Consider the following 72,089-nt stretch of genomic DNA (forward strand, 5'->3'; position numbering starts at 1 on the left):
GGCAGCTAGGTGGCACAGTAGATAGAGCACCATCTCTGGGGTCAGGATGACCTGAGTTCAAATTCGGACTCCAACACTTGATGTTTACTCGTTGCATGACCCTAGGCAATTCCCTTAACCATGATTGCCTCAGCAAAGAAACAAAGAAACAAAGAAAAGAAAAAGAAGATAAAAACAGTCAAAAAAAAAGAACCCAGAGAATGAAGCGAGGAAGTGCTATATTTATAAAAAAAAACTTTAAATTATCTTTATTTCTCAAAATATCCTTACTGATGGTACAAATGGAGGCAGAATTAGACATTCACTGCACCAAAGAAAACTAGCTATTTCTTCTCATGTGCTATAATAACTTAGCAATCTGTTCATGGAGGGGCATCTAGGTGGTGCAGTGAGTAGAGCACTGTCCCTGGAGTCAGGACGACCTGAATTCAAATCCATCCTCGGACACTTGACACACTTACTAGCTGTGTGACACTGTTCAAGTCACTTAACCCTGATTGCCCTGCCCCCCCTAAAGAAAAAGAAATCTTTTTAGTAAGTCACAGTCTTTTCTCATTAGTTTGGTATATCAGGTTTAATGTTTACTATATGCCCAGCCCCCCAAACAAAAATATTTTTTATTACTGCTTGATTCTCCAAACCTTTGCAAGGTATCACTCGTTGGTAAATAATAATTAAGAGAGGTAGTTTACTTTACAACATTCAGTGCAGAAATAAGCATCTATTGAGGGCTAAATAGGTGTCAGACATTTTGCTAAGCATTAGGAATATACAAAGGAAAAAATAAAGCTAGTCTTTACCCTGAAGGGATTCAGATTTTAAAACGGGAAATAATTAGTATATAATGAGATAAGTATCTTTCTCTCTCTCTCTCTCTCTCTCTCTCTCTCTCTCTCTCTCTCTCCCCCTATATATATATATATATATATATATATATATGCATTTGCATATACGTATATTATATATCCACACATACATACACATGTATGTGCATACGTGTGTATGATACCTAGACTATGGCAATAGCCTAATTATTCTCCTTGATTAAAGTTTCTCCCTGTTTCAATCCATCCTTCATACAGATCCCAAAGTGATTCTATATATTTTTGTGTGTGCATTTATGTCTCTCTGTGTGTACATGTATACACATATATACATACCTGTATACACACACACACACATATATATATATATACACATATGTGTATGTATATACATAGACACTGAGAAAGACAGAGACAGAGACGCAGAGAGAGAGAGAGACAGACAGAGACAGAATAAATAAACGGAAGGTAACTTTGGAGGGCAAAGTACTAGTATCTGGAGAGAACCAGTAATCTACTAAGAATTAAAACACAATTATCAGAGTATTCTTGGATGCAAGGAGTAATGTCAAGCCCCAAGAAATCTGCCATAGACCTTTGATGGTGTTTCTGGTTAGAAGTAACATTGATAATAAGGAGGTTTCTATTAAATATACCCCTGCTCAAGCCGTCGTACTCAGGAGTTCTATCTTTCCATCTTTCCTGTTCCTTTTTTTGTCACCTCTGACTTCTTGGCTGTCATTGGACTCAGCACTGTGAGCTTTCGACATGATTTTCCAGAACTATTAGACAGCTGGGAACCAGGTGGATAGTTCAGTTCAGATAACTGTTGGACCACCACGAGTCTAAAACATAAAGAAAACAAGATAGTCAGTTGAGAAACCAGAGCTAGATGTGTGGCAAATACTTGCCAACCACATGCAAATATATGCATATAAATAAAAAAGTTTCTTTTTAGATTTCAAGAAATGAGTAGCTCAAAGTAACACTGCTGCCTTCATTGACCATGAATGTTTAAAAATAATTTATGAAAACTGTTAAAATGCATACAAAATGTAAAAAAAAGTGAAAACCACAGTGGAGACAATATTATGTATTCTCTTAATATGTTGTGAAACTGGGAGAAGTTGAAGAACATAAAGAACTAAAAAGTGCAAAGTCCCCTCCCCCTCCTAATGAAATAATGAGGAAAAAGTATCTGCACTGGGAAAATTGCACATTTTGCTTTTTGTTTTAATAATCTAAGGTGTGGCATAAAAGCAGAATTGCCTCATTAGAGGACCAGCTTTACAATAAAGAAGACATAAATTTAATTCCTGATTCTAACACAATCTATATGATTATAGACTTTCATGAAGTAGCAACTCTCCAAGACTATAAATTACTGAGGAGGTGTCTATCTCGATTGATAGAAGAAATTTCCGTAGTAGAAGTACCACCACCAGTGAAATCACGGATCTGATTAGCCTCCCTACCCCAGAACACATTAATCAACTTTATTTAAATTATAAATTTTATATTTAATATCTGCTCCATTAAATGAATGATCGTTTTTCTTCTCTATGTACAAAATCATGACCATGCATTCGATCCTTTCTTTCTTTCTTTCTTTCTTTCTTTCTTTCTTTCTTTCTTTCTTTCTTTCTTTCTTTCTTTTTTTCTTTCTAAAGCAAAAATAAGGAAAATAACTGAACAAAGAATATGCTTCAAAGCCTGGATTTTTCATAGGAAGTGCTTTCTAACAAAACCATCAACCTTGGTCAATGAAGCCATTGTCAGACATGATGAACAATTCTTGTCAATATAGTTACAAGTGAAAATGGTTTCTCTTGAGCACAAAGAAATGTCAGAAACAAGAGGAAGATTCATGTCCCAACAGACCTCTCTTTGCCGGCAGCATTCTCCTGGCACATAGTGAGAAAACTGATTTTGTAACATGATGGAAATAAAGAAATACATATCTCTATTGAAGTGTTGCCTTCTCTCTTTCTTAAGCATTTCTTAATTTGTACAATCCTGTCCCTCTAACCAAGATCTTTAGGGAAATTCCACTCAAGTTAACATCCCCATCACCTTTTGCCTGGACTGTGGCAATAGCTTTCTAATTATTCTCCTTGATTTGAGCATTCTCCAACCTGTCCTTAACACAGATCACAAAGTGGTATTTTTAAATCACAGGTTTATCTGCTGAAGAATATATGTGTGGATCCTGACTAATTCTTTGATAAAATGCCAGCTCTCTCTTTGACTTCTAAAGCTAATCAAAATCTGGCACTAGTTTATCTTTTCAGGATTCTTACACAGTACTTTCTTTCCCCCATGCTTCTGACCATGCAAACTGTCCTGCTTGCTGTATACTTCATAAATCCCATTCCACCTCCAAACTCCATGCCTTTTCACTGGCTGTCCCTCATGCCTGGAATGCACCACCTTTTCACCTCCACTTCCTAACATTTCTAGCTCTTTTCAAAGATCAGCTCAAGTTTTACCTCTAATATAAGGTCCTTCGCAAGATTTTCAGTTACCAAAAATATATTCTTATTGCTTAATATATATTTTTATTTACTTATATGTATGCATGTTGTTTTTTTCCACCATTGAATTGAGACTTCTGAGACAAGGGATATTTTCATTTTTTTACTCTATATCTTCAATGCCTAACACAATATTTGGTACATTGTTCTTGTTCAGTCATGACTGACTCCATTTTTTTAGCAAACATACTGGAGTGGTTTCTTATTTCCTTCTCCTACCCACTTTACAGATTGGGAAACTAGGCAAACAGAGTTAAGTGATTTGCCCAGAATCACAAAGTAATTGTCTGAAGCTGGATTTGAACTCAGAAAGGTGCATCTTCCTGACTCCAAGACTAGTGCTCTAGTTGACGTCTGATGGCACACAACAGATACTTAATAAACATCTATTGACCGATTGCCAATTATCTGAATTTAGCATATCTATCATTTCTGACTGACCAATTTTTAGTTAATTCATATGTATTTGGGGTGTGTGATGCATTGGACTACCTCTAGATCTTTGCTTTGATGTCGTTTTCTTGTTACCAAAACAGCAGCAGCAACTAGGTTGGCTTCTTAAAAACTATATCTTTGAGAAGAGAAAAAGGTGAGCAAGAAGTGTGACTCAATCTGCATTCAAACTTCATAGTTCTTTCTCTGGATGAAGATAGCATTCTTCATCGCGAGTCCTTTGGAGTTGTGCCTGCGCCTTGTGTTGCTGAGAAGAGCAAAGTCTGTCAGGGTTGGTCCTCATGGAATCCATATATCTGTGGTTGTGTACAGTGTTCTCCTGGCTCTGCTCCACTCACTCAGCATTATGTCATGTAGGTTTTTCCAGGTTGTTATGAAGTCCATATCATCCCCATTTCTTATGGCACAATAGTATTCCATTACCTTCATATACCACAGCTTGTTCAGCCATTCCCAATTGATGGGCATCCCTTTGATTTCCAATTCTTGGCTACCACAAAAAGAGCCGCTATAAATATCCTTGTACATATGGGTCCTTTTCCCACTTGTGTAATTTCTTTGGGATACAACCCTAGAAGTGGTATTGCTGGGTCAAAGGGTATGAACATTACTGTGGCCCTTTGGGCATAGTTCCAAATTACTCTTCAAAATGGCTGGATCATCTCACAACTCCACCAGCAATGCAACAATGTTCCAATTTTCCGACATCCTCTCCAGCATTTATCGTTTTCTTCTTTTGTTATTTTAGCCAATCTGACAGGAGAGATGTGGTATCTAAGAGTTGTTTTGATTTGCATTTCTCTAATCAGTAGTAATTTAGAGTATTTTTTCATATGCCTATAGATAGCTTTAATTTCTTCCTCTGAAAACTGCCTGTTCATATCCTTTCACCATTTCTCAATTGGGGAATGGCTTGTATTCCTATATATTTGTCTCAGTTCCTTATATATTTTAGAAATGAGGCCTTTATCAGAGATACCGGTTGTAAAGATTTTCTCCCAATTTTCTGCTTCCCTCCTAATTTTTGTTGCATTGGCTTTTTTTGTACAAAAACATTTCAATTTAACATAATCAAAATTATCCATTTTGTATTTTGTAATGCTCTCTATCTCTTGTTGGGTCATGAATTCTTTTCTTTTCCATAAATCTGATAAGTAAACTATTCCTTGCTCTCCCAAATTACTTATAATATCAGCCTTTACTCCTAAATCATGAACCCATTTTGACTTTATTTTGGTATACAGTGTAAGATATTGGTCTATGCCCAGTTTCTGTCCTACCATTTTCCAATTTTCCCAACAGTTTTGTGAAATAGTGAATTATTAGCCCAGAAGCTGGCTTCTTTGGGTTTATCAAAGAGTAGATTGCTATAGTTGTTGACTTCTCCATCTTGTATTCCTATCCTATTCCACTGATCCACACCTCTGTTTCTTAGCCAGTACCAGGTAGTTTGGATGACTGCTGCTCTGTAGTACAGTTTAATATCTGGTATGGCTAGGCCACCTTCTCTAGCATTTCTTTTCATTAATACCCTAGATATTCTATACCTCTTGCTTTCCAGATGAATTTTGTTATAATTTTGTCCAGCTCCGTAAAATAATTTTTTGGTAGTTCGATTGGTATGGCACTGAATAGATAGATTAATTCAGGTAAAATTGACATTTTTATTATATTAGCTCCTTTGTTTTTGTTTTTGGGTTGTTTTTTTTTGTTGTGGTTTTGGTTCTGTTTCTTCTTTCTCATGACTCATTCCGTTGGTCATAATTCTTCTCCACAACTTGACTAGTGTATAAATTAATTCAATGCGAAGTTATTCGTGGTAGTTATATGAGATTCCATGTCATCTTGGAGAGGGAGTGGGGAGGGAGGGGAGAAAATCTGGAACTCAAAATTATGTAGAACCATCTGTTGTAAACTAAAAATAAAAATAAATATTAAAAAAATTGTATCTTTGTTTTTATCTTCACCTCCTTCATTCATGGGATCAATCCTATCTGAGAGTCTGAAGCATCCTCAGTGGCCATCTAATTCAACCCAAATATGAAAGGAATATCCCTTCTATAAAACACCCAATATGTGGTCTCTAGACTCTGCTTGAGGACCTCCAAGGAACATTAATCAACCGTTGTTCAAGGCAGTTTATTCCACTTTCCAATAGTTCCAATTGTGAATCTTTTTCCCCTAATAGCAAACCTAAATTTGCTTCTTTGCCACTCCTGCCTAGTGTTTCTGATTCTGTTCTCTGAGGCCAAATAAAACAAGTGTAACCCTTTTACCATAATAGAGCCCTTCACATATTTGAAGACAGGTATCATGCTCCCTCTGAGTATTTTCTTCTCCAGGCTAAACATCTTAAGTTCCTTCAAACTCTTCTCATATGCCATGGAATCAAGTTTCTTCAGTATGTTGGTTGCCCTCTTCTCAACACACAAAGTCCTTAAACTATAATATTCAGAAATGAAATCAATATTCCAGACAAGGTATAATTAATAATTTTCAAGGATCCAATCACCTTGCAACTCTAGAAGCTACCCTTTTAATGTAATCTAAGTTAGCATTAAGTTTTTTGATGGCCACATCACATTCTTGTCTCCAATCGAGTTTGTATTTGGCATAAATCTATTGATTCCTTTCAGAACAGCTATTGTATACCCAGAACTCAGAGTTGCAAAATTGATTTTTGTGACCAAATATAAGACTTTAAATTTATCTTACAATTTGAAACTATGTTCAATTGGTCGTAAAGTTGCATACCCTTTGAACAAGCAATACCACAACAGAGATCCCAAAGAGACTAAAGAAAATGCAATGTGCAAAAAATATCTATAGCAGCTTTTTGTCATGGCATAGAACTGGAAATTGAGGGGATGCCCATCAGTTGGTGAATGGCTGAATAAGTTGTGGTATATACTTGTGATCAAATACTAGTGTACTATGAGAATGATGAGCAGGCAGATTTCAGAAAAACCTGGAAAGACTTACATGAACTCATTCAAAATAAAATGAACAGAACCATGAGAACATTGTACACCATAACAACTATATTGTACAATGATCAATTGTGAATGACTTAGCTGTTCTCAGGAATACAATGATCTAAGACAATTCCAAAAGACTTATGATGAAAAATTCTATCCACCTCCGTAGGAAGAACTGATGGACTCTGAGTTCAGATTAAAGTATACTTTATTTTTAAACTGCCTTTATTTTGAGGGGGGTTTGGGAGGAGGAAGGGATGTTTAATAATATGATTGAAATGGAAATATGTTTTGCATGACCGCACATGTTTAACCTATGCCAAATTGCTTGCCTTCTCAATGGGAGGGGGTGGTTTGGAACTCGAAAATTTTTTAAAAATGAATGTTAAAATTGTTTTTAAATGTAATTTGGAAAACAAAAGTTTAAAAAGTATCTCTACCAAATTTCATCATTAGGTTTAGTCTAATGTTCTAAGCCACTGGTTGCCTAAATGCACTCATGTTCTTACGCAAATAATAAAATTCATAAAATTATGATAGTTATTTTGATTGAAGCCAAATATTTCAATTGAGCTAAAACTAAGTACCATAGTTTATATAATTATAGCTTCAAAGTCTGAATTTAAGACCACTTTGAGGAATTCATTATCCACACTAATTGGGATTTGGCTGTAACTTTAAGGATTGCATGTTCAACAAATCTATCTGGAGAATGGAAACATCATTGATATCTCATTCTCTTATTGATTACTTTTTTCCTAAAGGAACAACTTAATTTTATTATGTTTTTCAGAACCAAGGAAGCATTGAAAATATATAAATCACAAGAACTGCTATTATAAAATAATCAAAAAAAACCATGAATTATTAAAAAAGTAAAACACCCCTCCCTCCCCAAGTCCATGAAAAGTGCAAGAAAATTCTGTCTTTTGGATTTGTGAGTAATATCACTAGCTTACCAAATATTGCCCTGAAATTGAGGTTCTAGGCTGGTGGTGTATATATAGAATGATTTAAAAAATTCAAATAAAATTACTCAAAATACTTCATGTCATTTTTTGGCCATAATGATTAATGGACCTTTTAGAAAGCCAAATTGTAGTGAGATTCCTTGCTCAATGCATGAATGACTTTCAAAAGAAACCCAAAATAAATTCCTCTCTGTCCCAAAGCTACAAGGAAATTTGATTCTGTAATAAAGGGATTATAAACTAAAATGTCAACAATGATGACTAGAAACTAAGCCTCTTCTAGTTCTCAGAACACTGAGGAAATTCTGCATTCTTTTTGCCCTTTCCTCCCCAAGGACACATGCCTGATTTGCAAATCATTATTTGACTTATTTCAGAATTTGTTTCCCACCTGAACTCAGTCACTCAAAAATTATTAAGTTTTGCTGAGTATTAATGGTACACATGTATTGTGGGTCTGGCACATATATATTGCATCTTGGAGAACAACTTCCATGTGGAGAAACTGAGTAGCCTGCTTTCATGAGATTCATGATAATGGGCTGATTTTATTAAGCTGATGAAGTAGTCTTTTTTTTTTCCAGTTTTGTCAGCAATTACTTTTCTTTTTTGTCAAATAGTGAGTTCTTATCCCAGAAGCCAGAGTCTTTTGGTTTACCAAACATTACTATAGTCATTGACTCCTGGGTCTTGTGTACCTAACCCATTCCATTACTCCACCACTCTCTTTCTTAGCCAGTATCAAGTAGTTTTGATGAATGCTTTATAATACAGTTTTAGATCTGGTATTAATTCCTTTGAGATTCTTGACCTTTGGTTATTTCAGATGAATTTTGTTATTATTTTTCCTAACTCTATAAAATAGTTTTTGGTGGTTTGATTGGTAAATCAAATTGGTAAATTGGTTTGATTGAATAAGTAAATTAATTTTGGTAAAATTGTCATTATTATTATATTAGCTTGGCCTAACCATGAGCAAATGATATTTTTCCAATTATTTAGATCTAACTTTATTTGTGTGGAAAGTATTTTGTAGTTGTGTTCATGTAGTCCCTGAGTTTGTCTTAGCAGTTACTTTAAATGGAATTTCTCTTTCTATCTCTTGCTGTTGGCTTTGTTAGTAATATACAGAAATGCTGTTGATTTATGTGGGCTTATTTTATATCCTGCAACTTTGCTAAAGTTGTCTATTATTTCAAGTAGTTTTTTTTTAGTTGATTCTCTAAGTATACCATCATATCATCTGCAAGGAGTGATAGCTTTGTTTCTTCATTGCCAATTCTAATTCCTTCAATTTCTTTTTTCTTCTCTTATTGCTAAAGCTAACATTTCTAGTATGATACTAAGTAAGAATGGCCATAATGGACATCCTTGTTTCACCCCTGATTTTATTGGAAATGCTTCTAGCTTATCTCTGTTACATATATAGCTTGCTGCTGGTTTTAGATAGATGTTATTTATCATTTTAAGAAAAACCCCTTTCATATCCATGCTCTCTAAGTGTTTTAATAGTAATGTTTGCTTTATTTTGTCAAAAGCTTTTTCTGCATTTATTGAGATAATCATATAATTTCTGTTAATTTTTTAGTGATATTGTCAATTATGCTGATAGTTTTCCTAATATCACACTGGAGCTGCATTCCTGTAATTAATCCCACCTGGTCATAGTGTATTATCCTCATGATAAGTTGCTGCAACCTCTTTGCTAATATTTTATTTAAAATTCTTACATCAATATTCATTAGGAAAATTGGTCTATGATTTTCTTTCTCTGTTTTGGCTCTTCTAGGTTTAGGTATCAGCACTATATTTGTATCTAAAAAAGAATTTGGTAAGACTCCTATTTCACCCATTTTTTTTCTAAATAGATATAATATTTAAGTTAATTATTCTTTAAATGTTTTGTAGAAATCACCATGTGGCCCTGGGAGTGCATTAATGGCTTCTTCAATTTCTTTTTTTCTGAAATGATGTTAATTATTTTATTAAATCTTATGTTAATCTGGACAATTTTTATTTTTGTAAATATTCATCTATTTCACTTAAATTGATAGATTCATTGGCATACAATGGGCAAAATAGCTCCTAATTATTGTTTTAATTTCCCTTTCATTGATGGCCAATTCACCCTTTTCATTTTTGATACTGGTAATTTGGTTTTCTTCTTTATTTTTTCAAATCAAATTAACCTAAGGTTCATCTATTTTATTGTGTTTTTTTCCATAAAACCAACTCTTCATTTTATTTTTTTGTTAAATAGTTTTCTTAATTTCAATTTTATTAATCTCTCTTTTGATTTTCAGAATTTCTAATTTTTATTCAATTGGGGATTTTTTTTGCTGTTTTTTTTAGTTGTGTGTCCAATTCATTGATCTCCTCTTTCCCTATTTTATTCATAAAAGTATTTAGATACATACAATTTCCCCTAAGAACTGCTTCAGCTGCATCCCATAAGTTTCACTATGTTATCTCACTATTGTCATTCTCTTGGATGAAGTTATTGATTGTTTCCATGATTTGTTGTTTGACCCACTTATTCTTCAGGATTAGATTAGTTTCCAATTGATTTTTTATCTACCTTTCCATGGCCCTTTATTAGACATAATTTTGTTGCATCATTATCTGAAAAGTGTGAATTTAATATTTCTACCTATCTGCATTGGATTATGAGGTTATTATGCTCCAATAAATACTAAATTTTTGTGTAGGTACCATATACCACTTAGAAAAGGTATATTCCTTTCTATTCCCATTCAATTTTCTCCAAAGCTCTATCATAGCTAAATTTTCTAAAATTCCATTCACCTTCTTTCTTGTTTATTTTGTAGTTAGATTTAGCTAGTTCTGAGATGGGAAGGTTGAGGTCACCCATTAGTATAATTTTGTTGTAACTCCTTTAGCTTTCCCTCTAAGAATTTAGACGCTACACCACTTGGTGCATATATGTTTATTATTTGTACTACTTCATTTCTATGGTAACTTTTAGCAAGATGTAGTTTCCTTCAATATCTCTTTTAATTAGATCTTTTTTTGTGTTTTTGCTTTGCCTGAGATCAGGATTGCTACCCCTACTTTTTTTTTTCTTTTCAGCTGAAGTATAATATATTTTGCTCCATCATTTTACCTTTACTCTGTGTGGATCTCTCTGCTTCAAATGTATTTCTTGTAAACAACATATTGTAGGATTATGGATTTTAATCCATTCTGCTATCTGCTTCCATTTTATGGAAGAGTTCATCCCAATCACATGCACAGTTATGATTACTGCTTCTTTCTATCCATCTTATCTGTCCTCCTTTTTTATGCTTTTCTCTCTCCTTTCACCCTTTCCCTCCTCACCATTGTTTTGCTTCTGACCAATGCTTCCCTTAATCTGCCCTCCATTCTATCAGCCTCTCTTCCTTTTATTTCCCCTTTCTTTTCCTACTTCCCTGTAGAGTAAGATAGATTTCTATAACCAACCGAATGTGTATGTTATGCCCTCTTTGAGCCAAATCCATTGAGAATAGGGTTCAAATAATGCTGCCCTCACTCCCTTCTTTCCCACTATTGTAATAAATCTTTGCACCTCTTCACGTCATATAATTTACTCCTTTCTGGCTCCCTCTGTCCTCTTCACCTAGTATAATCTTTTTTTTTCCCATCCCTTAATCAATTAATTAATGGATTAATTTTTTTTATCATCACATCAAATTCACCTTACACCCACATCTTCTATCTATGTATACCCTTTCTAAATACCATAATGAAGATACAGTTCTCAAGAGCTATAAATACCATCTTCCTGTATAGGGATGTAAACTGCTTAACCTTATTGAATAACAGTTTTCTTTTTTTCCCTGTTTACCTTTTTATGCTGCTTTTGAGTCTTGTATTTGAAGATTGAATGTTCTGTTCAGCACTCTTTCTCTTTTTATTAGGAATTATTGAAAGTGACTTATTTCATTGAATATTCATCTTTTCCTCTGAAAGATTATGCTCAGTTTTGCTAGGTACTTGATTCTTGGTTGTAAACCAAGTGCTTTGACTTCCAGAATATCATAATCCAGGCCCTCTGATCCTTTTATGTAGAAGCTGCTAAATCCTATGTAATCCTGACTGTGATTCAATGATTTTTTTTTCTTTCTGGCTGCCTTCGGTATTTTCTACTTGACATGTTAATTTCAGAATTTGGCTGCAATATTTCTTGGAGTTTTCATTTTGAGAGCTCTGTCAGGGGATGGATTCATTCAATGACTATTTTACCCTCTGTTTCTAGGACATCAGGCAAGTTTTCCTTGATGCGTTCATGAAAGATGCTACAATGGCTCTTTTTTAAAAAATCATGGCTTGCAAGTACTCCAACAATTCTTCTTCTATATTTTTTTTTGCAGGGAGGAAGGCAGGGCAATTGTGGTTAAGTGACTTGCCCAAGGTCACACAGCTGGTAAGTGGGTCAAGTGTCTGAGGCCAGATTTGAACTCAGGTCCTCCTGACTCCACGGCCAGTGCTCTATTCACTGTGCCACCTAGCTACCCCCTAGAAAATTCTTAAATTGTCTCTCTTGGATCTATTTTCCATTTCAGTTCTTTTTCTGATGCAGTATTTTACATTTTCTTCTATTTTTTAAAATTCTTTTCACTTTGTTTGACTCATTATTATGTCTTATAGAGTCATTAGTTTCCACTTGCCCAATTCTAATTTTTAATGAATTGTTTTCTTAATTTAGCTTTTGTACTTCCTTTTTCATTCCAATTCTACTTTTGAATCAATTCTTCTCTTCATTGGATGTTTGTACCTCATTTTACAAGATGTTGATTCTCTCTTGCATACCTCTCAATTGTTATCCCAATTTTTCTTCCACCTCTCTTGTTTGTCTTTTAAAGTCCTTCTTGAACCCTTCCAAGAAGGCTTTTTGGTCCTGAGACCAATTCATATTCCCCTTTGAGGTTTCAGATATAGGTATATTGGTAATATTGTCCTCTTATGAGTTTGTGTTTTGATCTTCCCTGTCCACATAGAAACAAGTGATGGTCAGTGTCTATTTCTGCTTTTTGCTCATAGTGTTTGCCTAATTTCTGGCTTTTAAAGTTGAGCTCTCCTACTGGAACACAGGGCACACTATCCCAAGGATCTTGTGGTGAGGGCCAGGGACCTGGTAAATGTCTTTGTGTGCTGGGGCCTCAGGTGCTGGCAGCTGTATTATAGGAGTCTCATCTTACCTGGTGGTGAGCTGGATCCTAGTGGAGGTGGCTGGCCTGTGCTGAGGCCAGATGGGGTTTTTCTGCTTTTCCCTAGGGCTACACTGAAGCATGAAAAGATCTGGCCCCTGGAGGATGCCTGTTTGCCTTGGGCTGCACTAAGGCATGAGGAAGTCTGGCCACTGGAAGACACTTGCCCTCCTGGAGCTGCACCAAAGGTGGGGATGGGGGGATTGGTCTGGTTGCTGAAGGATGCATGTCTTCCTGGGGCTGTGCTGAAGTATGTGGTGGTTCTCCAAGCTAGGAGTCTATGGGTTCCTCTGGCTCTTCTAAGGCAAGTGGATGGAGGGGGTGGGGGATTGGGGTCATGGTGTTGGTTTTTGCCTGCTCCACCACCCTGGGGCTCAAGATCTCCTGCTGGTTTGCTGAGGTGGGACATTCTGATGGCTTGCTGGGATGCTTCCTGTCCTGGAACGTACTCCCGTTTTATCTGAATGAGAAGGATCTTTCTTGCTGCCAATTCCCTAAGTTTCCTGGCCTAAAAAATTGTTTTACCCTGTCTTTCTGCTGGCTCTGCTGTTCTAGGATTTTTTTTCTGGGGAGCTATTTTATGGTTATTTAGCAGTAAATGTGGGAGAGGGACAGTGGTTTACTTCCTACTCTGTCATCTTAGCTCCTGGAAGTCTATCTAGGGTACTGTTACACATTATGAAGCTTGTTTCTTACATAACCATATACATATACATGCATACATATGTATATATAATTTTATTTTATATACATGATTGCAATGTCTGTGGACGTGATCAATAATTCCACTTTATGCTCATGTGTTTGAGACATATTAAATCCTCTTCTAGCCCCTTATTTGATTTCCACGTGAATCTTTATATTTCAAGTATTTTTTAAAATGAAAACATGTTTTATATTCTACTTTCTAATTTATTCTACTACCTTCCTCTACTTTTTATTTGCCCTATTCACTTTCATATTTACAATATTGAAAATTGTTTTTATTCCTATTGATTCATTTCCCAACTGTTTTTTTCTTCTTTTAGACTGTCCTTTTCTCTCTCTTCCCTACTTAGTTACTTGTTGAACTTAATATATTTCTATAACAAAATCATTTTTAGTGTTTGTGTATTCAGTCTACCTTTGCCCATTTTATATGAGTGAGTCTTGTAAGGATGTTCCACTGATTCCTTCTATGTTTATATTCTCTTTTGCCATATGCCTATTATGAGAAATCAAAAAGTCTTTTTTTTTCTTCTTTAATTTATTCATTAGGGTATTTCTTTTTCCTACCTTTTTTTTCTTCCTTTAAAATATAGAAAACAATAAAACCACATCTTGGCCTTGAATCAGTCTTTCTTTATTCCCTCTGTGACCCTCAAAGACAATTAGATTCTGAATACTTGTCTCTCTTTTATCTGTTGGAATATAATAACATGGCAAGTATTTAGACTGTTCAACTTGCTCAAATACATTCCCTTTCTAGGTTTCACATGTCTCTTGTGTTTACGTTTCAAAGATTCCATCCAGAATCTGGTTTTTTAGTTAAAAATGCTTGAAATATCTTTATTCTCTTAATGTTTCATTTTCCCAGAAATACTACATTAATATCGAACATTCTCTCCCTTTTATGGTAGTTACAGCATGGTATTACTTGGTTATGAATATAAATTCTTTGGTATTGGAAGTCTCCTTCTCCCATTCTACTCCAATCATTTTCTTGTGTGTTTAAAGCACTTTTTTTCTTTTTACCTCATAGGTCTGGATTTTGGCTATTATATTCCTGGGTACTCTGAATTTTTGTTTGCTTTCATAAGGTGATCAGTGGGTATTTTTTATCTTCCCTTTGCCCTCTGATTCTAACCAATTTGAGCAGTTGACATTCATGATTACTGCAACACAATATCTAGTTTTGTTTCCTGTATTTGCCATGATTTTGAGGGGGACTAATCATGCTTAAATTTTCTCTCTTCTAGCTGTATTCCTGATCATGGTTTTGATAGTAAACATTTTTTCCAACTCTTTATTTTGTTCTAATGTATAATAGATAGAGAGTTGTACTTAAACTCAAAAGTTCTGGCTTCAGGTCCTGGCAATCTCTCAGTGTTCTAAGCAATTCTTTCAGTCTCAGTTCCAGAAAAAGTTCCAACCTACAATATCAGAAGTTTCCTCAACCGACAATTCTCTATAAAGGGATCATCCAATTACACGTTCACATTTAGAGAAAACAACAAAACCAAACAAAGGAACCAAAAAAGTCTTCTTAGGCATAAGGAATGAAACATTTTCTAGACATAATCCCTTACTTTCTGGCAAGTAGAGAAATAGAATCATATACTTTTAGCAACAATACAGTAGACCTTCACGAATGCTCTAGCTCAGAAAATATGTCTACCTTCACAACCCAGAGAAAGACTTTTATTTTTTCAGAATATGATGAAGTTGCGCCCAAGAAAGATTTTCTCCAGGGAGATAGTTATTACTTAAGTTTTTTACTATTTCACATCACTTTATGTCACTATCAAAAGAAAATATATCCTTGAGAAAAAGTAAGAAAAAAAAGCAGTGATTTTTTACATAAAAATTTATATTATTCTGATCAAGAATTGAATTAAATCTAACATTTTATGTAGTGATTTAAGCTTCCAAAGTGTTTTATATTCATGATCTCATTTGTTTCTCATGAAAAGCTCTTGAGGTATTGCTATTATGTCTATTAATCCAAGGCCCTGGGAAGTTAAATGAGTTTCCCATGGTCACACAACTAGTAAATATCTGAGCTGGAATTTAAGATAAAATCTTCTTGGTTCTAAGTCCAATATTTGGACTTCTGTTTTTTTTGAGTTGAATCTCCTTAACTCTCCTAAGCCAGAGTTGCAGCAATCAACTCATGGGTCCAGCCTCACTACTGATAAATATGGAAGCTTTGACCTTCCCCATTTCTGACCTAGGCTGGATCACCCTTCCTTAAGCATTTGGGAGGCTTCATTTGAGAGATGGGGATTCACTACATTGTGCTTAGTATGGAGACCCCATTGGATTAACATGTTTGACTGAACTCAGAACTTTAAGTGATACAAAGTCTCAGAATCCCTGGTAGCAATGCGTATAGGTACACGTTACTATGCTTGGCATGCTGTTCAGTTAATACCGAGTAACACATTAAAAAATCTAGAAGCTCAATAAATTTAAAACATTTTTATTAGCTTTCTTCCCATTTCCCTGCCTATTCCATTGCTAGCATAAATGAGCACTAAAAATATCAAGAAGACTGGGGTGTGGGGGAAGGAGGGGGATGTGTTTTTATCCTAAAGATAATTAAGAGATATTAGACATTTCAGAGAAAAAAAAAAAAACCTCTCTGTTTGCCAAATATTCTAGATCTGTGTAAGCAGCCTTAAAATGCACGTTATTATATAAATAATAAAGTACATAATCCTATTCTGATTGAGCAAAGCTATATTCCAGTGACATGAGTTCATCCTCTTTCATTTGGAAGGATTAAGATGTTCAAAATATGTAATTTTCTTATTACTCCATATGTGGACTAGGGAAGGGGATTTATATGATACTTCATTTCCTTAATCTCAAATATTTGGTAAAATGCTTAGAAATACCACAGCATTTAACCACTATATTTTACTGGTCTCCCATGTGTTCTTTTATGAGATACTGTTCTACTCTATCTACTTTAAACAAAGATCTAGGCTGAGCTACTTCCAGGATTAAGAATATAAAGCACATAGGACTGAACCTTTACTTCTGACAGTGAAAAACACTGACTCAATCAAGATACTTTTTTATTGCAAATATTCAACCAGAAACCTTTTGTATCTTTATATAAACACACACACACACACACAAGCATGCATGTGCACACATGCACACATGTAGACATATACATGCACACATGAATACATAGGCATATATACATACACATATTTCTTTTTTTGTTTGTTTGGCAATAGGTTAGTTTAATGTATTTTTTTAATTTAAATTTATTTATTTAACATATTTGGTTTTCAGCATTGATTTTCACAACAGCTTGAATTACAAATTTTCTCCCCATTTCTACCCTCCCCCACTCCGAGATGGCATATATTCTGGTTGCCCTGTTCCCCAGTCAGCCCTCCCCTCTATCACCCCCCTCCCCTCTCATCCCCTTTTCCCTTCCTTTCTTGTAGGGCAAGATAAATTTCTACGCCCCATTGCCTGTGTATCTTATTTTTTAGTTGCATGCAAAAACTTTTTTTTTGTTGTTTTTGAACATCTGTTTTTAAAACTTTGAGTTCCAAATTCTCTTCCCTCTTCCCTTCCCACCCACACTCCCTAAGAAGTCGAGTAATTCAATCTAGGCCACACGTGTATCATTATGTATAACCCTTCCACAATACTCATGTTGTGAAAGAATAACTACATTTTGCTCCTTCCCAACCCATCCCGCTTTATTGAATTTTCTCCCTTGACCCTGTCCCCTTTCCAAAGTGTTTGTTTTGATTACCTCCACCCCCATCTGCCCTCCCCTCCAACATCCCCCCCTTTTATTTTTTTTTTTAATCTTCCTCCCTCTTCTTTCCTGTTGGGTAAGATACCCAACTGAGTATGTATGGTATTCCCTCCTCAGGCCAAATCTGATGACCGCAAGGTTCACTCATTCCCCCCTCACCTGCCCTCTCCCGTCCTCCCACAGAACTGCTTCCTCTTGCCACCTTTATGCGAGATAATCCACCCCATTCTATCTCTCCCTATCTCCCTCTCTCAGTATGTTGCTCTCTCATCCCTTAATTTCATCTTATTTCTTTTAGATATCTTCCCTTCATCTTCAACTCACCCTGTGTCTGTTCTCTCTCTTTTACACACACACACACACACACATATATATATATATATACACATATATATATATACACATACATACACATACATACATATACACATAGATATATACATACATACACATTCACTTCTATATATACATAAACATATATATATATGTATACGTATGTGTATATATATATATATATATATATATATGCATATTCCCTTCAGCTACCCTAATACTGAGGTCTCGTGAATCATACACATCATCTTTCCATGTAGGAATGTAAACAAAACACTTCAATTTTAGTAAGTCCCTTGCAATTTCTGTTTCTTGATTACCTTTTCATGCTTCTCTTGATTCTTGTGTTTGAAAGTCAAATTTTCTATTCAGTTCTGTTCTATTCACTGAGAAAGCTTGAAAATCCTCTATTTTATTGAAAGTTCATATTTTGCCTTGGAACATGATACCCAGTTTTGCTGGGTAGGTGATTCTAGGTTTTAATCCTAGCTCCATTGACCTCCAGAATATCGCATTCCCAGCCCTTCGATCTCTTAATGTAGAAGCTGCCAGATCTTGGGTTATTCTGATTGGGTTTCCACAATACTCAAATTGTTTCTTTCTGGCTGCTTGCAGTATTTTCTCCTTGATCTGGGAGCTCTGGAATTTGGCAACAATATTCCTAGGAGATTTCTTTTGGGGATCTATTTGAGGAGGCGATCGATGGGTTCTTTCATTTTCTATTTTGCCCTGTGGCTCTAGAATATCAGGGCAGTTCTCCTTGATAATTTCTTGAAAGATGGTATTTAGACTCTTTTTTTGATCATGGCTTTCAGGTAGTCCAATAATTTTTAAATTATCTCTCCTGGATCTATTTTCCAGGTCAGTGGTTTTTCCAAGGAGATATTTCACATTGTCTTCCATTTTTTCATTACTTTGTTTCTGTTTTATAATATCCTGATTTCTCATAAAGTCACTAGCTTCCACTTGCTCCAATCTAATTTTTAGAGTAGTATTTTCTTCATTGGTCTTTTGGACCTGCTTTTCCATTTGGCTAATTCTGCCTTTCAAGGCATTCTTCTCCTCATTGGCTTTGTGGAGCTCTTTTGCCATTTGAGTTAATCTATTTTTTAAGGTGTTGTTTTCTTCAGTGTATTTTTCAGTATTTTTTGGGTCTCCTTTAGCAAGTCATTGACTTGTTTTTCATGGTTTTCTCGCATCCTTCTCACTTCTCTTCCCAATTTTTCCTCTACTTCTCTAACTTGCTTTTCCAAATCCTTTTTGAGCTCTTCCATGGCCTGGGACCAGTTCATGTTTTTCTTGGAGGCTTTTGTTGTAGGCTCTATGACTTTGTTGTCTTCTTTAGGCTGTATGTTTTGGTCTTCTTTGTCACCAAAGAAAGAATCCAAAGTCTGAGACTGAATCTGGGTTTGCTTTCGCTGCCTGGCCATATTCCCAACCAACTAACTTGACCCTTGACTTTTTCAGTGGGGTATGTTCTACGTTTGGGGGGGAGGTGCCAGCTGTGTCACACCAGCACTACTCCTTCCCCAAGAACCCCCAGCCCGGACTGGGCTTAGATCTTCAACAGGCTGTGCACTCCTGCTCTGATCCGCCACTTAATCCCTCCCACCAGGTGGGCCTGGGGCCAGAAGTAGCAGCAACTGTTGCTGCCCCACCTCCGCTGCCCCCGGGGCTGGAAGCCAAACCACAAACTCCTTCCACTCCCGCAGCTTTTCCCACTAACCTTTTCCACAGTCTTTGGTGTTTGTGGGTCAAGGGGTCTGGTAACTGCCGCAGCTCACATATTCAGGGCGCTAGGGGCCCCATCCGCCCGACTCCAAGTTTGGTTGTTCCACGCCGCTCTGGCTGGGCTCTGCTCTACTCCGTTCCCAGCTCCCAGCTCCCAGCTCCCAGCTCCGTGTGGAATAGACCTCACGCGGAGACCATCCAGGCTGTCCTGGGCTGGGGCCCTGCTTCCCTCTGCTGTTCTGTGGGTTCTGCCATTCTAGAATTGGTTCAGAGCCATTTTTTATAGGTTTTTGGAGGGACTCGGTATGGAGCTCACTCTAGTCCCTGCTTACCAGCCGCCATCTTGGCTCAGCCCCCCTATCTCATACACATATTTCTTAAAATGAGAAAACTGCTTTTTAAATGTTTGTTTGTTTTTAGTTCAGAGACAAGAATGATTTTTCCCTCCCTGGGCCAGAAGTACCACTTTCAATCATTATTATCAAACATTAAATAACTTTGATAATTAGTTTTTGCTTCAAATTTGTTAATATATTTTAATAAACTTAACCTAAAATTACTAGATAAAATAAAACTTATACTGCAATAAAGTCAAGTGAATGGCAACTAGCACTATTTGAAATCACAGCTAATGTCAAGCTGTTTTACACACTTCCTCTTGTGTCAAAGGTTGAAATAAAAATGAGATCTGTGTTCCCACTCAAGTTTGCAGTGGAAGTATTTCCTAAACCCAAAGAAGAACTTTTCAAAGATACTGAAGCAACTGCAAAGGCAATTTCCACATTTCAAAATTAATTTAATTGTACAGTTGAGGAGTTTACACCTAATCTTCAACACTAAGTGATTAGTCTTTAATGTAATAACATGCTAAAGAGCAAATATAAAAAAAAGACTAGTAGAATTCTATAAATGCCTTCCAAGTAATGAATATGTCTGATTAAAATCACATTATCAAGGATTAATATTAATATATGGTAATATCTATCTGTGTGAAAAGACATTTTCAAAGATGAAACATTGAAAATCACATTATAGATCAGCATCAATTGACAAACATTTTTAATCAGTTCTGATGAGAAGGATCACTCTCTTTGAACCTCCATTAAGTGAAATGTTATCCTTATAAAACGAATGATATTCTTTTCATTAGTAAACTGAATATATTTTATTATTATATTTTAAATTTCATCTATGCATAATTAGTGGACATTTTCTTTAGTTTTTATAAGTACCTAGATAACATTCTTAATTTTGCCTCAATCCACAAAGCCCCCCCAAATTTGCTATCTGGCCCCTTACAGAAAAGGGCCTTGAAAGGCTTCTATCCTAATTCTCTCAGGCAGTTAAGTGTCACGGTGAATAGATTGCTGGACCTAAAGTCAGAAAGAATTGCATTAGAATCCTGATTCAGATATTTACTAACTGTGTGACCCTGCCCAAGTTATTTAACCTCTGTTTACCTCAGTTTCCTTAACTGTAAAATGGGAGTAATAGCAACACTTACCTGAAAGCTTTGTGAAGATCAAATGAAATAATATTTATAAAGTGCTTAGCATAGTGTCTGTCACATGGTAAGTTCTATAAAAATACTTGCTCCTTTCCTCTCTTTCCCTTCATTTTATGTGTTAGGAAACTGAAAGCTATCAAGCCTATGACTTGACCGTTGTCACACAGGTTCTCAGTGGCAGAGTTAAGATTCAAATGTAAGCTCTCTGGCTCAAAATCCAATGCTTCTTATTTTGCAATGAAATAACACTCTGCTATATTTTAGATCTGAATTTTTTTTTAATTTCCCAAGGTTCATACAGTGAAATTATTTCAGCAAGTGTTTACTGTTAATACAAAATACCCACCTTCATAAATTGTTGAAGAAATACATAGTGAAGAAAATTCTATATAATTTTCCAATGGATTTCCACTTTATATGTGAAATAAAGTCATTGGCCTTTGCTCTTGAACTTTGTCTTGAGAACTTTAGAACTCATAACTTAATTTTGGTTGATGAATGATGCTCCCAACAAATATTTTCTGTACATTCATTTTAATCCCACTGTGGGACCCTGCTTTCTTTGTTGATTGTGACCTTTGTTGCTTATGGCATCAAAGCAGTACTCCAGCCATATTCATTAAATTCTAGCTACATCTCATCATGTAACTATTGTCCTTTCCTGCCCCATTCCAGTTTTTGAATTGTAAACAAATATAGTCTGTAATTGCTGTTGGAAAGGATGTGTCAGTATGCTTGCCTATGACTTCAGTCACCTAAACTTTCAGCCCCAAATAGCCCTCCCTGTCTACCCTCACCTTGGATGAGTATCTCCCCAATTAGAACTCCCTTAAGTCTTTGAGGGCAGAGACTTTATTTGCTTTTATATTTGTACCCCAAGCCCATAGCACCATGTATAGCATATTGTAAGTGCTAATTGAATGTTTTTTTATTCATTTGTTTATTCATTCATAGTCAATAAAAGACTGCCAAGATCAGAGGTTCACTTAAGTTAACCAACAGAGACCCTTTGCCTTCCTTCTCCTAAGTAGAAAGACAACTGCGAAAAGACAACACGCCACTTTCCAAGATTCACAGCATATGAAACGGTAGTAATTATGGCCAAATATCAAATGTTTCCTTTCTGAATTGGCATCTGATCATTTTTTAATCTATAAATTTGATTTTTTTTGCATGGCAGACTAGTGGGCATTTGGCTTTCTGGAAACTGTTTCCGATATGTAAGTATACAGAATATAAGATGTGCCTCCAAACAGACTCCTGGAATCAACCCTAAATCCCCATCCTCTCCAATATTTTTGGAAGTAGGTAATGTTTTCCTTGCTGCATTTCCATGTTTACTGGGATACAACATTTTTACCCTCTATTGCATCAGAAGATATGGAAATTCTTGCTCAAACTGATTTAACCATATGACCTCAGAGGGATATGTTCTATCACCAAGGAGCTTATTCAGTACAAACAATTTCTTTTCTTTTTTTAGTACAAAAAAATTCAAATAAAGTCTGAGCTATCACTCCAGATATGTAAAAAAAAAGTATGTTTATCAAAATTCTATAGAGGGCAATAAGGGACTTTCTGATTGTCTTTGCATATTAATATTTTAAAGGATTATTAACACAATACTTACGATGAAACCCTAAATCTTGCATATTTATAAATTATAACAGATAATGGATTTTTTCCAAAAAGAACCATACAAGGATATCAGTACATATTATTGATTCTATTATTTACAGATTAATGTATCAATCAGTCTATAGTCCTATACTAAGTACCCATGTGGCAGGGATTGTAATAAATAGTGGAGACTGGCATAGATAATAGGGTATTGGATCTAAAATTTCATTAAAATAAGTTTAATTATTTACTGTGGAAATAGGAACTGTGTGGTATGGAAAGATAGCTACTGGGAGATCTGGAATATCTCATTCTGCATCTTCAAGGAGGACTTTGATTTCCACATTCAGGTGGAGCAGGAGAGAGTCTATGGCTAAGTATTAATGGTTTCAAAATATAAACCATTTTTCTTGGTTACTCTAGAAGTCAGGTTAACCGTTAACTTTATTCTCAGTCAGCTTAGTTCCATCCCAACAAAGGCATTTCACACAAATGAAAATCATAGGTAGTGATCAAGTATCTACCGGAGAAACAGTGATATATAGAACATTAAAGTTATACAGATTAGCATAGATTATATTATGCATTAGATAGAGTAAATGGGCTCTTGAACTCATTCCTGAGATATAATCTCAGTTCAAGCAAGGAGAAAACAATATTATCACAGAAATCTACCCTTAGCAGTTTCTGGGGCTTCAGGTTCTGAGAATCAAGCAAATCATGGGATTCTTAATAGTCATCCAAAAACTCATTCCTTCTCTCATCATGTCTCTCCCCAAATTCCCTTCTTTTCTCTCCTCTAGTCCCTCTCCCTCAAGTAGACAGACTCAGAAATCTCTTCTCCTGTCAGAAGTCATGTTTTCCTACACTTAGGCAGCATCATGGATCTCAGGGAACCACCCAATGTATCTAAATAGAGGTGATACATAGGAAACTAACAGAGGAGGAAATAGCATCTACTAATGCTGACTGGCACCCTCTCTGCAACTTATAGTCTTAGAAAGTTGCCTAGTTGTGATGTATATAAGACCCTATATATATCTCCTTTTATGTGGTGGCAGAAATGAGAATTGACCCAGACCTTCTTGACTCTGGTAAGTTCTATCCATAATATCATGCTTCAGTGGAGATCCAAAAATCAATGTGAATCAATCCTTGGACCCAGAGAGGTAAATGGCTTGCAGAAGGACACACATAGCTAATAAATGGTTTAGCTAATAATTAATCCCATGTTTTTTAGCCCTAAATCTAGCACTATGTTCATTATACCAGGATGCTTCTCAGGACATTTGTTTTGTTTTTATTAAGATATTAAAAGCTCCTTGATAATATTCATTTTGTAGAAATGCCAAAAATGTAAAAGGAATGCTATACTCATTTCCTTCTAGAAAGTGGAGGTGAGCAGTCAGACTTGTCTCTATTTTCTCCTTTCAGTCCGTTGTTCCATATTCTTTCTGGAGGTCTCATGACCCATCTTTCCTCCATTTCCTCACTTAGTCTTCCCAGACATACCCCAATATTTCTTTCAACTAACCTTAAGAGAGTAACTGATTTATGCAGGTTGATATAAATCTATGCTGGTGAATTGTGTCTTTGAATGGAGGAAGGGGATGGAGATGTAGACAAAATATAATTTTAACTTTAATCTATATTATTATTTTTTAGTCTGGAAATCAACAAAACAATAAAATCCTGATTTGTAGTGTTTGGTCTTTTTGAGATATAAATGCTCATTCTGAAAATTTGACAATTAAATTGACTTTAACATACCCTGGGTTATTCTGCTAGCCTTTCCAGGAACATTTATATTTTAATAGAAAACTCCTAAAGACATAGAAGATCACCTTGATACAAAGAAATGAGTAAGTGGCACTAAATTAGGAAGGCAGAGAACAGAAAATATTTACTCCGGTTACTATTGAGGCCTTCTGCTTATCTCCATAACCCTATAGTAGGCAATGATTATAATAAATACTTGTAAGACAGGCTCGATTCTACTCTCCTATAGGCAGTGAGTGTGTCAAAAATATTTTTAAGTGCTATGTGCCAATTATATTTCAGGCCATAGGAAGAAAGATTCCCCCACCATGGTTATCACTTAGGGTATATAGAAGAGCAATGAGCTAAATCAGCAGTGGTCAAACTTTTTGGTACATGCCCCTCTCCCTTACAGTAAAATCATGCACCCCTGATATCTGTTTATTTATTTATTAATTACATGCACTTGTTACCATGCCAATACATTATGTAATTTTAAACCATGTATAAAAGGAGAAATGTAAAAAGATAAGGTAAAATGTAATAAGTAATACATAAAACATTTTATTTATTAACCAAACATAAACCATTTTGTTTTCACTTTTAGTGAGAGTAATACAATATTACCACTGATTTTAATGACAGAAATATCACTGAATAAGCTTCATTAGTTTTGAAATTAGTATTGAATTTTAAAGGTGATTTTCCCATAAATGTATAGGTCAACATTAAGTATATAATGCTCAATAGAAATGGAATAAATGCCTACTTTCTTTCCTGTGTTTTAAAGACTGTCTGAAAGCTGGTAACATTATTTTCATCCAAGTTGTTTCTCTCTATTTCTTTTTTTGTTTTTGATTTCAGTATTTTCTGCAATGGCCCATCTCTCTTGGCTTAGAACCAGTTCTCCACAGACTGGGACATTGGATAACAATTCATGGGCAAAACGGTAATTTTAGTTGACCACTGGTTCAAGGTGAATTAGCAATATGATGTGGTTGTTTAAAAAGCTTATGCAAACTTAGGCTGTACTGATAGAGATTTGGCATCTAGACAAAATTCCTGTACACTCTTCACTGGTCAGCCCACACCAAAAATATTGTATACACTTATGGACACCTCATTTTTAAGAGCGATATTGACAAATGAGAAGAAATTTTAAAAGATGATTAAATTTATGTGTGCTCTGAAGAACGGTTGAGACAACTGCAGTTGTTAAACTACCAGGAAAAAAAGTGTCAGGCAGAACATGAGAGTTCTATTCAAATACTTCAATGGATATCATGTGGTAGGTGTACACACTATTTTTTTCTTTTTTTGCTTTACACACACACACACACACACACACACACACACACAAAACTGAATTTGTCTAGTTGTAAAAGAGGTTGCCTGACAAAACAATGAGCAACCTGTTTATCAAAGTGTTCATGGAGCAGAGCCAAGATGTTGGAGTTGAAGCAGGGACCTGATTGAGCTCTCCCCCCAAACCCTTCAAAATACCTTTAAAATGACTCTAAACAAATTCTAGAGCAGCAGAAGCCACGACATGACAGAGTGAAGCAGATTTCCAGCCCACAACAATCTGGAAGGCTGACAGGAAGGGTCTATTGCACCATGCTCAGAGCAGAATGAAGCCCAGACTGGGTTGTGCGGGCACAGATGGGACTGGAGCAGAACTCAGGGCACTGAATCACTGGCAGCTGTGGCAGTTTCCAGACTTCTCAAACCACAAACACCAAAGATAGCTTCAAAGATCAGTGGGAAAGCTCTCTCAGCTGGGTGAGAGGGGAGCATGGTCAGGCCATATCCCCAGATGCAGGGCAGCGGTAGCCACTTCCTCAGTGGTGTCTGCTTCTGGAGCTCTTAGCATACAGACAGTGGGGGAACTGAACAGCTGATCTGGGTCACAGTCCTGGGTGGTGGTCCTGGGGTGAGGAGGAGCACTGGTATGGTGGAGCTTGTGGTGGCTGTGGAGAGTGAACCCTCCTCACAATTGCAGGATAGAAAAGAATGCTTGTGATTGCTCATGGACCAGAGAGCAGGCCCGGAGAGGAGTGGGCACATCTCTTTTGATCCTACTACTTTGGAGAAACTGTGAATTTACAGGTCCCTAGAGAGATCTCTGAAAACAGCTGCACAAAACCCTTGAAAATTGAGGCAGTACACCCTCCATTTAACAAAGAGCTCAAAAGTCAAATAATTGGCTGGGAGAATGAGCAAAGAGGGAAAAAGAATACGAGTATAGAAGGTTACTTTATTAGTGAAAAGATGTTTTCTTACACACGTAGTGATGAGGAAAATCAAGGCATGCAGCCAGAGAAAGACAACAAGGTCAAGGCTCCTACATCCAAAGCCTCCAAGAAAAATATGAAATGGTCTCAGGCCATGGAAGAGCTCCAAAAGGATTTTTAAAATCAAGTAAGAGAAGTGGAGGAAAAATTGGGACAAGAAATGAGAGTAATGCAAGAAAACCATGAAAAACAAGTCAACGGCTTGCTAAAGGAGACCCCCAAAATGCTGAAAGAAATAACACCTCTAAAAATCAACTAACCCAAATGGCAAAAGGTCCAAAAAGCCAATGAGGAGAAGAATACCTTGAAAAGCTGAACTGGAAAAATAGAAAAGGAGGTACAAAAGCTTACTGATGAAAATAATTCCTTAAAAATTAGAACGGAGCAAATGGAAACTAATGACATTATGAGAAATCAAGAAATTATAAAACAAAACCAAAAGAATGAAAAAATAGAAGACAATATGAAATATTTCACTGGAAAAAACAACTGATCTGGAAAATAAATCTAGGAGAGATAATTTGAAAATTATTGGATTACCTGAAAACCATAATCAAAAAAAAAGCCTAGACATCATCTCTCAAGAAATTATCAAGGAAAACTGTCCTGATATTGTAGAACAAGAGGGTAAAACAGAAATGGAAATAATCCACTTATCACCTCCTGAAAGAGATCGCCAAAGGAAAACTCCTAGTAGTCTTGTCGCCAAATTCCTGAGTTCCCAGGACAAGGAAAAAATATTACAAGTGACCAGAAAGAAACAATTCAAGTATTGTGGAAAGACAATCAGGATAACAGAAGATTTAGCAGCTACTACACTCAAGGATCAGAAGACTGGGAGTATGCTATTCCAGAGGTCAAAGGAGATGGGATTGCAACCGAGAATCACCTAACCAGCAAAACTGAGCATAATATTTGAGAGGAAAAATGGAATTTCAATGAAATAGAGGACTTCCAAGCATTCATGTTGAAAAGACCATAGCTGAATAGAAAATTTGACCTTCAGATACAAGAATCAAGAGAAAGATGAAAAGGTAAACAGGAAAGAGAAGCCATAAGGGACTTATTAAAGTTGAACTGTTTATATTCCTACCTTGAAAGATTGTATTTGTAACTCAAAAGATCTTTCTCAGTATTAGGGTAGTTAGAAGGAATATCTATATCTAACTCTATATCTATGTCTATATCATCTATATCTATATCTATCTATATAATATACACATACATGTATATATACACATGTGTGTTTGCGTGTGTATGTAGACAGAGGGCATAGGGTGAGCTGAATATGAAGGGATGATACCTAAAAAATAAAATTAAGTGTTGAGAGGAACTTACTGGGAGAAAGAGAAAGGGAAAGGTAGCATGCAGTAAATCATCTCACACAAAAGAGGCAAGAAAGAGCTTTTACAATGGAGGGGAAGAGCAGGGAGGTGAGAAGGAATAAATGAGCCTTACTTTCACCGGATTTGGCTTAAGGAGGCAATAACATACACACTCATTTGGGTATGGAAATCTCTGTTACACTAAAGGAAATCAGGGGGAAGGAGATAAGAGTGAGCAGATAATAGAAAGGACTGCAAATTGAGGGAAAGGGCAATCAGAAACCAACGCTTTTGTGGAGGGACAGGTCAAAGGAAAGAATAGAATAAGTGGAGGGACAGGATAGAGTGTAGTATAGTATTTTGCAACATGACTGTTATGGACATGTTTTGCATGACTACACATGCCCAAAAGAGAAATAGTAAAAGAGAGATTTGAATTATTAATTACATAGCAAAATTAAAAATACTGAGTAATTTGATAAGATTTGAGGGATACAAACGCACACACACACACACCTACACACAAAACTGGAATGTGTGTGTATACAAATCCATGGGTAGGTGTGTGTGTGTGTGTGTGTGTGTGTGTGTGTGTGTGTATAATGACAAATAGGAAAATGATGAGTGTTGGAAAAGTTGTGGGAACATTGGAACACTAATTTATTGTTGAGGGAGCTGTGAGCTGATCCAACCATTCTGGAGAGCAAGTTGGAACTATTCCCAAAGGGCTATAAAAATGTGCATACCCTTTGACCCAACAACCACTTCTAGGGCTGTATCCCAAAGATATCATACAATTGGGAAAAGGACACACATATATAAAATATTTATAGCAGCTCTTTTTGTGATGGCCAAGAACTGGAAATCAAGGGGATGTCCATCAATGGGGAAATGACTAAGCAAGCTGTGGCATATGAATGTAATGGAATACTATTGTGCTATAAGAAATGAGGAGCAGACAAACTTTAGAAAAATCTGGAAATACTTAAATGAACTGAAGTGGAGTGAGGTGAGCAGATCCAGGAGAACACTGTACACAGTGACAGTCACAGTGTGTGAGGACTGATCTTAATAGACTTAGCCCTTCTCAGTAATGCAAGGACCTACAACTTTTCCAAAGGACTCATGATAGAAAATGCCATCCACATCCAGAGAAAGAACTTTGGAGTCTGAATGCAGAGTGAAGCAGACTCTTTCCTCTTTTGTTTTGTATTGTTTTGTTTTCTTTCTCATGGTTTCTCCCATTCCTTATAATTCTTCTATTCAACATGACTAATGTGAAAATATGTTTAATAGGAATGTATGTGTAGAGCCCATATCAGATTACATGTAATTTTGGGGAGAGAGGGAGAAGGGAGGGAGAGGAAATATAGAACTTACGGAAGTGAATGTTTAAAACTGAAAATAAACAAATTAAATATTTAAAAAATCTCTTTGTGATATAGCCCTAGTACTGGCATTGCTGGATCAAAGGGTATGCACAGTTTTATAGCCATTTGGGCATATTTTCAAATTGCTCTCCTGAATATTTGGATCAGTCCACAACTGCACCAACAGTGTGTTAGTGTCTCTATTTTTTACATCACCCCTTATCATTTTTTCTATCATATTAGCAATTTTGATAAGTGTGAAGCGGTACCACAGAGTTATTTTAATTTGCATTTCTCTAAACAATAGTAATGTGCATTATTTTTCATATTACTATAGATAACTGATTTCTTCATCAGAAAATTTCCTGTTCATATACTTTTTTACATCACCCCTTATCATTTTTTCTATCATATTAGCAATTTTGATAAGTGTGAAGTGGTACCACAGAGTTATTTTAATTTGCATTTCTCTAAACAATAGTAATGTGCATTATTTTTCATATTACTATAGATAACTGATTTCTTCATCAGAAAATTTCCTGTTCATATACTTTAATGATTTATCAATTGGGGAATGACTTGTATTCTTATAAATTTGTGTCAGTTCTCTTTATATATGAGAAATGAAGCCTTTATCAGAGAGACTTGCAATAAAAATTGTTTCCCAGATTTCTGCTTTCCTTGTAATCATGGTTGAATTTGAACTCCTATTTTTCCTACAATTCATAAAGATGTAGTGGGATGAGTCCTGAACAAAGGCTCTTGACATTTAACATTTGAACTAAGAGTCGTGGGTTCAAGTACTAGCTCTGATATTTACATTCTGTGTAATTTGAGGTAAGATCCTTAATCTCTCTATGAACTATGATTTCTATGATTTCTCTTCTACAGAATGAAGAGGTTAGACTACATAGAATAGATAATCATATGAGTCAGAGCTAGAAGGCACCTTAGAGATCACCTAGTTCAGCCTTATCATTTTATAAATTTAAAAAAGTGAGAAAGGAATTGACTTGTGGAAGGCAACTAGGTGATACAAGACAGCTGCAGAGCCAGGATTGATATTCCAACTCCAAATTAAGTGCCCTTTCAATTACACCCTACTTTCTCTCACTAGATCACTGGATCTAAAGATTCTACAGTTGTGTGGTCTAACACTGTTCTCCTTTACCCAATTATCTACAATTTTTTCTTACTTCATTTGGATCAACTATTAAATTATCTCTTCATTTATGTGGAGGTTGGATGAAGAGCATCTTGCCATGTTGGCTAGAATCCTGAACTCTAAGTAAGGAAGTCAAGTCAGTACAAACATTTATTAAGTGCCTACTATATGCCAGGAATTTTACTAATCTCTGAGGATACGAAGAAGGAGAAAACTCTCAAGGGGCTTACAGTCTAAGCTACAATGATGCAAACAACTATGTACAAGCAAGAAATATAAGATAAATTGGAGATAAAAACAGAGGCAAAAATAGTACCAGACATATAATTAGCACTTAATACATGACTATCCATCCATTGTACTAATCATATTGGACATCTATATCCCCATAAAATGGTTACCTTCCATCATATCATTAGTTTGGTAAATTATTATCCATATCAAGTATTTTCAAAAAGGTTGTTACTTTGAAGAAAGCTTAGAATAGTTTTTTTTTTTAGCTTGAAACAATAGAACCTAGAGCAGTAGATGGAAATTGCAATGATGAACTTTTAGGCTTGAAATCAAGATAACCTTCCTGACAGTTCAAGATATCCAAAAGTTATATGAGTTGTCTTTGGAGGTGTTGAGTTTCTTATCACTGGAAGTCTTTAAAAAAAGTTTAAGTATGTTAGATTGGGGATTCTTACTAATATAAGGGTTGTACTAAGCCATGATCAAAAAAAGAGCCTAGATATCATCTTTCAAGAAATTATGAAGGAGAACTGCCCTGATATTCTAGAGCCACGGGGCAAAATAGAAATTGAAAGAATCCATCGATCGCCTCCTCAAATAGATCCAAAAAAAAGAGAGATCTCTTTCAGTTCTTGATTCTTTTGATTCTGTTCTTTACAGCTTTGAGCTCTTGATCCCCTTGGCTCCTCATTAGAAATATTGAGACAGAAAGTGCTGATTTGGAAATGTGGGATATGATGAAAAAGAATACTGATGCAGAAATTTTGCCAATAAATCATAAAGAAAAGCGAGAGTAGTGTGTCTTATTGCCATTTTCCTACTATGCTACCTAACTGTGGCTGCTCCTGAATTCTCTTAACTGGACCTCTGATTCCCACCCTGGATCCATGCTAATTAGTGAGAGTTTACTCTATCCAGGTTATTCCAGTCACCAGACTTTGCCTGTCATCTTTCTGCCTTGCTGCTTACACACTTATTCCCTAACTTCTATCTGTTTCTTTCTTTTGCTCAGAGGAGAGTGATTTGGATTAATACCACCAATGCTTCTGGAATGGATGTGCCAATTGACTTCCCTATGATTCCATTCACCATTTTGGAGACTTCACCCTTCTCTGGCAAATGTTATTCAATAAATGTTATTTGTTTTCCCCTATTAGAATGGAAGCTTTTTCAGAGCAGGGACTTTCTTTTATACTTGCATTCCCAGCACTAAGTAAAACCACTGGCACATGGTAAATCCTTGTTAAATTCATTTCCACCCATCCATCCATCTACTGATCCATTCACCCATTTTCTCATATTTTTGTCCTCCATGTTAGAAATATGATTCCCATTGGCCAACATTTTAAGGTGGCATTAAAAATGCTCATAGAATCATAAGGTCTTAACCAGAAATTCTGCATGTTAGGATTCAAGTTCACCTGGTTAGTCACAGTCAATCTCTTAGTGACATTTGATCTACACTGGTCATAGAAATGTATAGTATTTTTAGCAAAATCTGAAATAAGAATCAGCAGATTTAAGATTTCTACTTCTAACTCTGAATTATAGATCATTATCAAGCCTAATTCTCTCAATGACTTCTTCAACAGATATGACATAGAACTTTCCCTTCCTCTCTATGATCTACTGCCAGTCACCTTCTAATCTGAATTTGCAAAATAGTAATGGACTTGTAGCTACCCACCTATAAACAATTCGGCTCAACTTAAATCTAAGGCCTACTCTAATTTGCATTTTTTTTACGGTAGAAGACAAGGAAGGGGGGAAGGGGAAGTAAATGGAGAAGTGGGAAGAAGAGAAAAAAATATAAATTCTTCCCTAATCAAATATTCCTCCTATTATGCCCAAGTTTTCTTAGACTGAGATGTACGTCCTTCTTCACTCTATTTTCTCTATGGAAAATATTTTTGTTTGTTTGTTTGTCTTATTTAATGAACTTGACTGTAAGAAAGAAAATACTTAAAAGCAGAAAAAAAGCTCTCAAACATTTTGCTAAAGTTAAAAAAATAAACTATAGAGAGGCAAAAGGTAACATCCCAAAGTACATTTTTCTAACACTAAGGTCCAACATTAAAAATGGTTAACCATAAAAGCCAAATGAAGGTGTCAATAGCATAATAGAAGTGTTCCTTGAATTCTAAAGTTTGAGGCCTCTCTGGGAGTGTGAATGACAGCCTGTGATCCACCACTTGGCTGTTACCAATTGTGCTTTGCCAATAAGATGACTGGATTTTAAAGGATAATTACAAGCCTCTTTCCCATATTGTTCATGCTAATTGCTGTTTGAAACCTCTGTTTATTGTCTGTCTCAATGACACAGTTCTGTGTTCTTTCAGGCATGCAGAATAATTTGATATGTCATGTCCACCAGCTGCCTGCTTGGCATTCTGCATATGTGTGGTAGTGGTGAATCTTCACTTGAACAGGCCTTTAATCATTTGTCAATAGGTTTGCACTGTTATTTCTCTTAAATCTTACCCAATTTATGAACAAGTAGTGGAATGATAAAACACTTAGTATTTTTGTAATAACTCTGCTTCCCAAAGCTCTAAGCCCTCATTAATCCTTTCTACTATCCTTGTCAGAAAAAGTGGCTAGCCTTGCAATTTCAGTTTTAAAATGGAGAAGCATGGTGAGATTAAATTATTTGCCACCCCATTTATTCACTCATTCATTCACTCACCCATTCATTCATTCATTCCATCACCAAATATTTATTGTCTCTGTTTTGTTCTAGGCATATGTAGTTGTCCAGGCCTGACACAGAACAGTCTGGTATCTTGGGATCATGACTGGAATGAAATAAAACACTCACAGAATACCTGGCAGTGAACTAAAAGGATACTTACTCAGGCATAGCAAAAGAAAGACATTCAGACTAAGGAAAAAAATACTCAGGGAGGTTAAAACTTTGATTTAGTTGAATAAAACTTCCTTGCTTCTAGTTACCTATGGTAGAATGTGGGTTAATCCTGAGGGATCTGGTAGGGTTCCTCATGTCCAGGCTGTTCTTGTATTCAGGAAAATATGTGAACAATCCAAGTGTTTTTATTGTCGTTCAGTCATTTTTCAGTAGTGCCTGACTCTTCATGACCCCTTTTGGGCTTGTAGCAACAATTTGCTAGCAGCTACAGTGACTGTGTAAGACCAACAACAACCAGCACACAGAAGGCTGCTAACATAGGTTCTTTTGATCTGCTTTACTAAGGAAAGCAATTTTAAGGGGTTAACAATCTCAGTTTAATTAAACATACATATATCAATCACTTAGTTCTGGGGGAAAAGATCAGCCCCCCCCCCCCCCCCCCCCCCGAACTTCAGAGCAAATACAAACAAATTACAAACATACATTATAAACAGACCAAATACAAACCAACATGGGGTTAGCAAAGCTGGAGGGCATTTTTGGCTTGCCCAGAGTCTAATACTCCTTCCACAAGTGTGCCCCAAAGGCCAAACTCCAACTTTGGATCTTATATATTAGTCTCAACGCCCTGGGGCACTTGATTACCTCAGTGCTGAGAAGCACTCAAACAAAGAAGAGAGAAGAATCTCATTTTGCTGGCCATTACATTTGAAAGGCAAGGATCATTAAAGGCACTTAAGAGAACAGCAAAAAGCACTACCCTGATTACCCTTACAAAGATTTTCTAGGCAAAGATACTGAAAGGGTTTGCCATTTCCTTCTCCAACTCATTTTACAGATGAGGAAACTGAGGCAAACAGGATTAAGTAACTTGCCCAGGGTCACACAGATAGCAAGTGTCTGAGGGGAAATTTGAACTCAGAAAGATGAGACTTCCTGCCTCCAGGCCTGACATGCTATCTACTGTACCACCTAGCTGCCCTTTCAGTCCCATAATGAATTAAGACTTTAAGAGGATTTCCCTAACTTTTAATTAATAAAACTAGCCTACTCTATATGTTGGCAGATCTTAGCAGACATACACTCACAAACAACATAGAACAAGACTCTTCTCAACTTCTAATTATTCTTCTCTCATTCCCATCCTAATTAACCCTACCAACATGCCCTCTGGGATTCCCAACACATAATGAACAAATTTCTCTTCTTCATGGACCTTCTTCTATTAATCTTTTTCCAGCTGTCTTTGAAACCTGGCTCTCCCCATTTGTGGCACCTTCATTAATACCCTCTGAAAAGAAATCTGTAGGGTAAAACTTATTGTTATATTCATTTTATAGATAACAACACTGAAATTCAAAAAGCTCAAGTGATCCTGAGGTGACAAAGTATTGGATGTGGAGATAGTCCTTGGGGAGAGGAAAAGTCAAAATACTCTTTGCTCCCCACTATAACTTCTAGACTTCCCCATTACCACTGTCACTCAGCAATCTCTTTTCTTTATAAATTCAGCGTGTCAACATTTTCCTCCCAGTACAAACTGCGGTGGCATTTCTGTACTGGTCCCTAGGTAATTCTTCCTCCTTGCTCAAAGAGTTTGATACCTAGTTTATTATCAGCCTCTTCTCCTAGTTGCTGCCCATATCCCAGAGGACTTCAGCATCCATGTGGATACTCCATCAAACTACCATATCTAACAATTCCTCATGAATCTTAGATTCCATGACCTACTCCTTCACTCAATTTCAGTGATGTATACTTTCTTAGCCCTACTCTGGTTTCCTCCCTCTTCAATCTTGAACCAATCCTTAGCCAATTCCCTACCACTACTTCCATTCTTTAATCCCTTTAAACTCTTGTCCTGTTGCTACTTATCCCCTGCCAAACCTCGGTTTTACATTTTTAGCACCACTTACCACTTCTGCTACAATTTAAGTATTGAGTGACACAATTGTGCTGATTGGGTACATTACAAATTCATGTTGTCCAACTTCAACTGGACCCTCACTGTAAGACAATTGTTTTATTCATTCTTAATTGGTTACCATTTCAATTCATGTCATTTTCAATATTTTTTCTATCTATTGGATCCTTACACACTGTCTTCAAATATGTCCATGTCTTTATCATCCTTACAATATACTCACTAGATCTCCTGTTTTCCCCATGCTATCATCATATATCTCTCCTTGTTTTTTTCAGCCAAACTCCTGGAAAAAAGTTATCTTCACTCACTGTCTCTACTTTCCCTCCCCCTATTCCTCAGTCTCTGCAATCTGGTTTAAAACTTCATCACTTGGCTGAAAGTACTCTTTTCAGAATGACCATTGATTTCTTAATTCTCTAAGATGATAGTCTTTTTTCAGTTTGTATCACTCTCAACTTATCTGTTGCATTTGATACTGTTGACCACTCTCTTCAGGATACTGGAGTTTTCTTCTATCGTCTTTTGTAACACTACTCTTTCCTGGTTCCCCTCCTATCAAACTACTCCTCAGTCTCCTTTGACGATTAACCATCCAGATCACATCCTCTAACTTTGGGTATTTATCAAGGCTCTGTCCTAGGCCCATACTCTCTTCTATGCACACTCTTTCTTTGGTGACTAAATCAGCTACCATGGTCTTAATGAAGATGATTCCTAGATCTGTATATCCAGCCTTAGTCCTGGCGCTGAGCTTCTATACCACATCACCAGGTAACTACTGGACATTTCAAACTGATTGTCCTGGAGACATGCCAAACTCAGCATACCCCAAACAGAGCTGATTATTTTTCCTCTAAATCCAAACCTCTTCCAAACTTCCCCATTGCTACCCAAACACCATCTTTCTTCCAATCTCTCAGGTTTATAACATTTGGGCTATCCTTGACTACTCACTGACTCACCTCATATACCCAATCAATTGAAAACTCTTGGCATTTTCATCACTACATCTCTTGAATTTTATCCCTTCTCTTTACTCATAAAGCTACTTCCCTAGCTCAGGCCCTTACTATCGCTCATCTACATTATATCAACAGCATCCTGACTGTTCTTCATTCCTCAAATCTCTTCCTTATTTTAGCCCACCATGCAAATTGATGCCATATGATTTTCCTTAAGGGCATATATCACTCTGTGATTCTATTTCTCAATAAAACTCCAGTGGCTTTCTATTTCCTCTGGAATCAAATTTAAACTCTCTTTAGGTTTTAAAGCCCTTAATTACCTTGCCTTAAACTATCTTCCCAGTCTCATTATACATCAACCTCCTTCCTGAATTTCACAATCTAGTCCAACAAGTCTTTTTGCTAATCCTCACACGTGATAGTTCTCTCCTATGATGCTACCTTTGCATCGGTCATCCCATTTGCTTGGATCCCTCTTTACCTCTGCCTCATGGAATCCCTCTCTTGTACTTTCTACAATTCAAGGGTGAGGAACCTGCAGCCTAGAGGCCACATGTAGCCCTCTCAGTCCTCAAGCATGGCTCTTTGAATTCAAACTTCATGGAACAAATCCCCTTCTTCTATAAAAGTTGGACTCAGTCAAAAGGCTGCACTCAAAGACCTAGAAGGCCACATATGACCTGAAGGTCACAGGTTCAGCACCCCTGTGAACCCTATATGAAGCCTTTTCTAACCTTTTTAACCACTGATTCCCTCCCTCTCAAGTTATTTTGGATTTAACTAATTTGTATGTATTTATCCTCTTCATACTTATTCTGCATATGCTTATATATGTACTTAAGATTCCCCATTAGAATATGTTTCTGGCTTTGTTGCAAAGTTTAATGCCTAGATTTTTTTTTTACCCTAAGAGAAACCTTTTTTTCTTTTGAAACTATAGTTTTCTGCAACAATATTTCCAAAATACTAGAAAGCACTTGTGAATATTTAATGAGCTAAAAGATTTCAAGCAAGTTAAAAAAGTGAAAAAAGAAAGTATATTAAATAACTATGAATTATGATGAATATAATCTTCTTTTAGAGATTTCAAGACAACTGAGACAACATGGATTATTTTATTTATCTTATTTGTATCACCAATGTCTAGCACAATGCCTAGAATATAGCAGAAATTTAGTAAATTCTTACTGATTTATCTTCACTATGATGAACTAGTTCTTAATGTTTATCATAGAAAATTACCTTCAGGTAGGCCTACTGTCACAGTCATGTATATTCAAATGTCTTGCCTGTCCTCAACAACTCTAAGGGAGGATATTCCTCATCCCTTTTGATTATTTCAAGTACTTACATCTTTTCATTTTTTTAACTGACTGGAAATAATTTAACTCTTTAAAAATTCCTAAGTGCCCCTAAGTCCTTTGAAAATAACAGTTGCAGAAAACTGTATTCCCACAGGAGAAAGTGTTCCTCTTTCTCTTTGGGGAAAAATGATACCTAGTCATTAAACTTTGCCAACAAAACCAGACCTGTCAATGGGATTGTAAAAAGACCATATGATGTTTCTTGGTAACTTCTATTATTTACATGTAAATCATTGATATTATTATTTAAACAGAACTATAATTATGAAGCCTATGCAAAATGCTTGGAATCTTCCATTATTAACACAGAAAAACTAGATGCTGAGACTTAGTTAAGTTGGGATTTCCATGAAGGTTTTTAGGACTCTATATTAGTTCTACGTTTAAATAAATAGCATATATATATATATATATATATATATATATATATATATAAAATATACATATATACACATATATACATGCATACATGTATGCACATATATGTATGTATATATATAATTATTGTCATTATATCAAATAAGAACCACTTATTTCCCTTAATTAAAAATATTAATTGATTTGTAAAAATTATATGTCCAGTTTTTTTAGAACAAAGTCTCTCTTAGACCAAAAAGAAGTGGTGGGCTCACAGTTTATATACCCCTCAAAGAGTAGGTGTTCCTGAGGGGTATCAATCAATTTTGATTGGATAACATGATAGGAGGTGAGCTATATTAAAATGAGGGGCCGAGAGTGACATCATGTTACTTTTAGATAGAGAAACTATCTCTATACTTTCTCTGTACTCAGTGCCCAGTTTGGGGTTTTCTAGACAAAAAGATATGTCAATGAACAAGCTTCATTGAATGGAATTCACATGATATTATACATTCCTTGTAGGGTTGGGTTAGGTTAGACAGGAGAGAAGTTTAACTCAAACTTCAGAGACTCAGATCTTCAAAAATTAAAAAAAAGAAAGGGGGAACTGAATCTCTCCAAATCGTTAGTTATTAATAATCATTTCTCTCAGAGCATCTTAGAAGAACTTGAGCTCTTTAAGGGCTATGACTCCAGATCCTAGCACAGTGTTTGGCACATAGCAGAAATTTGATAAACATTGATTGATAAAATTCTTAAATCTTGTCATTGAAGCATCTGGCAATTATATATTTGGGGAACCAAAGCAACTCACACCCTTATGCAGACATATGGAAATTACATAACAATATATATGTCAGAGCCATTTAAGGATAGACAGGCTAATCATACACATCATAAGCATGCACAGAGCATGGGCCAGGTGTGCTGGCACAGCTTGGGGGAGCATTCCTAGAAGAGGCAGGGCCAATGAGAATGTTTTCATGGGTTATTTTTTTCTTTTGTTTAGGTTTTTTTTTGGCACATCTGTTCAGCACTATATGCATATCTAGAGTACAAAGTGCTGCAGTTCATAGGAATCAGGTCAATGCAGTTAATCAAGGCTTCCTATGAGAATTTTAAGATAAGAGTTTTGAAGGAGAAAGAAAACAAAGCCCTGGAAGAAACTTCCAAATAGGAAACTGGTCACAACTTAGTCATGATTTGCTTTTTGATGGATAACTATACATTCCTGAACCTTAATTTTGGTTCTTGTGAAGATGATGTTTTGATTCTTTGTTTTTATTTGACAATCACATAGTTTATTAATGGAAAACAAAGGTACATGTAGAAGATCATTGGACAAGAAATCAAGAAACCTGGACTCGAGTCCCAGCTCTTCCATACAGTAGCAAGTTGACCTTGGATAAACCACTCTCCCAATCTGGGCTTTAATTTGCTCATCTTCAAGGTGGGAGGATTTTTACTAGATGCAAAAACTAATTCTACCACCTATAATGTTCTAAGATTCTATAAATTGCCTCTTATTTTATTTTCTTACTGATGGTATCATTTTTCTTGTCTCTCTACAGATAATCAGTTTTTACATCCTCCAACTTATCTTATCTGGGTTTTATAATTTCCTCTACTAGACAATGTCTGCCTCTGTACTCATTGAAAACTTTAAATCTTAGTTCACAAGGAGATTAAAATGAGTCATTCAATTCCCTTCATCCTCTCTACTGACTTATTGAAGTTATGGCTCTTTAGAGAATTAAGATCAAAAAGAATGCTTTGAAAACGAGCAGGATTTGGAGATTTTGTCTGAATATGCAGCAGGTGACAAGAACATTCCAGACAGTGAAGTGTTATAAAGGCACTTCATACTGCAGTCAACTTAACATTTATGAAAGCCAAAGTATGTGTGTGTGCACACATGTGTTTTTGTTTGTGTGTGTGTGTGTGTGTGTGTGTGTGTGTGTGTGTGTGTGTGTGTGTGGGACAGAGAGACCTATAATTTTAGGTAGGTTTAATTTATAGTAATATATTTTATTTATATTATGTACAAATATATTATATATTAATATACTTTATATAATATACAAATATAGAAAAGTTTTATATATACATATATATTATATGCACACACACACACACACACACACACATATATATACATACATGTAAGAGTGGGTAGGAGAACGAGAATTGTCCTGCTTTTCTATATCCCCTTCTGAACTTATTCTGCTCTCTTTTGATTGTTTTAAAGTGCTTCATTGATGCTTTTGTTCTTTTCCTTCTACCATTTTTTGAGATTTTTTTTCATTTTTTTAATTTAAATTTATTTGACATATTTAGTTTTCAGCATTGATTTTCACAATAGTTTGAATTACAAATTTTCTCCCCATTTCTACCCTCCCCCCCACTCCAAGATGGCGTATATTCTGGTTGCCCTGTTCCCCAGTCAGCCCTCCCCTCTCTCACCCCCCTCCCCTCTCATCTCCTTTTCCCTTCCTTTCTTGTAGGGCAAGATAAATTTCTACGCCCCATTGCCTGTGTATCTTATTTTTTAATTGCATGCAAAAACTTTTTTTTGTTTGTTTTTGAACATCTGATTTTAAAACTTTGAGTTCCAAATTCTCTCCCGTCTTCCCTTCCCACCCACCCTCCCTAAGAAGTCGAGCAATTCAACCTAGGCCACATGTGTATCATTATGTATAATCCTTCCATAATACTCATGTTGTGAAAGACTAACTACATTTTGCTCCTTCCCAACCCATCCCGCTTTATTGAATTTTCTCCCTTGACCCTGTCCCCTTTCCAAAGTGTTTGTTTTTGATTACCTTCACCCCCATCTGCCCTCCCCTCCATCCTCCCCCCCTTTTTATGTTTTTTTCTTCCTCCCTCTTCTTTCCTGTGGGGTAAGATACCCAACTGAGTATGTATGGTATTCCCTCCTCAGGCCAAATCTGATGAGAGCAAGGTTCACTCATTCCCCCCTCACCTGCCCTCTCCCCTCCTCCCACAGAACTGCTTCCTCTTGCCACCTTTATGTGAGATAATTCACAGCATTCTATCTCTCCCTATCTCCCTCTCTCAGTATGATGCTCTCTCATCCCTTAATTTCATTTTATTTCCTTTAGATATCTTCCCTTCATCTTCAACTCACCCTGTGTCACACATATATATACACATAGATATATACATACATACATTCACTTATATATATATACATAAACATACATATATATATATATATATATATGCATATTCCCTTCAGCTACCCTAATACTGAGGTCTCATGAATCATCCATGTCCTCTTTCCATGTAGGAATGTAAACAAAACAGTTCAACTTTAGTAAGTCCCTTGCAATTTCTGTTTCTTGATTACCTTTTCATGCTTCTCTTGATTCTTATGTTTGAAAGTCAAATTTTCTATTCAGTTCTGGTCTTTTCACTGAGAAAGCTTGAAAGTCCTCTATTTTATTGAAACTCCATATTTTGCCTTGGAGCATGATACTCAGTTTTGCTGGGTAGGTGATTCGAGGTTTTAATCCTAGCTCCATTGAACTCCGGAATATCGCATTCCAAGCCCTTCGATCTCTTAATGTAGAAGCTGCCAGATCCTGGGTTATTCTGATTGGGTTTCCACAATACTCAAATTGTTTCTTTCTGGCTGCTTGCAGTATTTTCTCCTTGATCTGGGAGCTCTGGAATTTGGCGACAATATTCCTAGGAGATTTCTTTTTTTTGTATCTATTTGAGGAGGCGATCGATGGATTCTTTCAATTTCTATTTTGCCCCGTGGCTCTAGAATATCAGGGAAGTTCTCCTTCATAATTTCTTGAAAGATGATATCTAGGCTCTTTTTTTGATCATGGCTTTCAGGTAGTCCAATTATTTTTAAATTATCTCTCCTGGATCTATTTTCCAGGTCAGTGGTTTTTCCAAGGAGATATTTCACATTATCTTCCATTTTTTCATTCCTTTGGTTCTGTTTTATAATATCCTGGTTTCTCATAAAGTCACTAGCTTCCACTTGCTCCAATCTAATTTTTAAAGTAGTATTTTCTTCAGTGGTCTTTTGGACCTCCTTTTCCATTTGGCTAATTCTGCCTTTCAAGGCATTCTTCTCCTCATTGGCTTTTTGGAGCTCTTTTGCCATTTGAGTTAATCTGTTTTTTAAGGTGTTGTTTTTTTCAGTGTATTTTTCAGTATTTTTTTGGGTCTCCTTTAGCAAGTCATTGACCTGTTTTTCATGGTTTTCTCGCATCCTTCTCATTTCTCTTCCCAATTTTTCCTCTACTTCTCTAACTTGCTTTTCCAAATCCTTTTTGAGCTCTTCCATGGCCTGGGACCAGTTCATGTTTTTCTTGGAGGTTTCTGTTGTAGGCTCTTTGACTTTATTAATTTCTTCTGTCTGTATGTTTTGGTCTTCTTTGTCAGCAAAGAAAGAATGCAGAGTCTGAGACTGAATCTCGGTGCGTTTTCGCTGCCTGGCCATAATCCCAGCCAACTAACTTGACCTTTGAGTTTTTCAGTGGGGTATGACTGCTTGTAGACGACAGAGTTCTATGTTCCACGTTTGGGGAGGAGGTGCCAGCTCTGCCGCACCAGCACTGCTCCTTCCCCAAGGACCCCCAACCCGAACTGGGCTCAGATCTTCGGCAGGCTGTGCACCCCTGCTCTGATCCACCACTTAATTCCTCCCACCAGGTGGGCCTGGAGCCGGAAGCAGCAGCAGCCGTAGCTGCCCCACCTCCACTGCCCCTGGGGCTGGAAGCCGAACTGCAAACTCCTTCCACTCCCGCAGCTTTTCCCACTAACCTTCTCAGCAGTCTTTGGTGTTTGTGGGTTGAGAAGTCTCGTAACTGCCGCAGCTCACTGAATCAGGGCGCTACGGCCCCCTCCGCCCGGCTTCTGGTCTGGATGGTCCAAGTCGCTCAGGCTGGGCTCTGCTCCACTCCGTTCCCAGCTCCCAGCTCCGTGCGGGATAGACCTCTCCCAGAGACCATCCAGGCTGTCCTGGGCTGGAGCCCTGCTTCCCTCTGCTGTTCTGTGGGTTCTGCCTTTCTAGAATTGGTTGAGAGCCATTTTTTATAGGTTTTTGGAGGGGCTCGGCAGGGAGCTCAGGCTGGTCCCTGCTTTCCAGCCGCCATCTTGGCTCCCTTCTACCATTTTTTGCATCACTATGTATAGTCTCTAATTTCCCCGAAAACCTCGCCACTTCCCAAATAAAATCCCCTCCACATTAAAAACATAGGTTTGGAGAAGCAAAAACAAAAAAAAATACATTTTATGGTTTGTCTAAAATTATATGTCTCATTCTATATAATGAATCCATCATATCTCAACTAAAAGGTAAGAAACAGGTTTCATTACAGGTGTGCTGGAGTCCTCACTATTAACTACATTGACCATCCTTTTATTAATAATGTGCTGGTCTTACTAATAAAATGATTAAATTACTCTGAAACTATGACCCTCAAACCTTTTTAATCATCACAGATGCAATGTGCAGATTAAAAAATAATTTCAGGGACAAAAGTTATGAGGTTGAGATGAGGAGAGAGTCAATTTCAGATGTGGGAGATTCCTGGTATGAATAATTCATGGACTCTTTTTTTCTTGGCATTTCTCTACTATCTTCTCCATTTTCTATTCTCTCAATGCCAACTATGACTCTCCTTACTTCATTCCCTTACCCTTTCACAGGGATATGTACACAACAGCAAAATGAATTAATTTTTCTGCTTTTCTGGAAGTCCAGTAGAAGCCAGAGAGTATAGGTCACAGCAACATAGTAATGAGGATGAGAACCTTGACTTCAGTGACATGAAAAATGGATTCTCACTCCAGGCAAGCTGCCAATCCCTAAGGATCTGTTGGCTTAATTTCATTATTTTTGAACTAGCAACAATACTTTCCCTCATCCTACCCCGTAATCTCCACCATCAACGTTTCTGTAAAACTCTTTCATTGTACACAAGAGGAGAAAAGAAAAAGACTCAGTATTTCTTGGTTCATATTTTTGCTATAAAGTCCAGAAATGCAAGGAAAATAAGTGAAAGCCTTCGGTGGAAGAGCTCTAGATTACCCCTAAGCTGTGTCCCTAAGCAAGAAATTTCAACTTTCTCACCTTGTTTCTTTATGTGTCATATGAAATGGTTGGATTGAATAAATGGCAAGTTCTCTTCCATCTTTGAATTTTCCTAAGAGAAGGAGGGGGGATGAATTTGCACTATAGTTTCATGTATGACAAGATTAGAAAACAGCACAATCTATGCAATATTGTTTGGCCATACCTAGTAATGTTAAGTCTAAATGTATCATCCATGCCCCTGCTAATTTGAATTAATTACTGCTGAATCCACATTAACATATTATGTATCTTTAGAGCAACAGGATAAACTTTAGGAAAGATTATGATTGGGGTCTCAATATTTGTCTTGTTTCCTAAGGAGCTTTGTAGAGAACCCAAGAAGTTGTCAGATTGGGAGGATCTTCAGTGGCATAAGATGCCAGGGAGAGAACTGTCTCAATACTGTCTCCCAACCCATGAAGTGAGCAGAGGAAAACAAGCAAGCAACAAATTAATTCAACAGCAGTCCCTGATTGGAATTCTTTGATATTATGATATCTGATACAGTGTCAATGATGTGAAAATATTTTTTCTCTACTTTGCTAGAAAAATAATAAATTGAGTACAATTGTTAGAAATTAATTCCCCCAAAATAGCTTGGCCAAAATAACATATCCTGACTTTCTCCTTTGAGCTATTGTATAACTCTTTGGGGATCTGGAAAAGTGATACAAGAAGAAATGCTGGCCAGACAAAGTTAATATTTGTTCAAAAATGGTGAGTCATATTAACTTGGATTTCCTTTTCAGCCCACTTATTATTGGCATATTATTTGAGTTGAGATCTAAATTATTTGATATGCAGGAAAACTGTGCTCAGATAAAGTGGATTCAAGTATTAATCTCAATTCTTCCTGCAGAAGAGCTCCTCCTCCATGTCCCACCCCCATTTTTTGTTACAGGAGAGAAGCCAGGGAAATTTTAGGTAGAGCAAGGTAACATTTGTTTCCAACACTGCTAAGGACTATATCAGCCCTTCTAGGGGCTGCCTATATCAATTCAGGGAAAATAGGGAGAGATAATGCTTTTAGTTGGTGTTTTAAAAGAGGTGACCCTCACATTATTCTTGGGAGCTCTTTGTTCTTGAAGATGGGGGAACCGAAGAAAAAGAGACAGGGAGACATGCATAGAGAGAGAAAGAAAGAGAAAGAGAGAGAGAGAGAGAGAGAGAGAGAGAGAGAGAGAGAGAGAGAGAGAGAGAGAGAGACAGAGAGAGAGAGAGAGAGAGAGAGAGAAAGCCAGAGAGAGAGAGAGAGAGAGAGAGAGAGAGAGAATGAAACAGAGATAAAAAGAGAGATTTGAGAGCAAGAATGAGACAGAGACAGAGAAGAGACAAAGCATAGAGAGGAGAAAGGAAAAAAATCAGGTGAGATTTTATCACGATAACATAAGTTGGCTTCACAGTCAGATATTCTAGGTGCCTATCCTCAGGTTCCTCTGTTTGTTTCTAGTTATTTTATATGCTCCTCTGTAGTAGTCTTGAGTGGTGGATCACGAAGCATTGCTGCTCAGTGTCTTGAGTATAGAGACCTCAGTAATAAAGTCAGCAACATCAGTGCAACTGACAAATTTTTATATTTCCTATTGTCTTAGGTGTGGCTGTGTCAATGATGCAGGGCCCTAGCCATCAAGAAGTTGCTAGACCTTAAACCTCTTTCAAGGCTTCTAGAGGAATGTATCACCATATATGTGATCATCTAATATAAATATAGCAGCATCAGAAAGAGCAGCAGCAGATAATTTAATTTTCTGTTCATTGCTATTCTCTTGATGCATTAATATCCAGAAATGAGGTAGGACATTCTCCTGCAATTCTGGGAAGCAGTTCCATGTGTTTTACCTCATTTGCAGATTGTCTTTGGGAGTGAAGGCAGAGAATTCAGGGAATAACCTTAAATTAGAAAAGACTGAGCATATCAGTTAAAAAGCTAATAGTGTATATATAATCCCAAATAAAGAAGAAAGGGGTGGGGAGGAATCATAGTTTTGCTTTATTCAGCCAAAACATATGTTTCATTGTTTCTTACTACTCGCAAGGTAGTAAAATATCCTGATTCCTTATTTAACCTTGGGTGTTTCTATGTATTTTCTTGGTCTTGACCTCTGGATATTTTAACTAGTGACCTGAAAAAGAACACTGAATAATAACAAGTCACAATTTACCAACAATTTTGGAAGAGTTCCTCTTCTCAGGGCATCACCGTGCCAGAGGCACCATCCAGGAAAGAATAAGGTTTTGTATACTTCTGACCAAAGCTCTCTTTCAAGGAACCAAAGTTGATTCCATGGGCAGTCTGCACAATGCCTGAGAATCAGCAAAATAATAAATATTGATGAAGATGATAATGATGATAATAAGGATAGAGACTAGATATGTAATTTATTGGTATAGGGAGTTCCCAGGTGAGAAAATTGCCCTCTACCAATTAACATCTCCTCTGCAACTTTTCATCTTAGAGAGTTGTCTACAGTGATGAAAAGTTAAATGATTTGCCCAAGGATACATAGTCAGCATGTGTCAAAGGTGAGACTTGAACTTAGATATTTCAGGCTAGCTTTCCATCCACTTTACCATACTGTAACTTATAATGATGACATATTGATGACAATAAAGATTATTGACATATTCCCTATCCTAGCTATTCCCCTATGTCACACATTTGGATATTACTTTGGAAAAGAAATAGAGTAAATTAACCATACAGATATCTTTATCATCTTCAAATATGACTATCTAGTACTATCTAGTAAGGCAATATGGTATTCGAGAAAGTATAGGGTTTTGACACCAAGGGATTCATAACTTTAAATCCCAGCTTCAATATTGATTTCCTGTGTGATCACAGGCAAATCATTTAACTATTTGGAGTCAATCCAGGAATCCATTCTACATCATCCAGGAAGATGACAATCTAAATTCTCCTTATATACTTTTAATAAACTCACTTAAAAATAAGTTTGATTGATGACTTCCCCCCTCCCCCAAATTAAAAAAGCTCTTTTTTGAGAGCCTTTTTTCCATTTTTTTCTATATTATCTCAGCTGGTGAGCTTATTAGCTTCCATAGATTCAAATATCATCTCTATAGAGATGTTCACTTCTAGTTTCCTGAGTGCCACCATCATCTCAGTAAGCCAAGTTCAGAAACTCAGCATCATTTTTGATTTCCCCTTCTCATTCACCAAATATATTCATTCTGTGAACAATCTTGTGGTTTCTACCTTTACAGCATCTCTTCTATGTCCCTTCTCTCCACTCATAGATTTTGCACATTAATTCAGGCCCTCATTATGTCATTCTAATGGATTCTGATTGCTCATCCTGCTTCAAGACTCTCCACTTCAATCCATACTCCACTTGGGCCCGAGTTAGTTTCTTAAAGTTTAGATCTGACTATGTCACCCCCTTTACTCAAAAGACTCCAATGATTCTCTGTTGCTTCCAGGATTGAATATGATTCACTTTTTGGAATTTAAAGTTCAACAGAACCTAAATTTTTCACTCTTCTTCACTTTACTTTCCTCAAAACATTCTATGATCTAGCCATACTTGTTAATCTTTATTTGTGACACTCTGTCTCCCATCTCAATGGCTTTGCAGTGGTTGCTCACTGTGCCTGAAATGGTTTCTCTCCTCATCTCCATCCCTTAGAATCCCTGACTTTCTTCAGTACGCAGTTCAAATGTAGCCATTTCAGGAGACATTTCCCTCTGCCCTCAAATGATGAAGCTTTTCCCTCCAGTGTTTGTATATGACTTACACATACCTGTCTAAAGATATATCCTTTAGTAGAATGTATTGCTTTAGTTCATTCACATTTTCCCTTTTCCCCCTCTAAATTCTCCATCCTGCTAAGACTCCATTAGAATACAATGTTTTACTTTGTATAGTTCTTCTCATGTTTCTCTGAATTTCCCATTCCAGTAATTTCACTTCTTCAGGAAGGAGGCTATTCTATTGCAAGACAGCTGTTAAAATTAGAAAGTACTTTCCTAAAATACCCCTCTCCTTAAGCTTCTGTTGATTCTGACTCTACTTAGAGCAACACAGAAGAAATAGCTCCCTCTTCCATAGAACAGCCCTGCAAGTATTTAAAGAAAACTTTTATATCTCTCTGTATTCTTTTCTACAGGATGAATGTCTGAAGTTCCTATGTTGATTCTCCAAATGACATGGATTCTGGAGTTGAATCCATGCGGGCTTGATCACTGCATGAACTCAAACTTGTCAGTTTACTCCTTTGAAAAAAGCACCACTCAATATTAGACACAGTAGGACCCTTGAAAGTCCCATCAGTAAAATCCATGTGATTCCCAATGCAATGCAACCCATGCCCAAGGAAACTTTGACGGAAAAGGCACTTTTCAAGATGGGAGAGGAAGGGAAAAGAGAAGATAGAGTAGTCAAGTTGAGCTCTTGGGAGCTCTGACTAGAGGTTTTACAGTAGGTGAATGTGTCTGATCATATTGGTGGAGGTTGTCTTATACTGCTACACAATATTCTTTCAGGTGTGGTTGATCATTCCTGCACATGTCAATTTGAATTATTTATTTTAATAATAAGAAGCAAACATATTTTAAATTTCCTTTATGGGAAAAGCAACATGACAAAAATGGATTCAGCCTTAGATTCAGAAAGACCTGATATATGCTAGCCATATAAGCGCAGACATGCCACTAAACCTCTCAATATCCCTAGGCAACTCATTAAGACTGTAAATTCCAGATCAGCTGCAGTGGTGCAAGTTTCATATCCGCAAAATTGATGTTTCAGATATACTCATCCCTAGCAAAACTTTCTGAAAATCAGCCTCTCCTACAGAGAGTATCTAATTAATGAATAAGCTCTTTGCAGAATAAAATAAAGCTATTTTATATATTTTGGAGTTCTGCTTGTAAAATCAATCAACAAGTACTTACTGAACTCTCATTATGCGACAGGCATTGTGTTAAGGATACAGAGAAAAAGTGCCAACAGCTCCTGTCCTCAAGGACCTTTCTGTTGTTAGAAAAATCAAATTAAATAAAATCTGGAATTTAACAGGTTACTATGACTTCTCTGGTACTTAGGATGTTTTGTGCCAAACAATTCCCTTTCCCTTCCTTCTCCTTCCCTCCCCCCATGAAAAAAACAAACAAAAAACAATTACAAAAAAAGAAACTTACATTCCCTTTTCCCCGATGGGTTTTAGGAAATTTTGGTTAGTTAAATTTTGATAGTTAAAATGCATTTTTTCCATCTAAAATTTAGCTGGTGAATTTATTGCTATTAAAGGGAGAAGGTGAGTGCAGTGGTTTGTTTAGGCTTCAGTCAGGCTGCTAGACAAAACATTTTATTCTATTTCTCTGCCAAAAGAAGATTCCCAAATGATGCATGAGCATATGAAAATTACAGAACTATTCCCTGTACAAATCTTCTTGCATTCTATAGCAGTTTGATGGCTTAGACAAATAATGGCTGTGATCTGAACTTTTCCCTTTCCAGAGGCCTGTGTTCAAATTCTGAGTCAAATGAGGATCTATTCAAAGACTGCAACATTTAGCCTTTGAATCATCCATTCTCCTTTTCCATGACACAAACCTTCTGAAACTCTCCACCCCAAGCCTTTAATATTTAAAAAATCCCAAATGTGCAGCACAGCACACCCACCTATTAAAAACACAAACCAAGAAGCCACAGACATGCTGTTGTGCAAACAAGCTAATGTGTGATGTCTGACATGCCCTAGTCTCTTGGTGTAACTGAGACAATATTCCCAAGAAAGTGAACTAAAGCAGTCCCTGCTAATAAAAACATTACTTTAAATGTTGGTTTTTGTTACATCAGCTGGTATTAGCTAGAGATAAAACATTTTCCCAGACAGATTTAAAAATATATTCAGAGAAAGTGCTAAAAATACCACTAATATCTGTTGCTACTGTTATGTAAAAATTTCCAAGAAGGCAATTCCTAAAGAAAAACTAGGAAGAGGCCACAACTTCTAATTGTGTTAAGTAGAAATCATTTATTGGGGTACTAAATATTTTTAGAATAGCATATCTAGATGAGAGGTTTAAAAGCAAAGTACATGGCATAAGAGATAAGGTACTCTAGACAAAAGCTGTCAGCTTTTAAAACACCGGAGCCAGTGGTTGACTTTTGCTTTGCACGTTACTCTGGATATCCTGTCTTACAGTAGGATACAATTACTGCAAGCAGTGGTGAAATTCAGTGACTAAGTTAACTCTCCTAAGAAGAGATGGTGCAACTCCATTGTGAGTGGCAAGGACAGGACTGTGAGAGTAGCCTCATGTCCATGTGGCAAAGAGAAAATTGCTTCATATCATACATAACCTATAGGATAGGCCGTTCACTATGAATTCACTCTTCCCCTCTTCTCAAAACCCCTCGATGCCAACCCCTACCCCCTCCTTTAATGCAGGTACTGACAATGAGGTGTCCCTTTTGGATAAAACCAGTCTTTCTGTATGAGTCTTTGACCTCATCCATCTTTTCTAGTAGATTTCTCCCTTGTTCTCTAATCTTTGATCAGTCTCTTCCTACCTACTGGTTTCGTCTCATATACCTATAAAGGTGCCTTAGTTTCCCTTATCCTTAAAAAAAAGAAAAATATTAATAATTACTAGGCTCTTCATTCCCTCAGCTATCATTCCTATATTTCCCATAATTTTCTCAGTGAAACTTTGCTGGGGAAGAAATATATCTTATATATAATTTTTTTCCCACTGACTCTTTCTTCATTCTTCATTCCTTTGCAATCTGACATCATCAATCTTGACCTCTTGGTAGAATGTAACCCGATTGAACAACTGACCAGTGGTTCCTTCTGAATACTCACTCTTCTCTAGTTTTCCCCCAGACATTGCTTTCTCTTGATTCTCTTCCCTACATGCCTGACTATTCATTCTCAAGCTTCTTTGCTGGATTTTCATCCATATGAAGACTCCTAATTGTATATATGTATGTGCACATATACATATAAATATATATATATACACATACATACATGTATATCTATATCTGTATTATATCTATCTATCTATCCACTAAGTCTCTGCTAGGGAACTTTTTCATTCTCTGTATTCTTTTACTAGGTTACTTTATCAGTTCCCATGGTTTTAAATATCATCTCCCTGCAGATCACTACCAGATGTCTTTTCCAACCCTAGTGTCACAGAATTCATTATCTTTTCTTCAAAACCTACCCATCTTCTAAACTAATATATTTCTGTCAAGAGCACCACTATCTTCAAGTCTCCCAGGTTTGCACCCAGTGTTATCACTGACTCTTCACTCTTTCTCACCCCCTACACCTTTTGCCAAATCTTTTTTTTTATCTTCGCACTTTCTCTTACATCGTCTCCTCTTTGCTCATTTTATTTCAAGGCACTATTATCTATTTCTTAAACTATTGAAGTTACCCTCTAATTGTTCTCACTATCCCAGATTTCTCACCAATTCTATCTATCTTTCAAATATCTACCATAAGTTTCTCCTTAAGTACAGGTCTGACCATGTTACTTCCTTGCCAAATAAATTTCAGTGGCTCCTTATTAATCCTAAGATTCTTTTAAGAGTTTTTTTTGGGGGGCATGGCAATTGGGGTTAAGTGACCTGCCCAAGCTCACACAGCTAGTACATGTGTCAAGTGTCTGAGGCCGGATTTGAACTCCGGTCCTCCTGACTCCAGGGCCGATGCTCTACTCTACTGCACCACCTAGCTGCCCCTAAGATTCTTTTAAAGCCTTGCAAGACATTATCCCAGCAGAGCCAATACAGAGGCAGAGAAGTTATATCCAAGTAAATCAATGCTATATCCTAGCTGAATATCCTTTCCATGTTATGGCTAAATCAGTATCCTTTTGCCAGCTATGTGATAGTTAATTAAATTTCTCAGTTCACTGGAGTTCCAGACCTGAAGCACTACACCACCATGAGTCATGCCTGCATCCTACAGTCTAGCTAAATTAGTCTTTTCCTCACATACCTCCCTTCACCTCCATTTCTAGGCCTTTGCATTGGTGGTGCCCTGTGCCTAAATTAATCTCTATTCTCCTTTCTGTTTCACAGAATTCCTAACTTCTTTCAAAGTTCAAGTCAAGCATTATATCCCATATGAAGCTTTTCTGATACTCCCCACCTGCCAGTTTCTTTCCTTCCTGAAGTATCTGATATTTAATCTTTTAATTTAATTTAATTTAATCTTTTAATACTTTTAGGATCATATGCTCAAAGGTTTAGAGTTGGTCATCAAGACCAACCTACTCATTTTAGAGAAGAAGAAATATATGCACAAAGAGAACATGTGACCTATCCAAGGTTAGTACAACAAATAAGTATCTGGAGTAGGATTTTATTAAAAATATATGAATATGGAATAAGTTTCAGTCAAGAACAGACTGATATGGAGCAATATCTTTTTAAGAACTTAGAGATTCAGGGTCTCTCAGTTCATTTAGATAGAACTATTTTAAGACTTGAGAGGAATAAAACTCACAATATGAGACTGATGGATGATTAAAAACTGTTGGTTTCTTAAGAGAAATGAGGAAAGTTATTCATACATGAAAGATGAGCCACTGAGTATGAGGAGGCTCTCATTTAAAACCTTAGAATAGGCTGAATCTGAGGTTGGAGGTGTCAAGAACAAACTGGAGAGAAAGACTCAATAGGGGTTTGTATAGGAGACTTGTCTATTTGAAGAAGCCAGCAGCAGAAATTGAGCTGAGGAAAAGGTTTTATGTGCTTCTAAATAACTGATAGTTCCAAATTGGCTGAAATAAAGCCTGGTGTTTACTCTTGCCTTTCAGCACTACCTAGAACAGGGGTGGGGAAACTGTGGCCTTAGGTTACATGCAGCCCTTCAGGTCCTCAAGCGTGGCCCCTTTGACTGAATCCAAACTTCACAGAACAAATCTAGATTCAGTCAAAGGGCTGCACTTGAGGACCTAGAGGGTCACATGTGATCTTAGGCCACAGGGTGGGGACCTAGAACTTATTCAAGGTACAGCCAGGCCGAAGTGACCATTACATTCCCTTTTCTAATTTGAAAGGGAAATGTAGAAAGGAAAAAAAAGTCAAGTTTTGTTAATTTGTTTATTAAGAGATGATCAGATCTGATGGGATTGTGCTGTATCCTGGTGAGTGAAGAGCTTGAGAGCCTTTTTGTGTCCTTCGTTCTGTTTGGACACTACAGCATCTTGTTAAGTGACTAACTGACTCAGGTGGTGTGTGGTGCACAGAAAAATCCTGATGAACTTTGCAGTTATTTGGCTTAAATGCAAACACTAGTGAATTCACTAGTGCGGCAATTTTCTGGTATCCTTGTGAGGGTGATTGTAAATTGAAAGAGCTTGTAAATGTTTGATCAGTTCCAGGAGAGAAGAGGATTGAACTAATTGGAGAAGAGTGAGGATCAGCCAACAAGCAGTTAGCATTGAAGTGGCATCCTATCATACAGATGTTCACGAATGAATTAATGGCCTCAAAGCCTACAATCCAGCGTAGTGTTTTTCTTCATATGTTTCCTGCCAGTTTTCTCCAAATGTGTGTCCATTCCCCTTCACATTAAAACAACTACATACAAGCAAGATATATGTGGGATAAATGGAAGATATTCAATAGAAGGGATAAGGAAAGGCTTCTCATAGATGATGAAAGTTTTAGCTGTGGCTTGAAGAAAGCCAGGGAATCTTGGCAGAGGCAATGAGGAAGGAGAGTATTTCAGGCATGAGAAACAGTCAGTGAAAATGTTAGGAGTATTGGGATGGAGTACTTATTTTTTTAGAAACAGCAAAGAAGACAGTGTTACTGGACACATAGGCAAAAATGCATATTTTCAAGAAATGAAATGAATGAAATATTTATTTAATTGGAATATTAACAAATAACATCTTCAATATGATTTCCATCATTTGTGATGCAAAGGTTGATGCACTTTGAAAGATTCACGTGAACTCAATGCAATAACTACACATTGCCATCAATTGCATATGAGTTCAGACTTTAGGAACAGCCCGTATAACAGAGGTAATTGAGGGTGAATGAGATGTCAAAAGACTAAAAAAAGTAGGAGAGGGCCAGTTTATGAAGGGTTTTTTCCCACCAATTTGAGGATTTTATATTTAGCACATGCCTGGCACATGTTAGGCACTTAATGAATATATATCGATTGATTGATTGAGGTAATAGGGAGCCACTGGAGTTTAATGAGTAAAGGGTCATATAATCAGACTTTAGGAAACACTTTGCTCTTTACTGTAAGTGAAGCATGAACTGGACTTACGGCAGGGAGACCAATCAGCAGGTTATTGAAATAGTCTGGATGTGAAGTGAGGAGGGCATGTACCAGAGTGTTGTTGCTCTCAGAGGAAAGAAGGAGTCATATATAGGAGATATTATTAAGCTAAAATTGACAATATTTAGCAGCAGATTATACATGAGGGTTGAGAGAAAGTGAAGAGGAGGACACATGGATAAAAGCTACTAGAGCATTAATTAAGTGGTAGATATGGATTCAATGAACCTCAAATGAGGAGAGATTACTGAGCAGTGGTAGAGGGAAACCCTGGCAGTGGTAATGGGGACCAAGGAGTATTCTGATTCCCCAGTCTCAACCAGTGAGTCAGGTGGAATGAATGAAAGTGAAACAAGTGACAGAAAGCACAGCCAGTCGCAATATGTCATTAGAAGGAAACCAGATCTCAATGAGAGCTAGAAGATGGAAGAAGTCAGAAAGGAGATGATTTAAGAGGAATATAAGTTGTTTAACATATGGAACAGGCATTCCAGATAGCATATTAGGAGTGAGTAGCTTTGGAGCAGGATGTGGCAGGACTGGAGTTGAAAGGGACGGGAATAAGGGATCAGGCAGAGAAGGACAGCAAATGGGACTTGAATGATGATATTCAAGGGTTCAGAATCACAGAGATGGGGAAGATATCACTAGGTGGGATTGGGATAATCACTTCGGAATAAGTTAAAGTAGGTTATCATTTCCCCTGTTGTTTAGTCTCAGGGTAGAGTCCTCTCAGGTTATTAGCCAGCACAGGCCAGGGGACAAGTTGGGGTGGTTGATGGATTAGCGTTACTCTCTTTCCCCTGGAGGTTGTCATGCCAGGGCAGGCCAAGAGATCTGTGGAAGGAGTACGATACGAAGTTCCTCTCTTGATGAGGCAGATAGTAACAGGCCAGACTAGGAAATAGACAGAGGGAACAAGATGGAATAGCATTTCTCCCCTTCTCCTAAAGGCTTGAAAAAGTTGGGTGAGGAGACCAGTTGTGGCATGACATTTCTCTTCTTATTCTAAAGGCAGTAGACAAGAGCATGGTAGAATACTATTTGTCTCCTTCCCCCTTGAAAGCAAGGATTGTTTCATTTTTGTCCTTGTATCTCGAGTGCTTAGCACAGTGACTAATAAATTCATGTTGGTTGATTGATTGACGTTAGGTTATTGAATGTTGTCCCATATGTACATACGAAACATATTCTCTTTAACTACCCTAATACTGAGAAAGGTGTCATGAGTTACAAATATCATTTTTCCACGTAGGAATGTAAACAATTCAACTTTATTAAGTCCTTTATGATTTCTCTTTCCTATTTGCCTTTCCATGATTCTCTTGATTCTTGTATTTTAAAGTTAAATTTTCTATTCAGTTCTGGTCTTTTCATCAAGAATGTTTCAAAGTCCTCTATTTCACTGAATATCCATTTTCCCCCCTGAAGTATTATACTCAGTTTTGCTGGGTACGTGATTCTTAGTTTTAATCCTAGTTCCTTTGACCTCTGGAATATCATATTCCAAGCCCTTCAATCCCTTAAGATTGGTAGAAGCTGCTAGATCTTGTGTTATCCTGATTGTGTTACCACAATACTAAAATAGTTTCTTTCTTGCTGCTTACAGTATTTTCTCCTTGACCTAGGAACTCCGGAATTTGGCTACAATATTCCTAGTTTTCCTTTTTGGGATCTTTTTCAAGAGGTGATCTGTGGATTCTTTCAATTTCTATTTTACCCTCTGGTTCTAGAATATCAGGGCAGTTTTCCTTGATAGTTAATTTCTTGAAAGATGATGTCTAGGCTCTTTTTTTGATCATGGCTTTCAAGTAGTCCAATAATTTTTAAGTTATCTCTCCTGGATCTATTTTCCAGGTCCATGGTTTTCCCAGCGAGATATTTCACATTTTTTCCTATTTTTTCATTCTTTTGGTTCTGTTTTATAATTTCTTGATTTCTCATGAAGTCATTAACTTCCATTTCCTCCATTGTAATTTTTAAGGAATTATTTTCCTCAATGAGCTTTTGGACCTCCTTTTCCATTTGGCCAACTGTTTTTAAGGCATTCTCCTCACTGGCTTTTTGGACATCTTTTGCCATTTGGGTTAGTCTATTTTTAAGGTATTTTTTTCTTCTGTATTTTAGGGGGTTTCCTTTAGCAAGCTGTTGACTTGTTTTTCATGAATTTCTTGCATCACTTTCATTTCTTTTCTCAATTTTTCCTCTACTTCTCTTACTTGATTTTCACAATCTTTTTGAGCTCTTCCATGGTCTGAGACCAATTCATATTTTTTCTTGGAGGCTTTGGATGTAGGATCTTTGCCTTTTTTCTTCTGGCTCAATGTTTTGATCTTCTTTATCACCAAAGTAAGATACTGTGGTCTGAGATTTTTTATGCTGCCCATTTCCCCAGCCAATTACTTGACTTTTGAGCTGTTTGTCAGGGTATGACTCTGCTTCCAGAGTGGAGAATGCTCTTTAGGGGTTTTGCACAGCTATTGTCAAAGCTATTTCTAGGCACCTGTAAATTTTCAGTTCTTCTGAGGTGGAATGATGCAAGGATAGGCATTTATTCCTCTCTCAGCCTGCATCCTAGTCTGTGAGACACCCCAAGCACTCTTTTCTGCCTTGGAACTGTGAGTAGGATTCCCTCTCCACAGCCATCACAAGTTCTCCCACACCAGTGTTCCTCCTCAATCCAGAACCCACACACAGGATTGCAACCCAGACGCAAGTAGGCAAAGCAAGAGAATCCTGCCTCAGCACCAGCAAAGATTTCCTTGCAATCCCACTTTCATCAGCCACTTGATCCCCCCACCATCTGTGGGCCTGGAGGTCCAGAAGCAACCACTACTGCTGCTGTTGCTGCCACTATTGCCACCTCCAGTGCCCTAAGGCTGGGGCTTGATTGTGCTCTTCTCTCACCCAGGCCCGACAGATTTTTCCCACAGATGTCCTCAGTTGTCTTTGGTGTCTGTGGCTTGAGAAGTCTGGAAACCTCCAAAGCTGCCAGTGATTCAGTGCCCTGAGGGCTGTTCCAGCCCTATTTGTGCCAGTGTGGGCCATGCTAGACTGAGCTCTACTCCCAGTATTGTGTGATGGACTCTTCCTGTGGGTTTTCCAGGTTGCCTTGGACTGGAGATGTTTCACTCTGTCATTTTGTGGGTTCTGCAGCTCCAAAATTTGTTTAGAGTCATTTTTCAAAGGTACTTGGAAGGGTTTGGGGGGAGAGTTCAAGCAAGTCTCCACTTCCACTCCACCATCTTGGCTCCACCCCCCAGAATGTATGTTTAGAGATCTCTATGCACAGCTTTCCCAGAGCCTGCAGGACCATGGTCATCCTCCAATGCCACTAGTAGGCTCTGGTCCCTACTGTTTCATATGGTGGGAGGCCCCTAGGTATGTGCATCTTTTGTCACAGGTCTCAGACATTCTATGAATTTTGTTCTTATATCATAAAACCAGCAAAGATAAATGAATTTCTGGGAAACACTAAGAAACATATTCACCTTTATATAGCTCACTCTGAATTAGATATCAAAGTTAGAAACTTGGAGATGTGATGAATCAAATCTTTCATATCTGGAAATATCATAACCTTGCTCATTGAGCTGAAGTTATGAAAGCCTTAGCAAACGATAAAGAATAGCAAGAAAAAGTCATTTCTCCAAACTTATCATTTATAGTTAAACAAAAGAATAAAGTCATTTATCTAATTGCATGGTACAAAGTAGTAAAGCCTCTGAAAGAAGGGATCTATGGACTTGCTGCCTTTCAGATGAAGCCAGGAGGGCCAGCTTCATTAGGTAAAGATTTTGAAAAACCTGTGAATACCCATGTCCAAGTAGGTTTTGGAAATTTGTTGTAGTTTTCCACACAGAATATGAAGCACTTAATGGAGTTCATCTTCTTTGGTATACTAAGAAACAAGAATGAAATGCATCTGGAAGACAAAGAGCCCATGAAGATTCCCAAGCAATCACAATTGTTTGGGAGAGTTTGGGTCAATACAGTATCATTTTCATCACTAAAATAATTTTCTGCAGAAATATGAAGATACTTATTATATCCACATTATGCCAGTGGTTTAAAGTTCCTTAAATTAATCTAACCTCTTATTTTTATTTGAATAAATTAATGAGTTTATTATTTATGTCAATTCAATTAACTGCCTATGTGCAGACAAAGAGTAGTGCTTTGTAAAGGAAGTAGAGGAAGAGGTGAAAAGCCAATAGGTTGTGGCTGAATAAGTGGATTTTGGAACTCTTGAACAAAGATGTAGTACATTTTGGGGTGATGACAAGATCAAAGATATGACCATCCTTGTGGAGTTGGAGTAGAGGAGTAGATCATAGGAAGTGAAAAAGTTGAAGAACTGAAGGGTTAGAGAGTTTGAGGAAGAGTCATTATGTATGCTGAGTCTATCAGTATGGGGGCAGGAGTTAGAGAGGAGAGGAAAAACAATGAGCCATGTTCTTAACTCATTTACAAAGAAAGGGAGGGTGATCTGGACATTTGTAGACAATAGCCAAAGGCTATGAGCAGATGTGAGTATATTCATCATTAACTGGAAGTGTAGCAGCAATGCTACTTGCTGCTACTGTGGCTGTGTAAGGCCAATAATTCCAGAAGGGCTACTAGCACAGGTTCTTTGATCTTCTTTTCTAAGGAAAACAACTTTAAGGGGTTAACGATCTTACTTTAATTAAACATACATATATCATTCACTTATTTCAGGGGAAAAAGTCATCACTCTGAACTTCAGAGAAAACACAAACAGAAATTACAAGCGGAAGTTATATAAACAGAGTGAAATAACAGAAATCAACAGACAGGCTTCTTGCTGTCTGATCAAGACATTACATACATAGTTACCAGAGAAAGAGGCACCAACTTCTGGGTTTTTCATAGCTGGAGGCTCTTTAACAAGGGCTACCCAAAGTCTCCTCTGGTCAAATCACAATACATTCTTCCAGTGAGTGTGCCCCCCCAAAAATGCTGACCTTAGAGTATATATATATATGTGTGTGTGTGTGTGTGTGTGTGTGTGTGTGTGTGTGTGTGTATGTCTATACACACATACATATATACATATACATACATATATACACACATATACATACACACACACATACACACATATATATATCTATACTTCTTCAGGGTCAGAGGGAGTCATAACCATGTGACTCAAACCCATGTGACCTAAGTAGGTCATCAAAGACTTCCAATTCAATCAAAGACTCTTGATTGAAACAAAGGCAAGAATCAAAGGCACTCAGAAACAAAAGATGGCAAAAAGTCCCACTTTACTTGCCATTACAGGAAGATGCTACTTTTTTTCAATGGAAGTTGGTAATCAGGCTGTAAGCAAGTGGAACATGAGATAGGAAGAACATGGTCAGATGCTCAAATGGGAAACCCTACATCACTATTCCTCTTTTCTCCAAAGGAGAGAAAGAAGTGGAGATTAGGCAAGAAAAGAGTGTAGCAGGAGATAGAGGTAGGACCTGCGCAGCATAAGAAGGAATCCTGTTCCCCACCTACTTTCCTTTTCCCCTTCCTTTAGAGGACTGATTCAGCAGGAGACAAGGACTTGAGTCAAAGCGGAGAAGATACGTCTTTGCACTGGAGGTTCTCCACATCCCAGGTGGGGGATTCCACTGGTAGCAGGGGGTCAAAGTTGCAAAGTGCTGGCAAAGATGGAATTCTTTGCTTTAGGGAAGGGGTACATCCTTTGGGGCAGATGGAAAATGCCAGGCTACCATCTCTCAGGGGATATGCTGCTTCCACCAGAGATGCAACATAAAAGGCACATGGTCATAGGAACTCTTGGACCCTCTTTTCACATATTCCACTTCATTTCTCTTGTCTCAAAACTACACCACACAATAATGAATGATAACACTCTTAAAATTGAGTACATTTATATTAATTTCATTCATATCATGTATGGCAATCAATGTTTCCTTAGTTTCTTACGTATGTCAATGGGTCAATAGAACTGTGAACACCTAATGAATCAGAATTGGGATAAAAATATTTTTGCAACCCAACATGATTGCCTGGAAACTGTAGGAGAAGCTATCAAAGAGTTCCAGGAAGGCCCCTGATTGACAACAATATAAATGTAGGAAACCATCTACTTGAAACTACATCAAGTTTCAGAAGGAATCATACACAGCAACATTTGTTAAGAATAACAAGGGGAGAACATACCTATTTATTACTGTAACTGAATGACAATATAGGTAAAACACTGGATGGTTTCTGTTTTCTAAGAGTTCTATTGGGAGTTCTATTTTTTTTTCTTAAAATTTTCCATAAACCCTTTCCTTCTCTATTTTTATTTTCTGAACTACATGTTTTCAGAGGTAGTTGGGATCAGCACATAGGATGTTATCAAATAGTGATTTTCCCTGCTTCTCTGGGTGCAAGCTACAAGACAGAGAAGTGAAAAATTCCCTAAACTAAACCTAGGAACTCACATTTTGAGAACATCTGGTAAAAAGGGGTAATATAATGATACAAGCAGTTTACAACTGATTCTGTAAACAATAGAGATTCATAGAAGACTTTTGAATAGAAGAGTGATGTGCTTAGATGAAAGATTAAGAAGATTATTGAGGTTACAATGTGAAGTGAAAATTAAAGAAGGGATAAACACCCCAGCAAATATCTGAAAAATTCCTAGATGGAGTAATGATAAAGCCATTCAAAGAGAAACATAAATAAACTCTTACACAGTCCATAACTGCACCAAAAATGGCAAGAAGCCAGTGGAGAATGGGAGAGGGGTCACACTAGGGAAGCCAGTCTGAGCTTTGGTAAATAAGCCCAAAGCCTACAGTCTCTGGAAAAGGGGCCCTGTCAAGGAAGCCAGCATGAATTCCAATAAATGGACCAGAAGCCAGAAGTCACTCTGAATGAGGAGGAATCCTAAGGGATACAAACAAGCATGAGCTCTTTTAATTGGGATGTGAAGCCAAACCCCGGACTAAGGCTGTCAGAAGAAATATAGGGAATAATCAGCTCCTATGAGTTACTACACGGGGAGACAGAGCCAGATTGAGTATTCCCTAGAGCAATGGAATGCCAGCGGATACCTGATCATTCACACTAGCATGCCTTAAAGAAGCCCTGAGACCAATTGCTTTCTCCAATATCCTACTGAGTTTTGTTTGGGCTGGGATCTAACTCCCCAATGAGATATAAGGAGAAGAAAACATATATTGGTCCAGGCAAGAGGCCCCAGCAAATTACCGTACCATTGAGGCAGAAGCCAGGAGTTAGGCTGAGGGTGTAGGGGGACCCACTAACAGACTCCATTCAGACCATTAGTGGCAATGGCAACAACAAGAGTGCATAAGTGACAGCATTAAAAAGGGATGATACAACACATCACAAAGTGCTAATGCATGTGGACCCTGTCCCTGACAAAAACTCCTAAGCCAAGAATTGAGACTGGAAATAGAAACAATGAAAAAATATCCTGAATTTAGAGAAGACCAAGAGGTAGAGGTGGGGATGAGGAAGTAACTCTACACGAACACAGTGGGGCAGGGTTTGGAAGTAAAACAGTATAATAAAGTTCCTATCATCAAAGTTCCTTTGAACTATCAAATGGCTCAATGTCAGCAATGTCTATGGTTTTTCAGTAGCAGTAAAACTGAAGAAGATGTATGTGACTTCATTGTAAGGACCATTAGACTATTCCATCTGATGTTTTTACTTTTTTATTTGTATCCTCAGCTGCAACTCATTGTTTAAAAACTAAGCGCTAATGCATTTTCATTCAGTCATTCAAGGACTATTAAAGTGAAAAGGATGAGACAAAAGATAAAAAAATAAGAATTAAAATACTAAAAATTAATTTTAATTAATTAAATTAATTAAGGAAGATTAAAATATGGAAAGAGGATAAACAGATAAGAATTGGGGTAAGAAAACTATGGCCAATGGGCCAAATCAAGCCTGCCATCTGCTTTGGCACAATCTTCCAGCTAATAATGATTTTTACATTTTAAATAAGGTTTTATTGTATTTGAGAATGCAAAAACCATTCTCAGTTCGCTGAGCATATAAAAAGAGGCAAGGTGCCAGATCTGGTTCTCAGGCCATAGTCTGGGGACCTACTGGCATGGAAAAGAAAAAAAAATAGAGTGAGAAGTCTACTAAAGAAGTGAATTCTACACCCCCACCAAAATAGAATGGAATATTAAGGACTCAGTGACTCAATAAGAAGAAAAAAAAAGTTAAAATATTGAAGTAGATGAAAATGTAATATCATATTTTATAAATAGTTACAGGACAAGGAGAAATAATTTAAGAAGCATTGGACTTCCTCAAAAACATGATAATTTATTTTGTAATATCTATACCATATTTCAAACAATCATAAAATTAAATTGCCTAGTTCTACTTGAAATTAAAAAGGAAAGAATCCGTTAATCACTTCCTGAAATAATCCATAGACTTAAATAGCCAAAAATGTTAGAGCCCAAAACTCAGATTTCCAAATCAAAGAAGGAAATATTGTAAGCTGTCAAAAGGCTGCAAATGGATTAGCCAGGGAATCATGCTTAGGATTGCATAAGAGTATACTCTAACCATATTTAAGTGAAAGACAAAAAACAAAGACTTGCATTCAATAATAACATACCCTGAATGACTAAGTACAATCCTATAGGTGGGAAAAAATGATATTTAAGAGAATACAGCATTTCTAAACATTTTCAATAAAAAAGAATAGCTCTTAGTAGACTGTTAAAATTCAAATTCATAATTCAAAGTAAACTGAGAATGACATATGTATATATATTCATATATATGACTTTTTCTCTGTGTGTATATACAAATGCATATACATACATACACATATATATGTGTATGTATGTGTGTGTATATGCATACATATATGTGTGTGTATATATATACATATATATATGTATGTATGTATATATATATATATATATATATATAATAGATCTATTTTCCAATTCGAAGGGGCTGATTACAGACTTCTAATAAGGATAGAAGAGATGTACTCTCTTTCAGAATTCAACTATCTTTGACGATCCCAGAGAGAGAATTGAGACAACATTGACCTTGGTATCATTTTGGGGGGAGGGGTGTTTCACTGTTTATAAGAGGAAAGAAAAAAGAAGGATATCTATCTATCTATCTATCTGAATAGTAGGTGACAGAAGAGGATTGAACACAAACACACAGAGAGTTTGGTGTAGAAATATGTTTAACTCAACAAGGAAACAAGAAAGAACAAGAAGAGAGGAGAAATGGGTATAGAATGGGGCAAGGGGGTGAGAGAGAGGGTAGGAACATTTATAACAAACTCCAGAAGGGAATTGTAAAATGAAGATTAAAAAAAATGTAAGAGAATATAAGACACTGGGGTATGGACTTGATAAAGAAATTAGAGCAAAGGAAAAGATACAGCCCATTTCAATTAATAAGGAGAAAGGAATAAGTCCTTATATAGCACCTATCATGTGCCATTTACTGCGCTAAGCATTTTACAAATATTGTCACATTTGATCCTCACAATGACCCTGTGAGATAGAAAGTAGGTACTATAATTACCTTCATTTTGCAGTTGAGGAAACTGAGGTAAAAAGGGGTTAAGTGACTTGCTTAAGTGCATCCAATTACTAAGTGTGTGTAGTCAGATTTGGATTATGAGGAAAAATATTTAGCTAAAATAAAAGAGTTAAGGTCTAAATGGACCTCTTCCAGACTTAAATATAGCTGAAAAAAACATAAGCAAGAAAGAATATTCTTTACCATTCTTTCTCTTTTCATTTGAAAGTATTAAAGAAATAATTTTCCCCCAAGAACTGTCTTGGAGACATCCCAAAAGCTTTAGAGTGTTGTCTCATTGTCATATCTTTCATGAAATTATTGTTTCTATAATTCAAATCTTCAACCCACTAGTTCTTTAGCAATACAGTTAAACTTTTTTAAAAAAATTTTATCCTTCAAATATCTTTTATTGGGTATAGTTTTATTGTGTTATAGCCAATAATGGGTTAGTTTAATATTTTTGGCTTTTCTGAATGTTAACAATGTGCTAATATCGTAGCACATTGTTAATTTTTGTATAGGTGGGAGGCAAATCAGAGGAATATGTATATTCCTTTGTTTAGCTAATCAATAACTGCCAGTCATCTATCAAAATGAACTTTTAAAATATAGTATATTTCCTTAACTTCTTTCTTGCTTATGTTTTAATTCAAAAAAAGTTAAGCAGCTAAACTAATAATAAAAAAATCAAATAGCTACAGTAAAAGATGGAAAAGAGAATCACTAAAAAATGAAGAGAAAATAAAGAAAATGACCATAAATTATTTTGACTAACCATGAAAATAGTCAAATGAGATGAATCAATATTTCCCTCCCAATCTAAGTTAACAGTATAAGAAATATAGAGTTTAAATAACCCAATGCCATAAAAATAAATTTCATAAGTCTTAAAAGATTTCTAAAGTAAAAGATACGAGGGACAGATGGACTTATAAAGTAATTCTATCAAATATTCAAGGAACAATTTATTCCAGTATTATATTTAGATGCGTATATATCCATGTATACATATGTTTATGTGCATATGCATACACACATGCATGTGTGTATGTTTGTGTCTGTGTGTGAAACAAAGGATTTTTACCAAATTCCTCCTAATAGATAAATATGGTCTTGATACCTCATATTGTAGTACTAGAACAAAATAGCAGAATTTCCTGAAAAATGTCAGATTCCCCACAAAAAAATGGAAAAAAAAAGATGAAAGAAAGGGAACTAACAGTTTCAGATTTAAAGCAATACTACAAACCAAGATTCATCAAAACCTCTTCAAAGAGAGGTGATGAACAAGTGAATAATGAGACATACATTTTCATATATAGCCGTGTTTCTTTGACTATACTTATTTGTTTAAATTTGCTTGCTGTTGTCCTTTTTGGTGGTTGGGAGGAGTGTTATGAAGCAGGTGGGAGGAGGGAGTAACAAAGTAATAGTGATGTCAAAAAAGAAGAAAAATATTAAAGAAAATTTTTATAATACAGAGGAGAATAGAAAGAGGCTCAGAAGGTTAAAGAGTTAAATAGGCCAATATTATAACTTCTGTATTTAATGCAGCTTGTAATTTTTTTAAACTGAGCTGTACATAACAGATATTCATGATCATGGAGTCATATACAAAAGGTACTCCCACACATTTTTTTAAAAAATGACCTAATCTGTAATTTTGTAGCTTCTGAGAACTCCAAATGAGGAAACTGCCTTTACTAATGCAATTGATGTGTATAGAATTGTGTATGAGTCCTGAAATTAAGAAAATTGTCCATGGGTATATAGCCCACATATGCTTGAGGAGATTCTTGATCCCAGTCTATCCTGAATCTGTAATCAGTTCTTTATACACTACACAATACTGCCTCTAAAATCCAGGATGTATTTTCACCATTGTCTCAGAATTTCCCAATCAACTTTCCAGTCAACAATCTATGAAATTTCTGTGAGTTATTTTCTAACATTACAGAATAACATTAATCATCATTAAGGATTAACTCTAGAAAGGACCTTGCTGGAAGCAATTTAAGAAGTTCATTTTCTAGGTGATGGGGGAGAATATGCAACTAATATCACTTAGGAGATGATAAGAGTTTTTCCACCGGAGCCAAATAAACCAAATACTTTACAATGAATCAAGAAACTTTATTTCATGGGGGCAGAACAGGAAGACCAGTCCTCAGCCTCCGGAATCACTGAGTTGTGGCAGTTTCCAGACTTCTCAACCCACAAAGGCCTAAGACAACATAGCAGGTCTGTGGGAAAACTGTTGGCCATGGGTGAAAGAAGGGCACTGCCTGGCCCCAGCCTCAGGGTGGTGGAGGTGGCAATAGCTGTGGCAACAGCTGCTTCCAGAGCTCCAGGCTCACAGACGGTGGGGAAAATCAAGCAGATGCTCAGAGCAGGAGTACAGGGATCTCTTTGGTGGTGCTGAGGCAGGATTTTCTTGCTTTGTCCTGCTTGGTTCAGAATCGCAGTCCTGGTTTGTGGTTCTTAGGGGAGGAGGTGCGCTGGTGTGGCAGAGTTTGTGGTGACCTATGGAGAGGAAGTCCACTTGCACTCACAGACCAGAGCACAGGCCAGGAGAGGAGTATCATACCACCTCAGAAGAGAATGAGCTCTGAAAACATCAGCACAAAACCCCTGAAGTTTGTGACAGAGCACTCTCCACTCTGGAAGCAGTCATACCCTAACAAAAAGCTCAAAAGTCAAAGAATTAGTGGGGAAAATGAGCAGACAGGGTAAAATGACTCAGACTATAGAATCTTTCTTTGGTTATAAAGAAGGTCAAAACATACAGCCAGAAGAAGACAACAAAGTCAAAGAGCCCACATCAAAAGCCTCCAAGAAAAATTATGAATTGATCTCAGGCCATGGAAGAGCTCAAAAAACATTTGGAAAAGCAAGTAAGCGAAATAGAGGAAAAATTGGGAAGAAAAATGAGATTGACACAAGAAAATCATGAAAAACAAGTCAACAGATTGCTAAAAGAGACCCAAAAAATACTGAAGAAAATACTTTAAAAATAGACTAACCCAAATGGCAAAAGAGTTGCAAAAAGTCAATGAGGAGAAGAATGCCTTAAAAGGCAGAATTAATCAAATGGAAAAGGAGGTCCAAAAGACCACTGAAGAAAATACTACCTTAAAAATTAGAATGGAGCAAGCTAGTGACTTTGAGAAATCAGGAAATTATAAAACAGAACCAAAAGAATGAAAAAAAAGGGAGACGATGTGATATAACTCATTGGAAAAACCACTGACCTTGAGAATAGATCCAGGAGAGATAGTTTAGAAATTATTGGACTACCTGAAAACTATGATAAAAAAAGAGCCTAGACATCATATTTCAAAAAATTATCAAATAAAATTGCCCTGATATTCTAGAACCAGAAAGTAAAATAGAAATTGAAAGAAGCCACCAATAGCCTATTGAAAAAGATTCTAAAAAGAAAACTCCTAGGAATATTGTAGCCCAATTCGAGAGTTCCCAGGTCAAGGAGAAAATATGGAATGCAGGCAGAAAATTTGAGTATTGTGGAAACACAATCAGGATGACCCAAGATCTAGCAGCTTCTACATTAAAGGATCAGGGGGCACAGAACAGAATATTCCAGAGGTAAAAGGAGCTAGTATTAAAACCAAGAATCACCTACCCAGCAACACTGAGTATAATACTTCGGGGAAAAATATGTATTGTCACTGAAATAGAGGACTTTCAAGCATTCTTGATGAAAAGACCAGAACTGAATAGAAAATTTGACCTTCAGATACAAGAGTTAAGAGAAGCATGAAAAGGTAAACAGGAAAGAGAAATCATAAGGGACTTACTAAAATTGAATTCTTTATATTTCTACATGTAAAGATGATATTTGTAACTCATGAGACCTTTCTCAGTACTGGGGCAGTTGAAGGGTATACACATGTATATAGACAGAGGGCACAGGGTGAGTTGAATATGAAGGGATGCTATCTAAAAAAAAAATTAAGGCATGAGAGAGGAATATATTGGGAAAAGACAAAAGGGAGAGCTAGAATGGGGTAAATTATCTCACACAAAAGTTGCAAGAAAAAGTTGTTATCATGGAAGGGAAGAAGGGATAGGTGAAAGGGAATGAGTAAACTTTGCTCTCATTGGATTTGGCTTAAAGAGGAAATAACAAACACACTCAATTGGGTATCTTACCTTGCAGGAAGGTAAGGGGGAAGGGGATAAGAAGGGGAGGATGATAGAAGGGAGAGCAGATTGGGGAAACACTTTTGACAAGGGACAGGGTCAAAGGAGAAAATTGAATAAAGAGGGAGAGGATTGGATGGTGGGAAATGTAGTTAGTCTTTCACAACATGACTATTATGGAAGTGTATTGCATAACAATGCATGTATAGCCTATATTGAATTGCTTGCCTTCTCAAGGAGGGTGGCTGAGGAGGGAAGAAGGGAGAGAATTTGGGACTCAAAGTTCTAAAAACAAATGTTAAAAAATAGTTTTTCACAAAACTGGGAAATAAGATACACATGCAATGGGGTATGCGAATCTATTTTGCCCTACAGGAAAGGAAGGCGAAAGAGGACAGGGGTGAGGGTAGTGGGGTGATGGAAGGGAGGGCAGACTGGGGAAAGTGGCAATCAGAATACATGCAATCTTGAGGGGGAGAGTTGAGATGGGGAGGAAATTTGTAACTCAAAATCTTGTGGAAATGAATGTTGATAACTAAAAGTAAATTTTAAAAACTAATAAAATAAAACACACACACACACACACACACACACACACACACACACACACACACACACACACACACAAGAAACTTTATTTCACTCTGAAAGTATAGGACAAAAGGCCAAGACTATAGAGCTGCTAATCTTGCATTAACCCACCTTACTTTGCAACTTATCTGTGAGTGTTGTTCCAAAGATGGATATTGTTACTTTGTTGTTATTTATCTTGGTTCCACCAAGTACTTACCTATGTTTTACAGTATAATTGCCTAGTTAACTATTTTTATGGTTCTAACTGTGTCCCAGATCTCACTTGTAAAACCACTTCCCATCACCACTCTTTCTGAGATTTCTGGTAATTATAAACCCAGGTTTAAAGTCAAAAACGAATGTGAAGCATTTTCTACATACCAGCACTATACTAAGCACTGTGGATATAAGGGAAGGAAAACAAAATAAACAAATCCAAAATGTGGTGGTTGCTATCAACAAATCCACATTCTACTGGGGAGGACAAAGTGAAAACAGGATATGGACATACAAGATATATACACTGTAGATCAAAGGCCATCACAGAGGTAAGGCAGCAGCATCAAGGAGGCCTGTAGGCAGCATATTGGATAGGGCGGGGCCCATAGTCAGGAAGTCTGACGTCAAATCCAGCCTCAGCCCCTTATTGGCTATATGACCTTGAGCAAAGTACTTAACCTTTTTGCCTCAATTTCCTCAACTGCAAAATGAAGATAATGACATTGTTGTGAGGATCAGATGAGATATTTATAGTCTTAGCACAATGTCTGTCATGTGGTAGGTGCAATATAAATGAATGCTTATTCCCTAGGAGGCAAGGAGGTGTGTGTGTGTGTGTGTGTGTGTGTGTGTGTGTGTGAGAGTGTGTGTGAGAGTGTGTGTGTGTGTGTGTGTAAAGAGAAATAGTACAGAAAAGGACACCAAGGGATCATAAAATACAAGCTGATTTTGAAATTTCAACCAGGGATCACACAGTGCATTGGTTTTGAGAAGAAGAGTAGGAGGGAGAAATGACCTTCTAACATGAAATTCAAGAGACTATTCAGGTGATGAAAGCTGACCTGGGCATAGTTGGAACCAAGGGTGAATCTCTGTGTGTCCCAGAAGAACCAAAGGGACATGGCCTAAATGAAACAAACAAAGAGATGGTTTTTTCAAAACAAGGAAATCATAAGCCACAGCTTCATTCATCCCCATGGCATGAACCCAAACCTGAACCTTTCCTGCTGCAGCCACACCTAAAATTTTCCCTTGGGAATCTGGACTAAGATTCCGGTTTCTGAAGATCTTCTTGAGTAAAGATTTCACTCTGACACATGATCCTGCAAGTGGCCATGGGCAGTAAATCACATCCCAGGAGGAAATTGCTAAATGAGAAAGTGATTCCTTTAAAGAAAGAACACTGAACAATTTAACTGTGAATAGTGTTTTGCATGGGTGCTTCTTTGGAGAGCAAGGCTCAGAATAACATTGTTGTTCTTTGTACCAATCATTCAACTTCTCCTAATACATAGGTATTTCCAGGAAGAAGTGCCATCCTATGAAGAAACTTGCTTACACACTATGGGCTATCTATAAAATATCAATCCAGGTTGAGACCCAGAGTTTTTGTTTCTGATAATTTAGATGAGAGAACAATTCCAAAATACTTTTTAAAAGCCTCTGAGAATCATTTGGAAAGGAACAGATCTGTTTCCTCTATCCTTCCATTTGAGAAGTGGGCAATCTTGTGTTCTTCAGAAGGTCAGAGGTTTTGAACTTTTCACTGGCATCCTAACAGAGTCCCAGGAACAGCCATAATGGTGGTAGTGTCTACATCAGGATTCAAGAACAAATTTGACATAATAAGGAAAGGTACTTTCTGGCCTCTATAATCAGTCCAGCAGAAATCTAAGAGAATACCTAGAGGTCTCCAGCAAAGGGACTTCCAGGAACATCCCCTTTTGGAGGATTTAATAGGTCCAAAGCAGACCTGATCACACCATCGGGGCCAAAATCTGGTCCTGGCACAAAGTCTAGTTTCTAAATCTTCTGGGGTTTTGACCTTGAACTTAGTGGAACTGATGCTGTGTAGGAATTGGGCTTAACTATGAATCTAATATCCTTTATAACATGAGACTGAGGTCATATAGAAGGGGATTATGGCTTCATAATGTTGGAGAAAATGTTTGATTGTTTTGCTATATATTTAAAGTAAGTATAACTTTGTAAAAATTAATTTGATATTAAGTGATAAATAGAATTGATGCTAATCACTGTCCCCCTAGAACCAAGGGTACATAACTGGTGGGGAGGTCAAGCTGATAACATGGAACAGAGACCACTCAACCTCTTTTGGGTACCAGAGAACTATGGGGCAGGGGAGTAAAATATAATAGATGTGACCCTCACAAGGGTCAGGGAATCAACTCATATTACAAAGAAAATAAATAAAACAGAGGAAAAGGACAATGCAGTAGGGAAGAAATGAGGAACAAATAAGAGGAACTTCCTTTTCCCAAAATTAGTCTGGGTAAGAAGTATACTATATAAACATGGAGGATAAGATAGGGGATATTTCTCCTGGCAACTGTATTTCTAGTTTCTGATTCATCCAGATGGCATTCCACATGATATACTCTGAATATAAGTTAAATAAATAAAGTGACAATATACAGCCTAGTCATACCCTTTTTCAAATCTTAAACCAATCAGCTGTTCCATGTTCAATTCTAACTGTTGCTTCTTGAATCATATACAAGTTCCCCAGGAGACAAGTAAGATGACCTGGTACTCCCATTTCCGAGTATTTGCCATATTTTGTTGTGATCCACACAGGCAAAGGCTTTAGTGTAGTCAATGAAGCAGAAGTAGATGTTCTGCAACTCCCTTGCTTTTTCCATAATCCAGTGAAGGATGCCAATTTGGTCTCTAGTTCTCTGGGAATTTGTATTCAGTTGGGCACATCTTTTCCTTTCTCTTTTATCTTTCACTTTCCCTCTTTCCTCAGCTATTTGCCAAGCCCACAACAAATGGTGTCATGAAAAGGTTGATATGACTAAAATGACTACACAACAACGACAACAAACATTT

At 36.9% G+C, this 72,089-nt stretch overlaps 1 pseudogene; it reads left to right on the forward strand.

Annotated features, from left to right (window-relative positions):
- Window positions 1-36,284: 36,284 nt before the first annotated feature.
- LOC118847001 lies at window positions 36,285-58,781 on the forward strand (annotated as a pseudogene).
- The last annotated feature ends 13,308 nt before the right edge of the window (window positions 58,782-72,089 follow it).

This window comes from Trichosurus vulpecula, chromosome 4 (genome assembly GCF_011100635.1).
Source record: "Trichosurus vulpecula isolate mTriVul1 chromosome 4, mTriVul1.pri, whole genome shotgun sequence".
Classification (NCBI taxonomy): domain Eukaryota; kingdom Metazoa; phylum Chordata; class Mammalia; order Diprotodontia; family Phalangeridae; genus Trichosurus; species Trichosurus vulpecula.